Source organism: Phyllostomus discolor, chromosome 12 (genome assembly GCF_004126475.2).
Source record: "Phyllostomus discolor isolate MPI-MPIP mPhyDis1 chromosome 12, mPhyDis1.pri.v3, whole genome shotgun sequence".
Taxonomy (NCBI): domain Eukaryota; kingdom Metazoa; phylum Chordata; class Mammalia; order Chiroptera; family Phyllostomidae; genus Phyllostomus; species Phyllostomus discolor.
In genome coordinates, this window is record NC_040914.2 from 37,750,549 (window position 1) to 37,822,637 (window position 72,089).

At 43.9% G+C, this 72,089-nt stretch overlaps 1 long non-coding RNA gene across 1 annotated transcript; it reads left to right on the forward strand.

Moving 5' to 3' along the window:
• Nucleotides 1-31,683: 31,683 nt before the first annotated feature.
• Nucleotides 31,684-41,358, forward strand: LOC118497719. Its single transcript, XR_004900240.1, has 2 exons — nucleotides 31,684-32,594; nucleotides 40,532-41,358. It is a non-coding gene; the product is annotated as an uncharacterized LOC118497719 (long non-coding RNA).
• The last annotated feature ends 30,731 nt before the right edge of the window (nucleotides 41,359-72,089 follow it).

A 72,089-nucleotide genomic window follows, 5' to 3' on the forward strand; every position in this document is an offset into this window, starting at 1 on the left:
TAAAACGGGGCTGCCAGACATACCAGGAGGAAGTGGCTCTTTTGCGTGTTTTCTTTCTTTTAGTATGAAAACTCAATTTTAAAATATCAATATTTTATGCTTTAATTCTTGATCTCTGACCAGGCTATTTGTCATTGCTGGAATGGTGTTTCACAGCCACTCCTTACATGCCTTCTCCTCGGGAAATGGGTCTTTGGTGGCCATTCTCTTCCGCCGGGTGCATCTGTCTTTTTCGGTTAAGACTTTGGGGCTTTCCTTCCCCAAAGGTTACATCTATAATAATTGTGTTACCCAACCTGCCAGCCGCCATTTCTCAATTATCCTAACTCGAGTATTGGTGCTTTCCAGAATGCACGCGCTTCCCGTGGCTGCCCATGCGCAGCCGATGCCGGCGAAATCCAGGCCCTGGGTTGGCTTTCTCTGCCCCCAGAAAATTAAGAGGCCACAGATCAGAGGAGAAAATGCTAATTCAAAGGCCAGACATGGGATGGTGGGAAGCTTTTGTTGGCTCGGGGAGACGGTTTAGAATGCTATGATCTGTTCAAGGAACTTCCTGAGCTTGGGGAGGTTTTAATTCACTAAGGTCAACCAAGATGCTCTGGCAGCGATACCTGGCTGCCCACCCAGGTAAGCTGTGCGTGTGCATGTGTGTGTGTGTGTGTGTGCTCACTGAGACCTTGTGCATTGTCACCTCTGATTGTGAGTGAAGGTGATGACTGACGCGTGCTCACAGAGGACCGTTTTCAGGTCCCGAAGAGACCTGTTGGGATGAACACATCGGAGATAATAGCGTCGGGCCGGACAAAAGCAGCCGCATTGTGGAAATGCCTTCAACCTGAAACGCGCTGATGGAAGCCGCCGCGAACAATGGGCGCCCGCGGCCCGATGCGGAGAGCGGAGACAGCAATAACCCGTCATGGCAACTGTAAAATGCAGCGCGATGGGACCCGGCAGAAAGGAAAATGCAAATTGATTCTCTTTTTGTTTCGATGTAAGTGCTTATCAAGGCTACTAGGTATTCAAGGTCTGCGACACCAGGATAATTTGTTTTATTACAACACATGAGAAAGGAAGGCGCTAGCACGGGCCTCTCTGAGGGACTCAGGTGGCCGGGTGAAATTCTGCCGTCTGAGCTCTTAACCATCTCGTCTCCACGGATCCCGCACTCTGCCCGGGAGGGAGCGAGTAGGCTCGGAACGGAACCCCTCTGGGAATGGGAGGATGGAATGAACCGTTATAATGGATGATGGCTGGTAATACCTCGTTCCTCGGTGAGATGACAGAAGTGAATCTTGCATCTGGACTTGGACTGTTTCGCAGAGGCTCTCCCAGTTCTTCTCAGGCTTCTGCACACGAGCAAGATGCTGGCAGTCAACTCGCCCCCACCGCAGAGGGTCACCATCCAGCACAGGTTAAGACACGTGTGTGTGAGTGTGGCTAAGATCAACACCACGCCCAGCCCACACACCCTTTCTCTACCTATCCTACGTCCAAGGGACTCTTCCATTCTTGTCTTGTCACTGACCTGGAAGACTGGCTTCATCTTCGGATGCTGTCACAGAGTGACACCTATGGTCCGATGAAGCAATTTTTGGCAATGCCCCGATGCATCTCTGCCCAGATGGCGGCTCAGGAAGGGGGAGGGCGGGAGGGCAGAAGGCTCACCCTGGTGGGCAAACCTTTTCATTTGAAATGCTGAGCCGCAGTGGGAGCTCCTGGAACATCTCCCCCAAGCCCAAGTGGCCTCCAATGACAGGGCTGATTCAGGGAGAGCTGGGCAGCGGTCAACACGGCTGCCCAGACTGTCCTTTCAGCTGTCAGGTAGAGGCAAAGTGCGACTGGTTATTCTTAAGCACGTTGATGAAACAGAGGAATCCAGCTCCCCGTCAGTGGACTTAGAGACGGAGACATCTCTCTAATTCCTAAGTAGGATTTGGGTATTTGTATCTTCCTTCCAGTAGGTGACTAAGTGATATAAACTTCATGTAAAAAAAAATGAGCCTTTTATTTGGTGGGTTTTGGAATGATGGAAAGAACTAGTTAGTTTCTCCTCTGGGGAGTTGTATAAGTGAAATACCAAAAATATGCAAGATGCAGCCACTTTCCTCAGGGAACGCACAATCAGATCTTCAGCTGGATGTTGGCTGGCCTCTCATGCTAGCACTCTGAAAATAAATAGAACGTTTTTTTTTCCTTGGGAATTGATCCTTCTCTGTCAAGGGAAAATCACCAGGAACGTTTATGCTAATTAAAAATAATAAAATATTAAAAAACAAAACAAATCATATGAGCGGTTTCTCGGTCGGCCACCAGCAGAAAACAAGTTGACTGATTCAGATCTGGCTCTTCATGGGGACCTTCATACGGGCATGTGGTGGCAGGACTGAAGCAGGAGGCCTCAGAAAGCAGGGACGCATCAGCCTCGGGGACCTGGGACCTCGCAGGGCAGTCGCTTCTGGGCCTTGCCTCTGGAGACCCAGCATCGGTCAGCTCGAATCTCAGCACTCCTCTGTGAACGTGAAGAGGCTTGTGTGAGAGAACACTCGATTGGCCCGCCTTGGGCCAGGAGTCTGATGAGGGTGCACGTGGCGGTCAGCGTGAGCAGGGTTGTGAAACCCACGCGTGGCCACTGAGGGGCCTTCTGAGCAGCGGGGGGGAGTTCAGAAGGAAGGAGGAAGTGTGAGTTGGATAGACAGCCCCCCAAATATGTCAATTACAGCGGCAACATAAGACAGACTCTTGTTCTCTGCAGACGCTGATCCCACTGAAGAGCACCCGAGGCTGGTAGAGTGTGGAGCTGGCGTTTACAGAAGTCAGTGATTTGGAAAAAACATGGTGGAGCTGGACCTTGAGGGCATGAGTTTCGTCTTCCTCACTGTTCTGTGTCGCAGTCTGTGCTTTCTCCCTCTGCTGGTCAGGCGACTGGTGGCCCTACATGTGGCCAGAGTGGACCAGCAGTGACAGCGTGGGCTCTGAGGAGGAAGCCATCTTGCCTTCGGGATGAACTCCAAATACCACAGTGTGGACCCGGTCCTTGAGCCCGTCCTGGTCTGACTTTCGGTGTTCAGCCCCATGAGGCCACCCTATTCCCTTGGTGTGCAGGGCAGGCAGAGTTCCAGCCGCACCTTGAACCTCTCGTACGTCCTCGAACATGTAGCTAAATTTCTGTGCTGCTGCCCCTTTGCGTATGCCATTTCCATGGACTGGGAGGCAACCCCTCCCCTCTATCTGGACATTGTTCCTTTTGAGCACTTGGCTGGGTTCAAATGTCACCTCCTCCAGGGAGGCCTCTGTGTTCCCGGCATCGATCGAGGGCTTGGCTTCCAGTAGTCTCTGCAGTTCCAAGAACACATGCTCCCAAGATGAGGGATACGTTTCTCTTTCACCTTTGCACCCTCCACCGCATCTATACCAAACATTGGCACGAGAAACGCTGTTTGAAAGAATGAATGAGGGAGAGTCAACGGAAATGCAAATGGGAGGCGGCCTCCTGGACCCCTCTTCCTCCCGGAGCCCATGGCCGGCCCCGAGACCTTCCCCCGGCAGCCTATAGGTGGCAAGGAGAGGTTTCTCTCCCCAGCCTTTCTTTTCTTCAGGTCTGATGGTAATGACAGATCCCTCGGAAGCATGCTGTGTTTGGAATGAAACCGACACGGCGGGGCAGTGTGATACACACTTCAGTCCCTATCAGTCTTGACAGCATTTGTGGATGGGGACTTCATGACGAAAGCCTTCCCATCCCATCACACCTTTCCTGAGCCATGTGCGCCCAGGGGGATATTTGTTTACTACAGTCGCAAAAAAAATAAATAAATAAAAATAAAAGCAAGAAAACCTGCCATGCATTTCTATTTCTCAATGGGAGTGGTCTCCATTGTTCCTGTCATTGGCTCAGCAGACCCAACATGCTATTTGGGTGTGTGAAGTTTATACAATATAAACATTTTATGTATTTACATGTTCACTTCCACGAAGTATACAAGCATACGCATGTACACAGGAACCTTTCCTGGGCTGACAGTGGTAAGTCACACACATACACACACACATGCACACACACACACACACGTGAAAGGGAAGGAAACACTACTGCTTTCACTCCTTTCCAGATAAGCATCGTTTGTATGTCAGAAGTTGGGGGTGGGGGACACGATTTTAAGGGAGGCGAGATGGGGGTCTCTGTACATTTTTACATCTTTCATCTCTCTCACTGGGCCCTTCTGCTAAATCTGCTCAGCGGCCGTCGAGGCCTGCGTGCTCATTTGCCTAATTTGGAGTTGGAGACAATGTGGGTTGCTTTGCAGCTTCCCTCAGAATCCAGGGGAAGGGCCATCTGTTCGGATTAACTGGGTGTGCAAATCTCTTTTGACTCATCTTCTCTGACAACAGGGTGGAAGAGCAACCGGTCGGCCGCAGCGTCCTCCCGATGCCCGGGAAGAAATACGCGCTCCCTCCGAGAAGTCCATCAGTGAATATTAACGAGGGGTGGGCGGGGGCGGGGGAGAGCTTGGCAGGCAGCTCTGACTTTGCCCCTGACTCGAGTCAAGAGATCATCACGGAAGGAGCCGGGCTGTAAAGTATACGCTTGCCCCTCTCCTGAGAGTGCCGGCCGGGGGGGACTGGAATCAGGGGCGGCCCGCTCTCCTGCGGCGAGCAAGCACCCACCCTGGTAAGTGCCTCTGCGTGCACCTACATCAAGGAAAAGGATGCACAGTTGGCCAGTACAGAGCTGTAAGGGGATCGCTTTGACATGCTGATAAAGCTTCTCGGTTTACTTTGGACTTGACTTTATCATTCACTGAAGGATCTTATTAGCGTAGGCACGATAGCCCTTCTCCGCCTTCGCCACCGAGCGCCAGGGAAACGCAGATGAACAAAAGGTCTGTTGTGGAGAAGGCTACCCTGTTTGTTCAGTGACTCGGGGGTCTCGGTGATACAACTTCGCCGAGATAAGGCCTGCCACGGAGGAAGCGAGCCCACCCAATTCGGGGGGCCCCCAGCAAGACGGATGGGAGGCGGCCGTGTTAAAAATGGAAGCTCGTCCAACTCCGAGCCATGTGCGTCGTTTTCCCTCATTGCGAATTTGATATTATAAAAATAGATTTGCTCTTTGGAGCCAGATGGCACGCGATAGTGCTGAAGTTAAATCCAGCCCTATGACAATGGCCGACGAGACGCCACTTGGACTGTGATGCCACACGGGGCAGCGTTTTGCGACTCGTTTTCATGGAGCAAGCGCTTCCAAACCCGGTGCAAAGATGCATATACGTGCTTGTGGACAATCATGATGCAACTCTTGTTTCAGTGGGGCAGCTTTTTTGTTTGTTTTCTGTTTGTTTTTCATCGGCCTCAATCTCGTTTGAAAAAAAATAATGAAGAGCACATAAATGGTAACCTTGGTACTGATCATCAATTAGCCGGTTGCTATACAACATGCCTTCTGTGCTCATTTCTGATGGTTTTATCGATCGATTGATTGACGCATCCATTCATTCAGCCAAGTCTACAGTCTCATACAAGCAAGATCAGAGGGTGGGGAGCCCAAGATCTATGTTGCCCTCCTCAAGACATAATGTTTAGAAGCTATGTCACCTTGGGAAGCTCTGAGTTTTCTCAGCTCTAGCTTCTATGGTGTGTATGGGAGAGAAACACGGCAATTGTGCCTAAAAACAGCATTCATAAGAGTGATTGATAAACTGTAAAACTATGCAAATGTTTCTTACTTTCCGAGGCTAGAACTATGACTGCAATATTGTGAAAGTTAAGTAGATAGGTATATTTTGAGCATCTCTTCCATGTTCAGAAATGTGAGAGGTGTTTTGTAGATAAAAAGACGAATCTGACAGCAATTCTGTACTCAAGAAGGTCACAGTCTACGAGGAGGAGAAAAAACTCAGTCCTGGAGAGGGCACAGACTTATAGTCAGAGAGCTCTCTTAAAACTTCCTATCAAGGAATTTATTTGCCAGACAAAACTATGGGCATTATAATTCTCTGTGATCTTCAGCCTGATGTTGTAACAACCCACATTTAAAGATAATACCTGTGACTTGAAGATATGCTCCCTATAAATGGAATGAATTATTCACTTTTATTTAACCAGGAGAATATTCTGCTTGTCAAATAATTTTTTAATTTCATGGTAGTTTGGAAACTTAATGGGGGACACTGAATTCAGGCTACTTTTCTCTGTATTTTTTTAAAGAAACCAAATGATCTTCAATAATAACTGGAAATATCCATTTAATTGACATTTTTTGTCAATTAAGAGCAATTCAGTTGTTTAAAAAATAAATCCAAATGTAGGCTTGTCAAAAAAAAAAGGAAGAAAAAGAGTACTTAAATGTGTGCTAATCTATTAAAAGTTGGGTGGTTTAGGAAAGTCATATACACTTTTGAGATTCAGCTTTCTGGTGTGTGAATGGAGCTACAATGCTCCCCGCTCAAGATAAGGCGGGAAATACATACAGAACACCTGTGTTCCTTGGGGGCAGAGTCCCGAGAGACAGTGGCTTGAAGAAACCCAAGCCTCTTCCCTCCTCACCCACACACCTGAGACTGTCTGTGGCTGCCCAGTGGCGTCAGGGCCCAGCAAGCCTCCATCACAGGTTGTAACAGCCCTCCTTCCACCAGGATGCCCAGGAGAGAGAGACGCCAGGCAGACAAGAGACCCTGCTTCGGTGCCTTGCGGAGCTGGTGAAGGGCATCGAGGCATCCAGATGGATCCTCAGAGAAGTGACCGCCTGCAGTGCTGGGGAGCATCTCATGGCCTCGTGGGGCTCCCCGGGGCTCCCCGCGTCACATCTATTGCTTTCCCCTTACAGGCCAATCCTAATTTGGGTGATTGTTAGCGATTTTCTTTCCACGAAGGTGCACTCTACGTCCAAGGAGGCCTTACACTAGTGTGGAACCAGGGCTTGGTGATGTGAAAACAGCACACATGGATGTGTGTGCGTGCCCGTGCCAGCACTGATGCGGGGGTGTGTGGCTGCAGTGGCTCATTCAGCCAGGCGGAGGGAGGGGCGGTTCTGCGGGGAGCCGGGTGCACAGGCATCCAGGTCGGAGCCTGCAGGAGGAGCCTGCAGGAGGAGCCTCGCAGGGGGCGTCTCGGGCCCAATGGGATTTCATGAGCCGAGAACTGGCACTGGCCTTCAGAGCGGGTGCCCAGCACCTCGGGGCGAGGGGTGGCGGCGGAGGGCTTGCGGTTCCCAGAGGCTGTGGGACTTCCCGGCTCTGAGTAGGTGTTCCAGATGGTGCTGCAGGTAAGTGTCAGATGGGGAACCAGCGTGTGTCCTCGTCACCGTCGCTTCCCCAGAAGCCACTTCCCGCGTCCCTGCATGCTGCCAGCAGAGGCTCAGGTGCCTGGCTCCGGGCCCTGCTCCTGGAGTTCTCTCCGACAGGGCAGCCTGTGCACCCCACCCCGTGGACAGTGAGAAATCACAGGCGGCGGAGGCCTTTGAAAGCGCCACCGGACAGAGAGGCTGGCCCGCGCTCCCATTTACAGGTCTCCTCTCTTCTGTGTCCTTTGTAGCTCAAGAGCTGCACAGTGTCACACTGTGATCTATCTCTCAGGCAGGCGCTGGACCCCACGGCAGTGGGAATGCAGGCAGTCACCTAGTGTCCCTGCAGCAGTTGAGGCAGAGGGACCTGCCTTAGGGGACTTTGGTTTTGCCTGTGTGGAACCCGAGGAATGCTGGATGGAGAATATCCACGTGGTTTACACGGTACTGACAAAACCAGAGAAAAGGTCAAGTCTAGAGGTGTGGCCAGGGTCTGTCTTAGGCTCAGAAAGTTCTGGAACACTTCCATATATTTTTTTTTATAAACAGGTAATTGGTATATTAAAAAAAAATAAAGGAAACAGGCTTAGAAATTTTGTGGCATAGTTAACATTTTTATACCTATCAAAATAACACTTTCAGCACACAAATGATCCAACTGTGTCTTTTAAAAAAACAATCAGGTTAGAGTTCCTGAGACTTATTTACGCATGGAGAATTAAGTGTCACGGTTTTATTGTGGGGTGCATGGAAGGCGCTCATTCCCCTCACTGGGCCCGGGCCAGCCTCTTTTACCCCCATTGTCCCTGCATAATTGTTAACAGCACGAACTGGAACAAGAAAGTCCCAATCTGGATGATCAATTGTTTGGTAGGTTTAGGGATATGTTTAAACCTGTTCAGTATTTTCTTCCCACTCTCTCTCTGTGGCTTGGTAACTCTAAGTAAAGCCTGTTTATAGAAATGTGAAAACTCTCATTTGGATCCTGGCCAGGCTGACCAGTTGGTCAGAGCATCGTCCCGAAATGCCAAGGTTGTGGGTTCGATCCCCAATCAAGACATATACAAGAATCAACCAATGAATGTGTAAATAAGTGGAACAAATCAATGTTTCTCTCTCTTTCACTCTCTCTCTCTAAAAATCGATTTTAAAAACGACTCATTGGGAGACACTTTGGGAATGAATGCGAGAGTCACCTCCACAGTGGTGGCTCGGGAACTTGAGGGGGTGAAGGGGTGTGAGGGGCTGGACTAGCCCGTTCGCAGGGACGGGCGATGAGGCCCTCAAAAGCCCGACACTGTTTTGACTTTGGTATTTTCCATCCCATGGCCCCACTGATGATCTCAGCCAGTCTTTTGACACTGGTATGTGGTAGGCAGCGTGTGTAATATTATTCCTGTGTCACCCTTAATGAAAAAAATCAGAGGGCCGGGAAGCATGTGAGTGCATGCAGAACAGGACGGAGACCAAGAGTCTTTCAGACCCGAGTCTGGAGCGTTTCCCCACTGCCGTGCATGATGGGAAAGCTGCTGGGCACCTCTTCTGTCCACGCTGCGTGTGAATGCTTTCAGATCGCGGTGATCTCTAGTGCCCCCTGGGACAGCTGACGTTACCAGGGACACAGGAGAACTGCTGGGCTGCATCACACCAGGTCTCCACCCTGATTCGGCCATTTCCCATGGTCATGTGCAACCTACATCTCCCTGAGTCCTTCTCGTGCCGTGCAGGAGGACAGGACTGCCCACTTCAGTGGCCTGGCTGTGTTCTATGAGATTTGGGTAACGTGCCTCAGGCATAGCGTGCAAGAGGCCCCAAACGATCCATTTCGTTCTTTAAAGTACATGTAAAATCCTTAGGTTTTTAGGACATCTTCAAGTTCCACGTGAGATTTTGAGCCCAGAGACAAGACACTTGAGGCCATTCCACATTGTTGTGACCGAAGTCCCTTCCTAACCTTAGGGTCCCAGTTAACCAGCAGCTGAACTCGCTGGCAGATAATTACACATGAGTCCCATCCTGGCTCCTTAGAAACACAAACTAACTCTGAAATTCCCCGCCACTGGGACGAAATTTAATATTTAAAGGTAATTTGACCTGTACATGTGCGTACGATGAATATTTCATGAAACCTATAGCAAATGTATTTATATAGCATTAATCTGAAAATATTTATTTCTTATTCATTTCCTAGGATATTATTTCCTCGGCCCCAGTGAGGTCACCCTCCGTAAAAATGCTCAGTTCTAAAGGCGGGCTGGGAAATTGGGGAGGGGAGCTCTTCCTTTGCCTGGTTCGAAGGTCCATCCTACCTCCGCCCCTTTACAAAGAAGAATAATTCTAAGAGGACATTGTGAGTGTACCCCAAAGACTGTGGCCAGTGGGCCACCCCCAGGGACCACGCTTCTGACTCTCTAATTCTACTTTACATAACGTTCACTCATATGAACAGGCAGAATCTTTTTCACCTCCCTTTGATATTGATCATTTCACTCCTTTTTGATATTCCAACTTGTGAGCACTTTACATACAAAGGGTAGGCATGAGTTGATTTAGTTGATAGTTTATATGGTATCTAATTAAGAGATTAAATTTAAAAAAAAATAAATTTATTGGGGTGAGATTGGTTAATAATTTTATATAGGTTCCAAGTGTATAATTCTATGATACATAATCTGTATATTGATTGTGTGCCCACCACCCTAAGTCAAATTTTCTGAAAAAATTTTTTTAAAACCTGAGATATGAACTCATATTTATTTTGTTATTTTTTAAAAGATTTTATTTATTTATTTTTAGAGAGGGAAGGGAGGGAGAAAGAGAGAGAAACACCAATGTGCGGTTGCTGGGGGCCATGGCCTGCAACCCAGGCATGTGCCCTGACTGGGTTTTGAACCTGTGATGCTCTGGTTCACAGCCTGCACTCAATCCACTGAGCTATGTCAGCCAGGGTTCTGAAAAATTTTTAAATGTATTTTTTGGATAGGTTAGGAGACCCATAGGGAAGAAGATGTTTTTCTTTGTTATGGCTTCAACCTTGGGATTAGGAAAGAGCAAAACCAACCAAAAATAATAATAATATCAACAATACAAAAAAACAACAACAAGCAAAAGGTATTGTTTTGTGATGCAACTTGGTACTATTTTGTTAGGTTTTTACCAAATAGAAGTGGTTGGTTTGGGGAGAAAAAAGATTAGGTGCTGTCTGATCACTTTTTATGACTTAAAAACCCCAACATAGTTGAGAGAACGGATGCCTCCTGTACCCCAAAGATTTGGGCTCCCCACAGTCCTCAGTACCTGAAGAGTGGCTTGCCTCTTTCTGTCTGGAGCTTGCACTCCCCCCCATGCAAAGTCACAAGGCCCACCACCTCTTTTCTTGCCTGCCAGGCCCCAAACTGACCGTACATCACAGCCTACAGAGGATGGGCTGAGCCTGATGATGACCTGATGCCAAAGGAGCTGCAAGGAAGCCAAGGTCAAAGGCCAACACCATGGGAACCTGTGACCTAGATTCTCGAGGGCACCTGACCCAGGTGTGGGGACAGAGGGTTAGGTGAGCAGAGTGGGTCACCCTGTCAGACTGTGGGATTTAACACCATTCCAACTTGACCTGTTTAACGGTGTTCTCAGACCCATGGAGTCCCATAACACAGACCTCTCTGAAATGTGCATGAAAAAATATTACTTAAGGACATAGTCCAACCAAACGAAAACTGCACAATGTAGTAGAAAGAAGATTTGAGAGAAGTTGATGTAAAATAAAAGAGTGGTAAGAAATGAAACCAGTAAACCTTAGATACTTTTTTAAGCAATAATTGCAAGATATAGTTAAGGAATGTAATACACATGTGAAAAATTACTCTTGAAAAGGGAGATAAAGTCAAAATAATTAATGAACATAATATTCTAGATTTCGAATCTGAAATTATCGGGAAGTACAAGGGAAGAAGAAAAGTAAAACAGAGTTGAGTCAACATACTTTGGGATTTAAGTAAATATTATTTCATGATTGCTATAAATAAGAGAGGAGGGTAAAGTATATAACTTTATAATCATTGAAGAGCGAAAAAAGAGCAAAAATATGTCAAGCATAGATTTACAAAACTCTTTTTTAATGAATAAATAATAAGGGCTCTTCTATGTGTATAAATATTCTCTGATAATGCCAGAGAACACTCTACTGAATACAGAGAACACTCTATGCCCCACAGTGTTTTAATCAGCATCCCACATTTAATGCATTGGGTGTGTTGCCAAGTTGCAATGCAGTTGAGTTTCTACCATCTTATAGCCCCGCCCCCTGCAGCAATGAATGAAGGTGCCTGTGACTTCGCACCCTAGCGAACATGTGGATGAAATGAAATAGTTCTCTCTCATTTTAGCTCAGCCATTATTCCATGCATAGGAGACTTTTCTTGCTCTGAAAGAAAATGCTTCATTTTGCTTTAAAAAATGCATTAGTGATATGTTTATCTGCCAAGTATAATTTTTCCCACAAAGAAGTGAAAATCTGTCTTTCAGAAGAGGACCAACTGCTAAATGCTTTCTGGTTTTAGCAAATATTTTGTTTCGGTCCAAAATACAGTCAAGTACCTTCAAAATATTTGGTAATAATTATCATTATTCTGTTGGTTAAGACAAGAACCTGTGGTGAAAACAGTTACAAAAATTAATTGTGATTACAGTTGGGTTTGGGGAACTCATGGGAAAGTGATATTTCTGACTTTACCATTAGTGTTCGGACGTCCAGTTTTATTAGGGCCTCCCCACAGGGAGGAATACAATCGTGGATTCCTATTATTTCGAGAGGTTTTCTCTTTGAACATGTTTGCTACCATGCAAGCACCAGCTTCCCTTTTTAAATGGAAAGTGACATTAAACATAATATTAAACATCAATGAATGTGAAGAAAAGTGTAAGGATATCACATAAAAGTGGAGTTCGATCTTTAGCAGGGGTAATGCAATAAAATATTTTAATTTTAAAATCTCTAATACCACCATAGAATGTCGAATTGTAGATGACTTTTGGTTGTCTATCAGTTGATATATATGAAAGATTTAATGTGTCCTTTTGTGCATTTTTATTAGACATCAGTGATAGGATAGTATTTGGGTGGGCAGTTTGACAATATCAACCCAAATGAACAAAGAAAACATATATACAAATTGACTTAGCAACTCCACAGAGGTACTGAATAAAATAACAAAGTCTCAAAATGTCATCTAAAAAAATACATGTGTGAGTGGTATTGATTAAAAAGACTCAGAGTATGCTTCTGGATATAAGGGGGGTACTTTCCTTAGGTTAGTTGTCTCAATGAAAAGAACTAAAAAATCTGAAAAATATATATACACACATAAAGACACATAGATATAAATATATATGTCATCATACATAAATATACATAACACGTATAATATAAATGTCTATATATCTTTATATCTATATCTATGTATGTGTATATGTGTATACATATAATTTTTCAGATTTTTGGATTGTTCCCATCAAAAAGGGTTAGCTAGCTACAAACTATTTCATCTAGAAGCATATTCTGACACTTTGTATTCAACACCAGTTGGGTGCACATTATCATTGAGAGTTTTATAATAAAATGTTTATCTAAAATGAAAATTCCTTTTACCTCTAAATGTTGAATTATGGGATATGCTAACTAATGTAGTATGCTCGGATACTATATTGCATGGTTTGTCAGCTCTCGTAATATTTAGACTCAATTTTTATTTAAATTTTTAAATCATGACTCCAAAAGACAGTGTTCTAATGTAACACCCCTTATTACTAGGACACTTATAGCAAACTTTTGAGTTTTACCTCTGGTTAATAATATTAACAGGCAATAATTATTGATGTTCTATGTGCCACCACTTTTTTAAGGGCTTTGCACATTTAGTTCAACTACAGCTCATTAAAACACGAGATATTTGTCAGTGCATTTTGCAGGGACGCATAGTCAAGTCCAGGCAAGTGGAGTAACTTTGCCGGTGTAGCTTAGCGAAGTGAGGAGCTGTGATTCTCCATCTAGCACTTTGGTTTCTGCACACAAGTGTTTTACTTCCTGTTTCTCAGGTCCTTGCTGGATCAAGGAAATCTTTGACTAGGTATCGGTCTATTCCTGCTGTCTGCTTTTCTATTAACTCCATTAAAAAACCTTAATGTGAATTTCTTTTCATAGACAACTGGGTTGAAATACTCCTCGTCCAATTTTTAAGGGCTACATGTGGTTTTAAATTTTGCCCCAAAAGAACACTTCAAAATTATTTCCTTCAAAAGTGAAATTCCCAAATTGAGAAATATTAGTAAGAACCCCAAAAAGATTTGAAAAAAGTAATTTATTTTTAGAAATAATTGTCTAACGCATACTGTACCTATTAATTAACTTAAACATTCTCTACGCTGGAAAATAAGTAGATATTTTCTATGAACCTTATAGTACCTCTATAAAATTATCAGTAGCAATCCTTTCTGTTTATTTATTTTTCACTTTTTTTCACATTTTTATAGTTGTACAAGTATAGCTGTCTCCATTCCCCCTCCACCAAGTAGCAATCCTTTTAAAATAATATCTTTGGTTTATCAACTTCCCCCCCACATTTTAGAGAGCTTTCCCAAAATTGTGAGGACATTGCAGGCACACAGATTTACTAAATAAAAGTAGCTAAACCAAACTGAGTTATCAAAATTTAGAGTCCCACTGTAAATTTATTATCATCCCTTTTTGACTATGGGATTTACAATTTTTGAGAGTTCCCAAGAAAACAGCTTTAAATCAAAACTTAGCTGATTGAGCCTAATAGGTTATCTTGCAAAAGGAATTTAAATATAAATAAAATGCAATCATCGGGTTTTCTAAAAGAGCGCTTTCTCTTTCCTACAGGGCCGTTTTCTTGTTGGCGATGGCGGTGTGTTTTCCGGCTGTGTCCCTGAACTTAAACAGCTAGAAAAGTGAATGAGCAGATAATTCCGACTTAAAAATAAAGTGTTTTCGCTATTGGCAGATGTCAAGACAGCCCGAGACTTAATGATGACTGCGCCGCATACCTGCCATCCTTATCTGTCTCCAGCACAGTTGACAAAACAAGGCGGTCTTGATGTCAAAACAGATGGGAGAGGAAGGAGGCAAGACGGAAACCTGGGCAGAGTTAGGAAGTCTTGCTGTTTCATTTCAAGTCTCTCTTTTTTTTTTTTCAAAATTCTCAGTGATCTCCTAAACAAACTCTTATGTGTACCCAAAATAAAGCATTTACTGAACCACAGACAATTCATGGGAAAGCATTCTGCACCTCAAAATACAACAATTGGGCAGATAAATTCTTATTGACCCACTTCCCGCCCCCCACCCCCTCCCCAGTTAAAACCGTGGCTCTCCACAGAGCTGATTGGAGAGAGAGAGAGAGAGAGAGAGAGAGAGAAAGAAAGAAAGAGTGTGTGTGTGTGTGTGTGTGTGTGACAATGACAATATCTTTTCCCTCCCTTACTGAAGCTCTCTTGCAATGATGCTCAGAATGTTACTCCTTTCTGGTTCTTCCTAGACTCCCCTCTCCCATCCCACCAGGTACACTGAAATATAATTGACACACAACCATTGCATAGGTCTAAGATGTGCAACACAGTAATTACATACAGAACATACATATTCGGGAATGGTCAGCACAGTAAGTTCAGGGAACATTCACTGCCTCACATGTTGACAGTTTCTCCCCCCTCCCCCTTGTGATGAGAACTTCTAAGACCTCGTCTCTTAGCAATGCCTCAGGACACAAACAGTATTGTCTTGTGGGGGAGGAACATGTTTTCCTCTATGCTTCTAGGTTCCATGGGTTTCTCCAATGATCACATCCTGGTGAGACAGGTGAGCCAGGCACCGGCAGGTCCCGTTTCTGGGGACAGCGCTCCCAATCACAGACGACTGTTTTCTTGCTGAGGCCTCACACGGTAGGAGAGAGGGGGCTAGGCCTCAGGCCCCTCTTAGACAGCCCCAGTCTCACCATGGACGGACGCTCCATCCTCTTGGCCTCACCCAAACCTGGTGGCCTCCCAAAGGCCCCATCTCCAGGGCCATCACAATGGGGCTTGCGGTGTCCACATAAGAATTCTTTTGCGGAGGGGATGTGAGCATGCCGTCCTTAACACTGGTGTATACCCGATCGTCCTTCAAGACTCAGGCTGAATGCAATCTCCCCTTCAAACCCTCCCCTGCCCTCTCCCCCCTCCCCCCGCACCTCTGCTGTGCCCCCACAGGACTCCCTGCCAATTTCTGTTTTACCATTTTATTGGGCACCCCTGTCGACTGTCTGTCCTTCCCACTGGATCGCCGTGGTCGAGCCTCTGATATTGAGTCTTCACTTCCATTACAGCCTCCCTGCCAGACGTGACGAATTGGTCACAATACTTTCTCCTGCTGAGTCAGAATTCATCTCAAAACAGTGCCACAGGCAGCCTCTTCCAACCGGCCGGCATTGATGCAGCCATCCATCAAACCTCCTGGCCGCATCTGATCCTCGCCGCGCCCTCTGCGATGACAGGCACATCTTATTTGTCTCCGCGTCCCCTGCACTGGGAACGCAGGACGGGTACCATCTGAGGGAGAGTCTTCCAGATCGATCCGGATTTGACAAGCGAAGCAATTTGTTCCTGCCCACCCGATCCCTTGCGTGGCAGTGGTTTCTGATCTTCGCCATCGGGCAGCAAGGAATCTGGCCGCGTGCCCTAAGAATTCCCTTCCATTTGTTTCTGTGAAATCCCGTGTTTTGGTAAGTGGAGGCACAGCCCAGGGTTTCGCGGCAGACACTCCCAACCCGCAGTCCACAGCGGGACTTTACACCGCCGTCTTTATGTTGTAGACATCATGCCTTTGAGAGCTAAAGCTCTCTAAGTCAGGCATCAAGATAATGATTTAGTTAGTTATGCCTTTGAACCAGCTACTTTGGTGACTCACTTTTCTCTCTAACCCTGGCTATTATACACTAATCCATACATTACTTCCCTTCAATACAGATGACACAGGCTGTTTACTCAGGGTGATTTTGCACTATGCACATTCACAAAGACTTTGTGGGCAGGAAGCATACCAGTTATTCAGCCGGCCTTAAGAAAACAGCTGAGTGGTAGAGCGGCTTAGCAGGGTGTTAAACATCCATTAATGATGGCAGGGAGACAAACTGGAAGGTTTTGATTCGAGTTCAGAGAGGCGCTCCGAATTCAGGACTTGGCTCAATGCATTGCCAGGTTGCTCTTCTCCACAACCTGGCTCGTCTCCCTGGAGGGTGTTAAGCTGCATTAAGGTTAGTTAGGTAGTTAGAAGGAAGCCTTTTTCCCAGTAGCTGTGTCATAATTATTAGGATGGGATACAATGAATTATAAATATGGAACTTTGTGGGATCATCCGGGTTTCAAATATTTTCCCCATGTCTAGGTGTCTTAGAGCACGTGCACTGATTTTGGGGTCAGAAAAATCCCATCGCTACCATGGAGAGCTTTTGTTCCTGTTTAGAAACTTTTGCCAAAATAACAGCATTCCCAGGGGAGAAAATCATGCCTTGTCTGGGAAATGGGTCTCCGCAAGGGACTCCGAGACTTCCCTCCCTTCCTTCCCCTGCTCCAGAACATGTCTTGAAATATTGAAATGATGTGCTTACTAGTCCAGGCTTCCCACTAAGATTGTACGCTCAGAGAACGTTGGTATCGCGGGCACGTTTCCCCCTTTGAGGCCCCCGGCTTAGCACAGTAGCTGCAGCTAAGTAGCTGTGTCATAAATATTCATTGAATAAATAAGTCGCTTGATATCAAATTGTACCTTAAATATTTGATTTAGTGTGTTCATGGGCAATGATTAAGGAAAGAGTTAAGGAAGTGGTTAATTTTTAATAATTCACCAATGCTCAGGTGAACGGGCTTTGGCAATTTCAAAATACCTTAGTTGAGTGGGGGGTGGGGTGAGGGGCCAGGGAAAGCATGCCCAAAACACAGAAGGTTTGCAAAGGTCTTTGCGTAAATAGGGAATTTATTTATAATTATGGCTTGTGTCATCGCTTTCCAAATCTCCCGGGTGGGCCGAAAGACCTTAATGACCTTAAATTCAGGGGAACTAAAACTATGAACCAAGAAAGACAGAATAAGGGATGCATGTAAAAATGTACTTGCTCCCTGTCGCTGCTGTTTCTTGGAGTCAACCTCGGTTTAGAACAGAATAAGCAGACCCTCGCTTGTCATGCCTCCCTTCTCCCAGGGGTTTGCAACTGTAATGAAAGCATTTTAACTCAGTGGTAACTGGATTAGAGTAATGCAAGAACCTGCCACCTTGGGACCTCTTGCTTGTGTCTCGGCCTGAATAAATGTGCATGGAAATTGTTTTAAACCGATGGCTGTACAGGATCACAAGTTATAGTAATGTTGACAGTCCCAGCTTGGAACTGGCAAAACAGCCAAAAAAATGTGGAGCTGGGATTGAAAACAGCTCATTTGCTGACACGAAAGTAGCGCTCAGGGGTGTAGATGTACAACCTTTGCAGGTCGAGGGTGACAATATTTGCAAACTGCCACTAGCACCTCTATGCAGACTGGAGCCCCTTAACATGAATTTCTGCTGCACATATAAAGCGACCTGATTTTTTTTTCCCCAGCTGCCAGGACTCATAAGAAGCCATAAAGAGAAGTTGCTCAGACTCAAAGGCTGAACGGGAAATGCAAAAGTAAAGTTGTCACATTCTGTCACAGTAGAGCGTCGTGGCAATAATCCACGTGGTGTGTTCCCTTCAAACGTGGCCGGTGTTGCAGTGGGGGTCCCGCCTTCGTTACCGCACGGGTTTATTGCTCTGTGTCACGGAGGCGAACAGCTGTCGGCAGAGATGACAGAGGAAAGGGAGACTTTCCATCTTCCTCACGAACACTCACGGAGAGGTTCTGGTGAGTGTACTGCCAGTGAAAAGTGGCAGCTCGTCAGCTTCCCAGAGGCCAGCTTTGGGGAGGCACTGAATGGTTCCTGACTAAGAGTGAACAAGGTGTTTGTCACATCTGGCAAAGTGGACACAGAAGGAATGTTCCAGAAGGGACCTACATAGGGGTTTTGTGATCTCTCATAATTCAGTACAATCACGAATTCCAATTTTGCCTCCTGGGAAGCTGAATTGGTTCCCTCAAGGAGATTCGATTGGAATCCATTTTTTTCATGGATAGTCATTTGGGTCCGTAGAGTCAGCAAGATAATTCAGGTCACAAAGTTATGTATTTCAGAAAGGACTTTAAAATACCATGTAGTCCTGTCGCCCGCTTCCAAGCAGACCAGCTCGCATGGTCTCCATTTTACAGATAAGCTAAGTGAGGTTCATATCTGAAACGATTCTAAATTGCAGATCAAGATGATATTTTATTGATCTGAAAGCCAGTGCCCAGGACAGGGCCCAGCACATAGTAGGTGCTTAGCAGCTGCTTGTTGAATTGGATCTTACTAGACAAGGGAGCAGTGTGAAAAACTGGCCTTCCCAAACCCTTTGGAAAAGAATGCCACTGTCCACAGTGACTTGGAGCGGCATATTTACTTACTTGTTTACCAGCTTGCCTCCCATCTGCTTGCATGAGACTGTGGGACTTTAGAATCCACACTCCATCATGCCTTCGGATGGCTCACCTTTCCACACATGTTGCTGTAACTTGGTTTTGAATTGTCCCTACTTTTTGAATTGGGGTGAAAATAAGCCAAGTACTTAATAGCACCTCAGGAAGGCATGCCAAATAACCACCCGGGTTTTCCCTCGACTTTGAAAGACAGATGACAGCTTGCTTTGGAGTGGAATAAGGGAACAGGAAGGAAACCCTCCAAGTGCATGACTTCTGACCTCTTTTTGTTTCTGGTTTGCCGTTTGGTTGTGTGTGTGTTTGTGTCTACGTGTGCTTTCTTTCTCCCCCTTTTAACACCTTGTTCTCTGTGTCCATCTTTTCTGTAAAGAAACCAGAGGCTCTGCCCCTAGGCACAGTGTACGCCTCTCAATTGCATTCACAGAACGAACTCCCCAGCCGACCCCAACGTGCCCAGAACGGGCAGCCATTCCGAAGTCATATGATGGACACGGACAGCTGGTGTATTTCATATCTCAGGAACAGCTTTGCCTTTTCTATCTTGTCTATTTTTTTTCTCGTTTCCCTCAGTAGAAGCTACAATTTTATTATAAGACCACAGATAAGTATATCAGCCGCCGGAAGGCTGGCAGAGCAGGCTGCAAGGACATCAGAGGTAAGGGAACGTGGTCAGGTACAACCAGGACTGTGGAATTTAAGCTAAATGACAGCAGATAAGGCTCTTCCTGAGTTTCCATTAGAAGTGCAATAAATAAGAAACCCACAGATGTTTCTTTCCAGTCCCAGGACTTCTGTTACTTTATGACTCAACATAAATGCACAGAAAGTTCATCAGTGTTGGGATTCTAGTCACAGCCGCCAGAAGACACTTTGCTTTAGTCGTGTTAGAGGTATGGCAGCCTGTGATTGATGCCTATGAATCTTTCAGTCAAGTTTGTCATTTGAATAAACGGCCTTATTTATACACTTAAGCAAGTAATCCCATAATCCTTCATGGAAGCCTCAGGGGCAAAGCAAGAGTGACTCAACAGAAATCACCAGGAACCAAAAGTCAAGCTAAGAAATCATGGTGGGACCTTTGCTCATGATGCTCTTTAGCAAAAATTCATAGTGTTTTTTTTTAAAAAATCACATCATGTTATTATTATTATTTTAAATGTACGTAATTCTCTAAGGATCCAAAAGTTCTGAGAGTTCATGGATACTTGCAAATATTTCATGTTCCACTGTGGAATTTAAATTGCCCTAAAACAGATAGGTCTTAATGTTAAGTGTATCCAGCAAAGAGTGAATTTGCATAGACCCAAGCAGACCAGCTCAGTGCCCTTGGCCCTGTCGACCTGGGAGGGAAAGAGATCAAGATCTAGACAGAGAGGGGGTTCTAGTGCTTCCCTGGGATGGCGACCCCTCTGGGGTCTGCATCTTGAGTGTGATCTGTGGTCTCAGGTGAAGTGGTCCATGGCGCCCACTCCATCTCCGGAGGGCGATAGCCCTAAGTCATAAAACGTCTCCCTGCATAATACGGCACATCTGTCAACCTTAGCGTCCCGCGTGCTCTGTTTATGTCTGTCTCGGGATGGGCCACGGGAGAGAAAGATGGCCCTGTGTGATGGCAGGTAGTCAAGCCATTTTATTGGGCTCTGTCTTTTGTTCTTGTGTGGTATGCATATGTATGTATATATTACTTTTATCCGGTGGAGTTTATTTTTTAAAGCAGGGGTCCCCCACCCCTAGGCCATGGACTGGTACCAGTCTGGGCCTGTGAGCAGCCCATCTGCCCAGGAAGAGGTGAGCCTGAATGTGATGCACTTGAATCATCCTCAAACCATGCCCACCCCCGCCCAGGTCTGTGGAAAAAATTGTCTTCCATGAAACTGGTTGCTGTCACCGAAGAGGTTGAGCACTGTTGCTTTAGAACATTTACTTACAGATAGTTTCTGAGCATGACATCTGTGTCTCTCAACAGATTGAGGAAGAACAGATCAAGCCCTATTTCTTTACTTCTTTATACTGGGGTTCCTGCCACCTCAGAGGGGGGAATAATCATAGCACCACCTTTCAGTGGTGGTTTCTACTGAACATGGAAACAACCCTTCCCAGGCATGGTAACTTCAGTGCCATAAACAGGTCACGTGTCACTAATAGCTCTGTATTAAATCATGAATGAATATAACTGTCAACAAGCAAAAGCAAATGCCATCAGCAATCGTGGGTACGGGGAATTGTGACATACACACAGCCATAATCCAGTACCTGTTTGTGAAAAGAGTTCAAGTTCTGAATCTCCTGCTATTTTAGATGATCGGTGCTAGGCTTTCTGTGCCTAGGATGCGGTTGGTACCCAGGAGGTACTGAGGATTCCAGGCTTGTGTGGAAAATCTCTCCCAATTAATTATTAAGATTGTTAGGGAATCATTACGGCTAGAAAATCTAACTCTTGGTCCTTTTTTCCCCCCTCTTTTTTGTGGGGAGGGAGGCACTTTTTCAGCTATCTAGGTCTCTTAGTGAAAACTACTTAAGATTTGGTATCAAAGGAACATTTCCATTCATTTTTGAACAGAATTCTCATAAATCTTTGTGGCTTCTGTGTTATGACCCAGAATAAGAAATTAATGAGAGGTTGGATAAAGGCTGACACCTTGTTCTCCATGTTTCCTACGATTTATGTGAAAAATCTGTGTTAGCATTACCTCTGGATGGTCAAATAAAATTCCTTCTTACCCCATGTGAGAATATTTGATGAATGAGGAACTACAATTAAATGAATTGCTATGTGTGAGGTGTTTAGCGTGGTGTCTGGCGCACAGGGTTATGTAAAGGTTGATAATTTCACTTATTATTATCTTTATTGGTAATGCAGATTTTTCGAGAAGAACACAATTATTTTGACAATCTAATTTGGGCCTCCTAACAAAACAAAACCTAGAAAACCTGAGGCTCGTGGCAGAATAAGAACTAAGTCCGCAGTCCTCTCTTATTTTTTTGACCATTGATCTTGAATAGTAATAAGTTTTCCTGTGTTTTATAGCTTCACTTCTCATATTACATGAAAAATGATTTTTTAATTAAAGAAGGATCTTGAATGCTGATAATTAATTTAATTTAATTTTTTAAAGATTTCTTATTTTTTTAAGATTTTATTTATTTATTTACTTTTAGAGAGGGAAGGGAGGGAGAAAGAGAGAGAGAGAAACATCAATGTGCGGTTGCTGGGGGCCATGGCCTGCAGCCCAGGCATGTGTCCTGACTGGGAGTCGAACCTGGGATGCTTTGGTTCGCAGCTGGCGCTCAATCCACTGAGCTACACCAGCCAGGGCTGATAATTAATTTTGAAATAATGTTGCCAAATGTTTTGATTATTTATGAGGTTGGAGGCTACGGCTTGGTGACATCCTCAGCTCCAGTCACAACGACAGCCTCCGCTGTGGGTGAGTTTATGGGGGTGCAGTGATGGCCAGCTCCCCCACGCGTGGATCTAGAATGGCCCGTGGGCAAGCTGAGTTCTTCCCGCCTGTCTCACAAGCTCTGAGCACAGCTTACGTCTGGGAACTTCTTTGTACCAGAGAAATAAATACATGAGAGCAAGAAATTTTTCAGAGATTTTTGATTATTGAAAAGCATGTTCTCTAGAGGGAAACATACCTACATACATATGTATGTATGGACATGCATACACACATACATGAATAAAATACGTATTGATCCATTTAATCTTATTCTGTGGTTACTTAAAGGGTACTTTTAGGACTAGTTTTAACTGTGCTGGATGACACAAAAAATAAGCTTGGTACTTCTTCAAACTGGAAATACTTTTTTCAAATATTTTTGGTTTTAGCGTGCTGTTAACTAGTTACCCGGGATATGTAATAATACCCCTAAAAATAATGGTATAATTATTTCTTTAGTTATATAAAGTGCAATAGACAAATGCTGCATGTTTTAATTTTAGATTTACTTTACCTGCAATGATATCCACACTAAAACATTTCAAAATCTGCTGTGCAGTAAAATGACAATTGAGGAATATATGGCCAGGGGTACAATTGATTTTAAATCTAGATAATTAATGAAAAAATTAATGTATCTTTCTTTTTCTCAATAGCAATGTTTTTGGTTTCATGTACAAATCATACCCAATGTCTTAGTCATAATCTTATTAAATAAAATAGTTTTCTTTTATTATTAACCATTTCGGATGCTTTAAAATTTGAAGTGGTTATCTAAAACAAGCCAGTTAGCAAAGATTTTATTGGCTTTTATGTTACTAAATTATCATAACAACATAGTGGAAAGGTCGGCATTTCTCAAGCACATCGTCTGTTATAAAATATTTAAAAAGTATTTCACAGAATACTTATGCCTTGAATTAGTTACCACTGATAGTTGTTTTTCTTTTACCATAGTAGCTTCCATATTTAAGTAATTCTGCATTTGTTGAATGAATAAATTTTATATTGTAATTATGGGAGGAATAGGTCTATTTTCTTGTTTTATAAGAATTCTGCTCAGTAAAAAATTATAATAGATTCTCTCACTGCTGTCATTTCATCACAGCTAGACACACACACACACACACACACACACTCTCAGTTCATTAGGCACATTGTCGACCTGTGTGTGTGTCTTTGTGTACGTGTCACACCCTCTAAATTCAGGTGGCCTCAAGCTGCGCCATATAATTCCAGCCTCAATTAAACCCTCCAGGGTCAGCCGTGCTGTGCCGGGTCAGACATAAATAAGGCAGAGGACAGTCCTCGGGAACCGAAAACCCACGTCTATTCTTTATCCACAGTGCATGGCTATCGCGTGAGGCCTAGTTGAGGGGGAAGACACAGGAGAAAAGGAGGACTCTCAAGAATGTACTTTACACCTAAGTGTAGCCTTTGTTGAAAAAAAATCAGTATATGAATAATTCAAAACAATGAATGAGTAGTGGGTGTGGGTCTACATGTGTATATGTGTGTCTATATGTTAAATATATATATATTTTTTTTTCCTCTAAGACACAACTTTAAGCAGAACTGCATGGGGAATATGTAGGTATGATTCTAAATCACTAACCCAGAAATCAAAAGACCCAATTTCTAATTTTCTTAGCGCCACTAACCAGTAGGATAATTGTAGATACATATTTTATCACCCTCCACTTCCTCTTCTATAAAGTGAAAAGTGTAAAGCAGATAAATGTGTTAAAATGTCCAGTTCTAAATTCTACTTCAGACTGAATTCCACTGAAACAGTATTAGTGCATAAAGTCCAAGAGGTCACATTAAAGATGAGAACTTGACTCAGAGAATATGTTTGTTCATACATAACGCATGGGGCTTCTTTGTTACAATATATGAAGAACACATAAGACAAGCTTCCCCAAATTGTACAAATAAAATCAACAGGTAATTAATTGAAAAGGAAATCAGGCTGGCCAAATAAACACTTAAAAAGATGCCCAATTTCCTTAGTGATTCGGGAAATTCAAATTAAACATGTTATCGTTTACCACCTACTAATTTGGCAAAATGACTAAATCTGACCACATTAGGGAGCATTACAAGCGAGAGTCCCGCCTTGTGCACAAGACCTGCTAAGCACCACAGAAAAACTGCTACTGCTCACGAGATATGTGAAAATTTGGAGGACAGCACCACAGTGTCTCCTCTGTGACATTCCCTGCACAGCGTCAACTTAGGTCACACTATGGGCTCTGCAATGATGCCAGGCCTCTGCAAAGCTGTGCTTTTGGGGTTTGCTAGAGTCAAAAGGAAGAGTCGTGTGACTTTCTCAGCTTATTCTTCACTTGCTGGTGCATTTTTGCTTTCCTCAGTCACAGCCAAATCGAACGTATTTAAAAGAAATTTATAACAAGAAAACTGTGCGTCTCCTCCCCACCCCGCTTTAAAAAAAAAAAAAAAAGCTTCAGCAACATGCCTTGTAGGTCCCTCCTAATGCCATCAAAATCCACCTAGACACACGTCTCCCTCTTCGGAATATTTAATCTCGAATATTGGAAGGTAGCTCGACAGAAAGCGGGCCTCACTGGCCGCTGTTTCTCATTAAGATCACTTGGATAACTTGCAATCATCTCAAAGACAGTCAAGATACTAATTAAGGGATAGACACCCAGTACTTTGGCAAGTTAGATTAGTTATGGCTGACTCAGTTATTAATTAACTTAAAAAGACAGGAAGGGGCCTGTGTTGCACTTTGTCTTGTGAGGTGGCTCCAGTCTGTTTGCCTTTCCTAGCTGATCTTGTCTCCAGAATTCTGTGTATTATATCTGTGAGAGAACTCAGTGGCAGACACACCAAGGACCCTTTTTCAAGGACTGACCAGGGACTCCAAAGAACAAAAGTGTCCCCAGTTTTCCTTGGTGTATCCACTTGGAGCATGACAATTGCCACAAAGCTTATGAGAGTCCCTGTATTAAGCATACAGGAGCACAGAGACGCAAGGAGGAAAAAGGGGTGAATCCCCCAAGTGGTGCCCATATCGTAATCCCAATGAGGGCTTTGAAGCAGATACAATTCTTCTTATTCTTGGGATGGCCCAGTGAACTCAGGACAGGATGGCCACCACTCATTATGGACGTGCCACGGCCAGATCTTCCGCTGAGCGTGTGTTTACCCACCTTGATGCATTTCACACCTGCACGTGATGATTCTTGCTTTCTAGGTCAAGAGACTGTCTCTGGAGGAAAGAGCTGATGTCACCAAAGCTATAGGAACACAGAGTGGCCAGGTCAGGACTCAGACCTCGAGTAAGGAGGGCGGGATGGTGTTTTTATTACAATATCTGGCCCTGAAATTCTTGCAGGGGAGAGAACCATTGTGAGGATAACGTGTGGCTGAATGCTTGATGGGATATTTGTATCGTATCAGAGAGGACTCTGGGCCTTTGGGTGCCATGAGGCGGAGGAGGCGGCTGATGGTGGTGTGAGCAAGAAGAGAGTGTACATGAGGAAACGTGAAACGCTGCCCCACGTGCGATGGGCATCCTGACCTTGAGCCACTAGAAGCCATTACACCTTGGAATGTGGTTTTGTGTTTGTTTTTTGGACTGGACACTGAACGCAGATTTTATGTTGGACTGAATGTACTAGGAACAGAGGGCAGCGCTCAGAAAGGTTATAGAAACTTGCAATGGGAGCAGGGGATTATCATCCTAAAGCCAAGATGAGATGAAGTGAATTCTACTGTGATCTGAATTGAGAAACTGTCCTAGATCACCAAATCACCGAGCCAACCAGGATTCGAACCCGCATAGTTGGACTCCAGAATCTGTATGGTAAACAAGTACAAAATGGAGCCTCTCCGAAAGCGTGAGGTTCGTATTGCTTTAAAGAACTTAGAGAACCTCAGATAAGAATAAGAATAAGAATAAGAATAAGAATAAGAATAAGATAAGAATAAGAATTTCCAAGTAGTTTCATTAGTGAGCTCTCCCTCCAAGCTGCTGCCGCCTTTGCCCCTTAGGCTCGACAAAGCAGAAGAGATGGAGCGGGAGGGGGGATAACATTAGGCAGAACTCTTTGCTTCCTGGGATCTTGACATTCAAAAGTGCCCAACCATCCGGGAAAATAAGTCAAGACTGGAAATTCAATCTGTTTGGGAGGATGAGCTCAGCGTGCATTGTGAGAAAAATGCTACTGTAAGAATATTGAGTGTCTACAGTATCGATACGTTAGTCAGAGGCTCGAATTATTGAGAAGGTGCCTTAGTCTGGAAAAGAAATGGTGTCTGGAAAAGAAAAAGGCAGAATGGAACTCCTCAGAATCACCAACATATGGCAAGATGCATCTTCAGTAAAGGGGACGGCACCTGAGGGGCTCACACCCTTCAAACGCTTCCTTGCTGAGCGCTTCTTGGCGTCCCCCCACGTCCCGCCCCCAGGTATGCCGTCCCAGGATCTTTGCGCCCATCCCCAGTCACACCTTAAACCCACGGGTCCTTGGTCTCTCCCACAGAAGAGGGAACAACTACAAACATTCATTCTCACGATGATTCTGCACGTTCCTGAAGAACGTGGTAAAACTGCCCCTCGGTGTTCGGTTCTCTTTCCTGAAGAACAAATCCTCTCGACTCCTTTTATCTTTCCTCAGAGGTTCTGCTTTTCCAGCCTTTAATCATTTTTATTGTTTCCATCTGTACCTACTTTCATTTTCCCGATCCCTTTTAAAATGTGTATCTGCAAATGAGATGCGGTACTACCTCGACTGAATACGTCTATAATACCTGCTGGCGTCTTATTGGAATCACTGTCTCTGTTTGCATGAGGCGGCATGCAGGGAATGGAGGGAAGGGCCCGGGAGAACGCTGAGAACCCTGAACTGCTACTATGTAGGGATGTTTTCAGATCCAGAAAGCAGTTCTAAGTAGTGGATGAGAACATGCAGAACAGTATGAGAAAATGGCTATTATGGAAACGAAATAAAAAATGAAGAGCATAAAAATTATATCTATAAAATGATTACAGCCGCAAACGTACGCCCTCCCATAAACACGCGAGCACAGGGAAAGAACAAGTACAGGGGGAAACTTTTTCTTAGAGCAGCATAACTTCCTGCATTTAAAAAATTTTTTTAATTTCCCTGATTTTAGCAGTGCTGTGTGTGCAATAACTAAAACAATTTTAGAGGCACTGTCTGGAGAATATGGAAGAGAAGGCTGATACACCTAATAATGTAGTAATACCTGTAAAAATTTTCAATTACACTACAATCAATATTAATCTGCATTACTTTCAGGTGTACGGCAGAGGGGCTAGCCAATCACACACTTTAAACAGTGTTCTGGCACCCTGATATTTCCAGTACCCATCTGGTATCATGCCTTCAGAGCCCTGGCTGGTGTAGCTCAGTGGATTGGGTGTGGGCTGCGGCGAACCAAAGGGTCACCGGTTCGATTACCAGTCAGGCCAGGTCCCCGGTGGGGGCCACATGAGAGGCAGCCACACATGGATGTTTCTCTCCCTCTCACTCTCCCTCCATTCCCCTCTCTCTAAAAGTAAAAATAAATGAAATCTTTAAAAAGATAATGCCTTAAGAATAGAAAAAGAAGTCTCAGAGTCCATACAGGTCCAGATCTGCACTTTTTTTCCCCAAAGATTTAATTTATTTATTTTTAGAGAAAGGGGAAGAGAAGGAGAAAGGAAGAGAAACATCAAAGTGTGGTTGCCTTTTGCATGTTCCCTACTGGGGACCTGGACCACAACCCAGGCATGTGCCCCGACTGGGAATCGAACCAGCAACCCCTTGGTTCACAAGCCAGCACTCAGTCCCCTGAGCTACATCAGTCGGGGCCAGATGTTGCACTTTTTAAGTGCACTTAGTACACCCTATAGAGATGATCTCTTTTTGCTATTCATATTTGTAATGGATAGAGAGTGAAAACAATGCTGTGATCTGTACTCTGAAATTCCTTGCTCAGTCTCTTAAATTTAAGTGGCAATAAAAAAATTGAAAGGACGAATTAAGAAGCAGATAAAAAAGAAAAACAGCCTTAGAATTTTAGGCCTAAAATAGTGGAACTGGATTTTTCACATCTATTGCAATGGAGGGACACAGTGCCCAGATGCATTCTGTTCCGAGGCCCCTCTAGGCAGCTGGGAATCGTCCCCTCGTGCTCGCTGCACAGAGTCCCAGGGTCCTGGAATCAAATTCAGTGGGAGTGAAGGCTCTGTAATTTCTCTGCAGGTAGAGGCCCTGTCCTCTATTAGTTGTTGTCTACAGGTGTGGTCTGTGCAGGGGATTATAAGTGTTTGTTCTTGCCCTGGCTCACAAGAAAAACAAGAGAATATCATAAATCCGTCATAAATGATAACTTAATGAAGTTCCATGGAATTTGGAGATTAAGAGAAAATTTTGTTGTAGTTTATTGGGTTTGTTTCCATAACATAATATAATAAATATAAAAATGTAATTAATAATATAATATAAATACACTTTTGCCTAATTAATTTTTATCAACTGTGAGCTCATTTAATATTTAGCTCATAGCTCAAACTTCTGCTATTCATGTCTGGTTTCTCCTCCTCATCTTGGATCTATAAAATAGTTTTTCACTTTAACTTTTGATACTCATCCTCAGTCAAATATCATTTTCTCTGAATTTATCCAAATGAATAATACCAGCCCTTTGTTTCTATCAATAAAACAAGTATCCTATTAAAGCTAAGAAACTTGCCTGTAGTCTTAAACATGGCAAAAATAATCTCCTATACCTCTTATAACCACTGATGTGGAATTCCAAAGGAAATTACACAAGGAAGATTTTATGACCTCCTCCTTTTCAGCACATTCTAGTATTTTTTTTTCTTTTTTGGTAATTGAAGGCATATTCTCAAGGAATTCGGCCTTTACAAGTCCGAGTTTAGGGTAAGATCATCACGTAGCTTCCCATGCAGTGACCTCGCCAGCCTGGGAAAGGCTGAGTTAATATGCACCGACCGACGCACAATGTTGTCAATCAATTACGTAAAGAGAGTTCACGGGCTTCCCGGATCTCAGGGAAATGAGGAAGATCAAGCAGCTGTGCAGGAGATGTCAGCTGCCTGATTTGAGAAAATTAGATTGAATGTTAGTAAGTGACATTCTCTAGTCAACAAAGTGACTAGTTGAGTTGTTGTTTTTTTTTTTAATCTCACTTGAGAAAATTTCCATGTTTTGTTATTAAAGAAATATTGGAAGAAAGTTTTTTAGTCCAGAGATGTAAACATTTTTTTTTTCAAATAGAAAGCACCCTTGCTGGGGAACAGCTGAGTCTCATAGTAATTCTAACCACGAGACGTGCGCATGAGGACAATGGCATGAAAATAATGGGGGGGGGGGCTGCTGTTTTATGTGTGATTACTGATATTTCTATTGTAGGTTCTTGGTAATCGATTGTTCTTTATAAATGCTTACTTTTCATGCTTGCTTTTCAAATGTTTAAGTTTCAATGGACCTCACTGATAGTGTTTAAAATATCATCTCTTTAAAAAATGGAGAATATGCATTTTGGAGCAAATGAGAGCTTGTGCTTTGATATCTATGATAGGTTATTCTACAGCAATAGAATACGAAAATGAGTTTATTAAGTTTACTTAGAAATGATTCAAAGATATCTGTGTGAGCTCCATGAGCTATGTCAACATTTTCTTGAAAGATACCTGCGATTATTTGATGTTTACTTTTTTAAGGATAGTATTTGTAAGTTAAAGTGCACGGGAACATTTTATTACATTTTCAATGTAATTCCTGATCCCCAGATGCTGTCCGTATAAATCTGAACAAACCCAGGACAGCGCTATCTATATTAGATCAACAAATCCTCTCTCTCCCTGGGCTGGTGTTAGGAATAAGCATCAGAAGTGAAATTCCTCGGTAATAAAACTTCTGTTTCTTGACAAGTATGATGTAAGGACAATTTTTTTTTTTTGCTATGCTGCCTACACCTTTCAAAGTAGGTTACACTGTGCGGTATGATTATGTCTTCTTGTAACCTCTATTTCAGAAGCATATGGCGTGTAAATAATACACTTTTCTAACAACTGTTTAATGGTCACCATGTTTAAGGTCATCGCCATGTTCAAATTCAAAACTGCAAAATGCTGAAAATCCAATTTTGCTTCATAGGAAGGGACGTTTTCTTTCTTTTTTTTTCCTTTTGGGTTTTTATTCCTATTTCTTAAAATGGCAATCTCGATGAGAATTGGCATACTCATACATCAAACTTCATTTGTGCCAACATCAGGTTAAAGAATTTTTCAAAGCTTTAGAAGCACCATGTAACCGGGCATACCTACGCGGGCAATTGCTATTGACTTCTCAAAAAATGATTACATTACACTTTTCTTCCTGAAACCAGACAAATAGGATATTTTCAGGGTTGGAAGACACAAATTTATCTCTTTCCTTTGTGCCCCCAGATGACATGACGACTCGCTGAGCCTCCCGGTTTTGGCAGGAAGAAGTCCCCACCCAACGACACCCAGTTAAAGTCTGCTGGAGATGAGTTTTACATTTAGCCCGGCCCGCCCCAGATAGCTGCAGGTCTATGTATGTGTCCTTACATAATGGTCATTATTTTTCTGATGATGACATGTTATAGAAATTTGGAAACTTACATAATACTATGGTATAGAAAATCATGTACAATCCTGCCCAGATAATTATAATTTGTATTTTGAGATGTTACATTCCTTTGCCAACTCTGGCCACCAAAGTTTTGCGATAACACTGTTTTGCATCGTTTTGCCAACCTTTGAAATCCACAGCCTGTTTTCATACATGGGATTCAGCCCAGTGTCCTTCAACAAGTACAGAATGACCAGATCTCCTTAAACTCCACCCCTTTGATAGGAAAATAAAGGGAGAGACATTCAAAAGTGTGACTTTGGACAAAGATTGGGCGGCTATTTAAAAGGCTGATTTCCTTTAAACTGACCAGGAAACACAGGGTCGAGAACAACAAAACACTAACAGAGGTCAAAAAATTCTGAATAATGTGAGCATAACATACACTTGGCGCCTTCAGCAGATGAAGGGCACCAACATAGAGGTATCTCCCTGGATGCCTGGAGAAGAGAAAGCAGTAGCGTAATGAACCACCAAAGACATTTGTGAGCACCATAGATCTCTTGCATATTGTAACAGATTACTTTTTATGCTTTCCTGTTTCTCAGTAAAAGGTTTATTTACCATGGTCTCTCAATAGAGTTTTGGCTCTTTCTTTCATGAGAGTTCCAGAAATGTACCTTCCATATTGGTAAGGACTACCTCTTTATATTCGTAGTCTTTTAAATTTATATAGTTATACATATTTTTTGTAAAAATGGGGTAATTGCATTTTTGTAACTAGCTTTTCATTTAACATCACAATGCAGGTTTGTTTTCCACGTGGCTGTTTCTTCCTCTCAGTGATTTTGAATGGCTACAGAGATCCCCATCAATGGATGGGAACATGACTTCTTAAAGCTTCTTAGATGTCTATGAATAGAATTTCAAAATATTGGATATTATTATTAAAACATTTTGCCATTACTAGGAATTCTGCATTTTTTCCTACAAGGCATTTTAAAACACTTTTTGTATGTTCACTTTCTATGTGCTTTTCTTCTGGAAGTACCTTGTTTATGTTTTCAAATAGATGCATTCTTTTTAAAGATGAACTCTTTTATGAAATGTTTTTAATATGGTTATTTATTTTTTGGTTTGATTTTCCTGGAGTTGATATTACCTTTTAGATAATTTCAAAGCTTTAATTAAAACACAGAAGTTCACATTAGTACTCAGCCAAATTCAATACTCTTTTCTTCAGGTTTTCTGTGATTATTATTATATAATTCAAATACATATAGTCTTATGAGTATATAAATACAAACATCACATTCAGAGTAGTATTTTTATCATTACAGATCTCTAAATTTCTTATGAGCTTTCTTAGAGAGTTTTCTATGTGGACTCGTGGAAAAAAAAGTCTGTGACTTAGAATCACCATCTCTCCTCCTGGAAAGATGAAGGGAACCACCTTACTGGTTAATGATATTTGTACCCAGTTGTTTTTTAATTCCCTCCAGGTGAACTATCCCCCAGGAAGCCCCTGATCTCCTATGCAGATGTGTCTCTGCTGGACACCGTTTGCCAGACACACTCAGACACACTGAGTGTCTCTTCTGTCCAGCTGAGACCCCGGGGACATTTAGGGGTTTGCCACCCAGAGGCTAGGGATGCCAACCTGCCTGCAAGGTGGGTATTTATCTTGATGTCTAAAATATCACTGAATAGTACTCATTGCTCTGAATGATGATGAAGTAGAGCATTTATTTTGGAGTTTTCGTATGGGAAGGTAGAGGAAAAACAGCAACCTACACTATCTTTTTGTACTCCAAACTCAGAAGTTCCCCCCCAAAGGAATGTTAATATTTTTCAGCTGAAATTAAATCTCAAGCGACTGAAACATGTAACATTCAATACTATAATGTATGCTCAAATACGTCCTTTTCGCCAAAAGAAAAATGTAACAGCAGATGGAACTCAGAATTCTCTTCGAGAAAGATTAAAGAATACCAGAAGGTTAAGAATCTTAGCAAACATGAAAGACTTATTTTTTCAGAATCATCATTTTAGATACACATATAGCTTTAAAAGACTAATGTATGTTTAAAGCAAAAAATAATGTATTGTTAGACCTAAAACATGCATAGCACTAAATAAAATGCGTGAAAAGGAGAGAATAAAGGGTATGTATGGGTCCACATAATCTAGTTGACACTGCGGGAACACTATACCCAACAAATACGCAGAAAGCCCTCAGACAGAGTGCAGACTGGACACTAAAAGATGTCTTAATAAACATGGAAGACTGAAATCATTCCATTTATATCACCTGACCACAGTTTTTAATTTGAAAGCAACAGTGATGAGACAGCTGAAAACAGATGCATTTGGATATTTATCAAAACACCTCTACACAAACCATGGGTCCCTAAATAAATCACAGGGAGAAATCAGAAAATATTTTGGATTGGATAATAATAAAAGCACAGAATTGGTTGAATGAAGAGAAAGCATTTAGAGGAAGAGTTATAACTTCAAATGCTTATAAGTTAAAGAAGAAGTAAAATGAATTACATAAGCTTCCTCATTAAGAAACTGGGAAAGAAAAGCAAATTAAACCCAAAGTGAAAGAAAAGAAATAATCAAAATGACAGCAGAAATCAATGATATAGAAAATAAATCACATAGGAAATTAATAAAGTCAAATGTTAGTTTTTAGAAAACATTAATAAGGTTGATATTATTATCCCCAAACTGACCTATAGATTCAACAGGATCCAATCAAAGTCCCCGAAAATGGATTGGTAGAAACTGACAAGCTTATTAAAAAATCGAAATGTACATTCAAAGGACCTAAGGAGCCAAAACAAGTTCATAAAAGCAGACAAAGCTGGAGGACTTACACTACCAGATTTGAAGATTTGTAAAGCTGAAATAGCTAACATATTGTGCCTTAGTCTTAAGGATGGACATGTGGGTCACTGACAGTGAAGGAGACACCCATAATTAGATCTAGATCTAGGCAGACATTGGATTTTTGGCCAATGGCAACAAAGGAAGGGATAATCTCATGGCTAGTGAGCGGTGGAACTGGCGTGTGAATTCAGGTGCAAATCTGAAGTGCGTCACCTTGAACTACTATACTTCCTACCTCTTACTAGATGGCTCAAAAGTGGACCCCAGAGTCAGAGCCAGAGCCCAGGGGCACAGCTAATGCTGGGACTTGGTCTCAGGGCCACACTGGGACTCTCAAGTTAGTTGCTAATACATCTGAGTCATAAAATCCAGGAGGCATTGAGCATAAATGCAATGTTTGAGCTGTTTATGTTTTTAAGTACATTTTGCTATATATATAGATTTTTATATATATATATATATATATATATATATATATATATAAATCTATAAGTGTCACGGGGAAAGAGGAGCCAGAGGAAGATACTGAAAATTTATAGCAAGTGAAGGATGGCAAACAGAAGTGAAAATACACGGTGATCATTATGACTAATTCAAAACTGTATAAAATGTCGTTGATATTTTCTTCATTTCACAGGCAGCTTTTACGATTCTCTTTTACAGGATGTAAAAATATTTTAAGGCTTTCTGTTAGAGGTTCCTGTGCAGCCTCTTTCCCTTAAACCTAAGATATCCCTGCGAGTTAGTCATTTCTCAATCACAGCGGACCCTCCCACGGTCACTGGGATTAGTCGTGTGGTGACCATCTGGCGTCACTGCTCTGCCCCACACCCTGGAGCACCCCCTGCTGCAGGGACTGCCATCCGCGGGAGCCAGGGACCCCGCAGCACTGCTGCTCACCCCACAGGCCTCCTCTGCCCCTTGCCCCTGCACGCCAGCAGCCAGGAATCACACAGGCAGGAAAAGAGGAGGGAAGGCAGACAGAAGGCCAGACTGGCCTCCTTTCGGACAAGTGCAGAAGCCAAACATCTCAGAATGCTCCGGGAAGACGGGAATGGAAGAGACTTTAAGAAAGCTTTAGGTCTTCCTTGGCCCCTAGTACATGAAGTACCAGATTTGTCTTCTCCCGTGAGAAAAGCGGCTGACTGTCAAAATTTTCCTCAATCTGGGAGTGGAGCACAGGCCACCAGGAAGACACGAGGCAGCATGTGAACCTCTGCATCGAGAGGGTGCGGCCCAGGGAACAGCGACCAGCCCGGGAAGGTGCAGTTTTAGCAGCGTGATCCTGCATCTGATCCAAAGCCCAGGAGCCGAGACGGCAGGGCCTCGAAACGTTCCAGTACCTCGCAGGCCTCCCGCCCCTCTATGACTGGGACCACGCATCTGCAGGTTGTGATGGGGGCTCGAGTCAACATTATCAACAAAGACAGAAGATTCGCTTGCACCGCATTTTAATCCAACTCCCATCAGAAAGGTAAGGACATCGTTCCTGAAAAGCCAGTGCTTTAAAGATCCGCCAGGAAAGCGGATTCACCTACACTGTTGGGGGATGACCCCAGTCCGTGAGGACGAAACAGCCGAGGGGAGCGTGTCCATGGTAGTCAGCAGGCATTGGAAGAGGTGCTCGTGGCTCGTTGTCCGTGGGAGAAGGGAATCTGTGGAAATTCCACTAAGAAAAAATCTTGCCTCGGGAGAGACCCTCGCTGAGGGCTTATAATACATGAATAATTGAGATTTTTTTTTTTTACAAAAATTCCAAAGAACCCTGGGATGTTGACCCTGGTGAAGATAGAGTCAACCCAGTTGACTCTGGGAGAGACGGTAGAGTGAGTGCCCCTGGCTCCAAGAGGAAAGAGGCGATTCTTTCAGCGCAATCTGTGATACGTGCTGTGGGTGCCGGGAAAGGTGCAGAGTCGGTGGAAGGCTAACCACTGGAACAATAATGCTGGGGTGGCGTTCCAGATGCTTAGAGGTAGGGGTGGCAACAGAAGTTCTGAGATGTCAACTCTGTTGTACTTTTTAAATTTTTATTTTTAAGTTCTTTTAATAGTTTTTAAAAAATGATTTTAGAGGACAGGGGAATGGAGGGGTGAGGGCGAGAAAAAGAGAAAGAAGAGAGAGAAACATCCATGTGTTGTCCCACTTACTTATCCATTCATTGGTGGATTCTTGTAAGGGCCCCTGATCAGGGATTGAACCCACAACCAGGGAATATTGAAAAGATGCTCTAACCAACTGAGCTACCTGGCCAGGGCCTGTGGTACTTTTAAATTTCCATGAGCTGGAGAAACACCTGTTACATAATTATACGGACTGGAATTTTGCTTTATTACGATTAAAAGGTAGCATGATCACATGGGAGATATCCATGTACTTATTTAGGAAATGGATGGGTGTGTGTGTGTGTGTGTTTAATCAGTGGTGTGTGGAGGAGGAATTTTAATTCTGGGCTGATATAGAAATAAAGATATTTATATAGCGTAAATATCTGTACGGCAGAAGACACGGCCTACATCTACAAGCTGGTGGAAATATTTTCTAGCCACTTCCAACCAGTTATTACTGGTTTGTTGGTTATGTAAAATTAAAAAAATAGCCTTCCTGTTTTAAAAAAAACTATAAAGAGGAAACATCATTCATTGTAAAGAGGAGAGGCGGAAAAAATAACTTGTCTGTAATGCAGATTTATTAATAGTCATTCACTGATTTTCAGTGAAATACTCTTCACGTAACCTTGACTTTATTAAGGAGTCCTTAAGGTGCATTTGGAAGACAGATAATGAGTTTGGGGAATAGCCTTATCTACATCAAGCTAATCTTTAACAGCTTGGAAAGGAACTAGCATCAAGTTTTTTCCAATTTGAGTGACAGAAGCATGTTAAGATGAAAGCATTTAAAACGTCCTTTTAATATGAAGAGTTTGCAGTACATGGCCATGTTTTTACAAGTATGCCTCATGGAGCAGTGGGAGCATAAAATAAATAAGAAATATAGGAAACTATAGAGCTTTAATACTATTCTTGAGGGTCAAATGAATCACTAGTTAAGAGAATAAAGAATTCTACTGTCCGAGGCCGCTGAGTGGCACTTTGTATCTGGGTTAATAAAAGCAAGTCAGACGTCCCCAGAGGGAAAAAAGTGTTTCATTCACGTTGGCTGTCTCCTTTAAAGGGAGGGGCAATCTGAAGGGAGGGATTTTGAGTGGCATGCCATTGTCCAGACTGCACATGCCACATTGTCAGGACTTCTATGGGGAGAAACCGGCAGGAACCTTTCTGACCCTTCGCAAGCGCGGGGCTCTGCGCCTGTGTGGGTGTGCGAGAGAGGGCCGGGAGGCCACAGAGAGAGGGATGAAAAGAAAACTAATTGAGAAGTATCTTTCTAATGAGACAGCTCATATTTACCCATGTGCAGATTCCCGAGTTCAGATTTTTCTCCTTTAGTGAGAACGCAAGTTCCCTTCTTTAGCATAAGAGTAGCCGTGACATAAGAAGCCCCTTTCATCCGCTCGGCTTCCATGTGAGAGTTACATCACACTCCCAGCTGAAGCGGGCGGCGGTTCTCAAAGCCTGAGACGTGTTCATTAGCCCAGCTCCCCGTGCACGCTGTTCCTGGTAACCTTCGTTTAAGTTTTAGAGTTTGCTGTTGGTTTGTTGATCGATTTGGGATTTCTTTCCCCCCGCTTCTCTCAACATTCTCAAACAATTTCCCTCTTCTGCCTTCAGTCCTTATAAATTTAGGGTTTCACCAAAAATATCTGCAGCCCAAAGGTCATGACACAGGTTCAGATCGGGAAAATTATAGCACTTCTCTGAGCTTTTTGTTTTCCCCAGCAAGAGGGCACTCCCAAAACATGCCCAAGGGATTTTAATGCTGTTTTGCTATTTCAGCATGTATCTCATTTTTTCCTACTCTGGCATCAAATAATATTTTTTATCTTAATAAGACCCAAATGGATATTTGGAGATATCACTGAAGGCTAAACAGTTCTGTTACTGAAGTATCTGCAGCCGGGAAGATGGGAGTGTCAACCGTGACAAAACCAAGAAGAAGTTCTCCCTAAACTCAGACAATTCGTGGGTTAAGAACGCTGGGACTTGGTGATGGGATAGAGCTTTTTTTTTTCTTCTTTTCTTCAAGAAGCAAGTGATAATTCATCTGCAAACACACCTTTCTTTGCCCTGTTGTCAATAGCAAAGTTGTTTTGCTAATGGTTATCTGTCTACAAGTCCTTGACCTGCTTGTAAACACATTTCGGCAGGAAAACCCTGGGCCGCGGCCTCAGGACTTTGCGTCAACAACAAGAGATAAAGTGACCACAACTTAACCTGCCGTGGCCTGGAGTGCCCTCTGCTGCCCCTGGACTAAGGGTTTCCATAATCTCTCTGCCGGGGCCAGACTCTCCGGAGGGCCGGCCATGTGCACGGCGTGTCTGCTGCTGCTGCGCAGCGCCTGCCTTCGCTCTATTCTAGTAATAACATTACACATCTCTGCCGTTTTCAACCATCTTTCCATTCACTGGGGCTCGGGGGCTGGTTCTGTCGGCCGATAGAAGTTGGTCAGATTTGTGTTGTTATGAGCTGAAAAGAATTGGTACAAAAGTTAAAAAAAAAGGGTTCCATGGACTCATCGGTGTCCTATACGAGCCCTGCGTGCCCACCCTCTGCCCAAGACGTTCTGACGGGAATGAAGACAACTTAAAAAAAATACCAAACATTGAAATCATTATGTGTGTGTGTGGAATGAGTTACGTTTAGCCCTAGGCACAATAATTTTCTCTCTCCGTTTCTATCCCTCTGAGTACCAGCCCCCTGCAGTGAAGCTCGCTCAGACTGCGTCCCTCCCCGGGCTGGGCTGCCCTCCGGTTCCAGGCTCCTTGCCTGTCTATTTTTACTTGCTTTGCTTCTTCCGAGCCTCCCGCCCCCCTACCTTTCTAAAATTAACTTTGCGTAGTAAAGCGTGGCTTAAATGTCCCTGGAACGCTCGTTTCTGGTGGAATTCTATTGGCCCCGTGGACCAGCTGAGTCCGCGGTGTAGCGCTTCCTTCTGTCTTTTCATCCCCTTCACTCTCTGAGTTTCCGTAGAATGGGCCCGCCCTTCCTCTCCACCCCACCTTTCTTCACCTGTGACCTTCCCCATTTCTCTCTTCATTGCCTAAGAATTCGTTCTTCCCTGAGTTTCGCCTCAGATTTAGCTTGTTCAAAGCTGAGTCTACTCGAAGTTAACAGGGATCTTTGGATGGGGGCTTTGCAGAGGTAAATAAAAGAAAAACCACACCCGGGTACGGCCCTTGAGAAGCGGTTTAGTTTTGATAGGTCTAAAGTGGCAATGTCATTCGTGAATGCGGTGCTTGATAAAGCATGTGCACACGAGAATAAAGCAAGCTTTCTGGGTGATTTTCATGTTGTTTTTAAAATGAAACCGATACACTCATTCATGATAGTAATTTGACGAGAGTCGGAGAGGATCGGTTTTGGTTGTATGTTTATACTCCATGTTTCAGGCGTGATTGTCAAAATAACAGCCAGAGCAGTCTTCTGGTGTGTTTCAGTGGCTCAGGTGACTACTCTCTAAACCATAAAATACTCAGAATTCCAATGTGCTCTTAAATATTGCTTCATATGGGGCCTAGGTTTTGCCTTCCGAATTTCCCTATGGCGGTTTAGTCCTTGCTTCAGGCACAAGTACATTAAGACGGAGGGCCAAGAAGCACTGTCTTGAATTTGTTAGCATCAGTAACTAGAGTACCGATTCTGTTCATACCAGTTTTCCGCACTGGTGGCATAGACCTTTGATGCTATAATCGACATCTCTCCTTAGTGAGGGGAGGATAATTGGTGAAGACTTTCTATGAAATATAGCCCCAAACGGTGCAGAAAGCTGTGCCAGAGAAGGTATGCAGTTCGATGATTTATTGCAAGATGAACATCCATATAATACCGACTCATGTCAAAAAATAGAACGTGACCAGCATTCCCAAAGCTGCCCCTTCTCAATTAGTGCCTCCTATAGGTCTTCCCCAAAAGTAACAATAATAATCCTTGTACTTATATAATCACCATCTCATTTCTTTATACTACCTAAGCATGCATTCTAAACACTATGGTTTTATACATTTTTTTCACTTTGTATGAATGGAATCGAATGGCATTGATTCTTTTGTTCTGGTTTTGTTGGATCAACATTATCTTTGTGTGACTTAGTCCTGTCTCTAGGTAGCTACAGTTTGTTCATTGTCATTGCCGAATAGTATTTTACCGTATTAATATAGCACAGGGTGCCTGCTATTGACACATAGTTAAGTGGTTCCCAGAAATTTGGCATGCATCCTTTGAGATGTTCATAGAATTTTTTTCTTTCGCTTCATTAATGTGCTGAATTCAATGACTCCAAGTCAGAGACTTGTTTTCATGAATACACATAGAAAAATCCTTAAACTAAGCCAAAAGAGTTATCCTGGGTTATCATCATGCTTATAGTTTGCTGTGTTCAGTTTTCTAAAATTTTGACACTTTGGCACTGTCATTTCACTTTCTTATAGTCATATTCTGACAATTGAGGTTACACTGCCCTTAAGAAAAGAGTTGGAGAATATGTTTCTCTTTTGGGCTTAAGCGAAACTCTCCTGAACTTGTGATGGTGTTTGGACTTCGCTCTCTCTCTCTCTCTCTCTCTCTTCTCTCCAACTCCTCCTTCTCTGTTTCCTCCAGATTAACACATTGGTGTGATGAAGCCGTTTTAAACAACAGATCTACATAACCAGTGCACCAGTAATTCTCTGAAACTCCCTGAAACATACCACCCGTGCTCCTGTGGCTATCCATACCAAGCTCTCTGTACACGCAACCCAACCACTGCTTTCATTTTGCAAGAAAAAGAATATTGCTGTGGATGAAATCAGACACAGGGAACATAGTTTTCAGATGAAAGAGCATGGTGTTATTTACTGATCGAGAGTGTCATTCTAGAAACAGGGCTACATGTATGTATGCTTCCACGCATTCAGGTTTAGGCTGCAGATAAGCCACTGGCCTCTACGTGCAGTTGTGTTTGTGGTTAAACTGAGAAGAGCAAACATATCATTAGCTCTTCAACTGTGTGATTATATGGTCTTAGCATGACTCAGGTGACATATGACAGCTTGTGTGAACACTCGAGAGTCCCAGAAAGTGATGTGTAAAAGACACTTTTCTGTAATTGGTCCCAGGGCAAAGGGCTGATTGCTTGTATAAAAGCCTCCAGATCCGCAGTTGGTCTGACTTCTAATTAGCGAAGCAAAAAAGAGCTGAACTTCAGAAATTGTGATGAGTCCGTGATCTTTTTTCCTTTAAGGAAATAATCACTTTGCCCTTGAACTCCAAAAGGCCCTGAAATCAACGGACTCTCCTCTTAAACTCCTTAACAAGCATGGGGATTAGAGGCAAGCAGTGTAGAATGGTTCATATTAGATAAAAATGATAATGGACAATAGAAATTCACCTATGAATAAGCAAGGTCCTTTCACTGAGGTTTCTTCTCCCCACTTCTTTTTTTTTTTTTTACAAGATATTGGATTCTCTTGTTGCAAAACCATGCATAATGCAGATAAATGATAAGACCACTAAAGAAAGTGAAGCTGAATGCAGAGTTCTCCTTAAGAGCAGTTTTTTTCTAAAAAATGTTGTAAGTGGTGATAGTGTTAATTCATGAAATCAAGTATATCATGAAAGTGAAATGTAATTAAACAGACTGCTTACATATTTATTTCTCTCGTATTAAAATAAGTCAGGGCAACTCCATGTCATTTTTATTGTTGTAAAGAAATAACTTTGCGAGTGAAAAAAGCGTCATCCACAGTCTCCCCGTTTCAAGGCCAGAATCCTGGACGTGCCTTAAAACCCTGTTCGTAACTACACCAGGAAGTGGATAAACACCACACTCAAATGATCTCTTTGTACTTTGGTTGAGATTCTGTTGATCTCTGTGTATCACTGTTTTGCAGACTTTCGATCCTGTTCTCACCCGGAAATGAAGAGTTGGACCTGCCGGCGTTCACCTCGAAGGGACGCGCATCCTGCACACGGTCTGAAGACGTGGCCTGAATTTCCTCTCCTGAGGCCACCGCCCCCAAGAACAGCACAAAGCGCAACAGAGCAAGGAGGAGGGTGGGGAGAAGGCAGGGCAGGGAAGGGAAGCGCTGTGGGTTTGGGAAAGGGACACAGCCTTTGTGATTCCCATTCAAGTTTCCAGCTCACAGACGTCATATGTTATTATGTCTTCCTGAGATTTGGGTGACTCTTACAGTACTTGGTTTGGAGGAAAAGTCCCATATTAAGTGATACTAAAAGTCAGGATGAAACTATCCTCAAACTTTCCTCCTTTGGGAAAACCTTAGAAATTCAACTTAGGACTGGGAGACATCCTCCTGGAGGCTTCAGAACTCGCTAGTATCCTCTCCTCCTTCCTGTGGCTTCTCCAGCCTCTCGTGGCTTTTCTCCCATCCTGTTTTTAACACTTGCTTGCATTGAATTGATATTCAGATGCATGGACAAGCTCATCCCTTCAGAATGACTCTGAAGCCTAACTGATTAAGTTTTGAACTCTGTGGAAGCTCCCAGCACAGGTGTTCGATTGCAGTTACGTGTTCCAGCAGCACGCACTGAGCACGCATTCTGGCCCACACCCTGTGCTCACGTCCAAGGACGCAGAGAGGGGTGAGGCAGCCACCAGTCCCATGACTCTCCCTGGAAAGGGGTTTAGACGGGGTGCCAGGGGAGGTACAAAGCCTGACATGGGGGGTGGCAAGGGCAGGCTCAGGGGCAGTCGTTGACGGGCACTTATGTTGACTGTGTGCGTGGGGAGGGCTGTGGCGTGAGAGTGAGTGAGAGGAAGCAGGAATGCATGGACCGTCCTATCACTGAAACAGTGTGTTCAGGCAGTTTCGTCTGATTGGGAGGCTGTCATGGGCTGGGAGCTGCTGGTTCTGGTTCCCAGAAGGAAAATCCTCTGCGCCCTCCCCGTGCGGTTCCTTTGTTTTAGGGAACCACCTAGTAGGGCCGTTCATCAAAGGGAGGGAGAGCGAGCAGCGGGTCCTGCTCGGGAGATCCTCTGCCCGCTGCACAACGTTGTTATACAGATGGACGTGCCAAATGCACTGTTTAGCAACATGAATTGGAGAAATCTTCCACCCTTGTCAAAGGCTGAAAAATGGTTTTTAAAAAGGACGTTAAATGACTCCTTTGCGTGGAGTAATTGAAAACTCCGTATCCTCGATCAGGGGTCGGCCAAGGAAGTCCTCTGGCCCAAGGAGTAGCCAGTCCCTTGAGCTTCTACAGTGAAAGGGGGATTCTGACCCCCCAGCAAGGTGTACATTTGGGAGGAAGGTCAGACAAGAATAAATTTAAAATTTTTTAAAAATCATAACAGGCCAATGTCTACAGAAGCAGCCTCCTTCTTGACGGAGAGCGAAGGAAAGTAAAAGTCAATTTAAGGTTTGAGTGCCCCTGTTGTGAAACAAGGTTCCCTTGATTTGAATTCTTGCTCGGTGACCTTGGTAACTTACTGGAGCTTCAGATGCAAGGGAAGAGCTGAGCCTGTGCCTGGCTCTCAGGCGTGTGACTTCCTTGTATAATACAAGGCGTGTCCACCCCTGTGTCAAAGTCAGTGCACAGCAGGAATAACTCGTGTTCTTGGGGAGTCAGTTTTTCCTGGAGGGCGGGATTAGCTTTCTGCTACTGCGTCGGCCTTGGAAGGAGTTGGGTGCTGCTGGTGTTGGCAACAGGGCTTATAGTTCTTGTCAATTCTACCTGGATTTTTTTTTGTAAGCAGCCCATAAAAGAGATCTATCAAATTGCCCGATCAATGTAAGTTTATTATTGCTTACCCAAGTGTTTAATAAACCTACCCCTGTCCTGGGCAGAGCCTCAAATGACTACTTCATTGACTAGAACAAAGCGGCTCTTTTCTTTGGGCCAATGTGGTCGTATAAACTATAATTAAGCACTAATTGCGAGCTCTACTGGTCAATAGGAGAAAGCAGGGTCCCTTACAGAGCGGGGTCCAGGGCACATCTTTGAAGGAGGTATTTGTTGTTCAAATATGATAAAGTACATGAAATGAAACATGGGAGCGAAAGAAGTGCAGGACGATTTTTCTCCACGCTCCTCCCCAGTTTCTGTGATGTGGCCACCGACCTCATACATCACTTCTCTGTTTTGTGAAGAACAGGAAAATAATGTTGAAGGCAATGGCTTGATTTTTCACAGTCTGTAAAATGATGAGACCTCATGAATGATGATACAAGAGAATGATTTTTTTTAAGTGCTCGGTGTTCGAGAACACTCAGTTTCAATGAGTCTGATGCATGGGGAGTTAGTTGGAAAATCACTCTTTGGTGTGCAGACATTGTAGAAAAATACATGTTTTTCTATGAGATGTCTTCATTGGAGGGAATGACATGATTTGAGACACAGAGAAGTGTGGCTTGTTTTGAACACATTCATGTTCTCTCTCTCACACACAGACACACACACTCACACTCAGCAAGGCCACCTGGAGGCAGCTTGCAAACAGCCCCGTGATCTCACCCTGCCACTTGTCAGGGAGGGTGTCCCGGCCGCCGCCGTGTGCATACTTTACAGGAGCTCAGCATAGAAAGGACATATTTAACAGTTTATAACTGTCTTGGTGACAGCGAGTTCTAATTTAAAACTCCTGTGTAATACTTGTTAGGAAGTTTTAATATCAAAAGGCCAGCCAAGGTCTTCCATGAAAAATTTCTAGACAGTGAAAGAAACTAATCCTTTCTCGTGATGTTTGGCTTCTCCTCGGCGGTAGGTGATCTTGATTTCATATTTTATGCCCGTGGTTTGTCAATGAAAAGAGCAACCAGGAAAAGAAAAGAGTAGCAATACTCTATAATAAATATTTGAAGGGAAATGTATGTACAATGCCAAAACCACCACTAGAATTTTAGAACACTTTTAAAAATACTGTAGTTTGCTTTCCCAGGAGACTGCTGCTGATTGTGCCACTGATTGTGTTGTTGGGTATGATCCCTTATGAATTTGCATCCCTGGTAAAAGGATTAGCATGCCCCCCAGGTCCCTAGCTCCTCTCCCTAACTGACATGGGTTACCTTGTCTCACACCTTTACCTGTAAGGAGTCCCAGCGCTTGTTATAATAACCTTGGGGGTAATAGCCACAGGTGGGGACATGTAGCTGCCTCCCGGGAGTCAGATCTGCTTGGAAAAGGCCACCCAGCCTTCGTGGTCCTGGGGCAGAACTGGCTCGCACCCCACAAGATCTGGGAAATGCCATAGCCTCCTTCCAGAGTCGCCTTCTGGGAACACCTCTGCCTCTCCACACAGCACGTACGCAGAGAGCTACACACACCACGGGAGAAGCACATGTGTACGTGAGAAGAAGCTGTGAATATGTGTGAATAAAACCTGGTTGGCGCACACAGGCAATATTCCTTGGAGATTTTCTGGTTAAGAATGACTATTATGATGCCTACAAGAACTTGTGAAAATGGCCCAAAAGATGGAAAACTACTTTCCAGAATATTCATTGTCTCTACAGTAATCTCAAATTACATGGTATTTTATTGAATATTTATCTTCTCTAATATGAATTACCTGGGCTAATGCAACAGGACTGTCCATAGGTTCATATCTGTGGAGCGCTTTTAGGTTACAGAGTGAAAAGCCGCCACTATTAAAGAACATGCTGTATTAATTGTTCCTTTCATCGTTTATATGACATGCTATTTTTAATAGTGATCTATGCCTCTTGGATTTCTTTACCTATCTTTGTCTTTGTGAAATGTGTGCATTTTTAATAAGCTGCCTTAATCTTTGGAAAGAATTATGTGCGGGGGGAAGGGGTGAATGGCTTGCTGAGAAAGAAAAGGGAGTGATAAATAAATAATATCTGATTTGTGTGGGACTAATTTTTTGGGCAAAGCATTTGACATCACGTTAGCTCATGGATGCCTTGCATTGATATGATTATCATTTTCTTTCTTTCTCAGTATAATGAAAAAATAGGAATACTCTTTAATACTAATGAGTTTGTGTTTAAAAGCATTATTGATTTCTTTTAGCTGAGACATCGCATTTCTTTATAATTAATGCTTTACTAAGATTTATTAACAAATGCAGTAGGACATGGATTTTCCAGACACCTATTAGCAGGTGGGTGTCAGGCCAGGGCCCCACGGCCCCCTGAAGTTGGCGCTAGGAGGGACCCTGATGATGTTCTTGACCTAGCGATGCGTAATGTGTGCCTCTGAGAGATTAAATAAGGGGTCCTTTGGCTAACACTGTCCGTCACTGACAGCGTTATGGATGTTCACTAGTTCCTCTTGTTGAAATCCGCCATGGTGTCCCTCAGGCTGCACTCTCCCCACTGCGGTGACTAAATACCCAGCCCCACGGCCGGGAAGCGCCTCTTCCCCCTTTGGAAACGTGCCTCTCTACCCTCCACACCGCTCCCTGGGCACGACCCCTCCATGGGTGACCAAGGCTTCAGAATCAGAGACGGGCTTCTCCCAAAGACGGCGCCACAGCGATAGGGCTCCTTCACACGAACACACCCGGGGCACTCGAACCTTCTTTCTGGCTGGGCAAAACACACAGACAGGGCGGCTCCTGACTGGAGGCATCACTTTCTGCCTTGCTGGGAATGGCAGGTCGGAGTGGGAGACAGAGCCTTCTCACCTAGCACGCGGGCCTCCACGGCCTGGGCCTGGTACATCCTCCCCACGCTCTGCCCCACCGCTCCCAACCTCACGCTTTTCCTCTAGAGAAATCACCCCTCTCCCTGCCCATTCAGTGTCTCTATTTCTCCACCACTGGACAAAAGGCTGCCCCCATGCGCTTGGAAATGACTGAAGCATCTTGCCTGTGGGTGAGGCTAACCAGGCGCAAGTTACCCAATGATTAATCAAGGGTGAGGAGCAAGGAGTTAAGGGTTTTGGGCAGTTTCTATTTTCCAGCTATGTTGTTACACGTCTCACCTATGCCCTTTCTTGCCTTCTCAGAACAGCCCTGAGGGTGGCCGGTGGCCTTCTCCCCAGTGTGTGGATGAGAATACTGAGGCCCAAGTGTGGGACCCCCCCCCCACAGTCAGCCCACCAGGAACAAGGGGGCCAACACTCCAGCCTGCCACTGTCATGCTTCCCGTGCATTCAACCACATTGCATTGAATGCACAACGCCCAAAACAGTAATTTGTCCACTGTTGGTCAGCCACAGTCGATGTTATGCGGGGCAGCCAGAATAATTTGGGAAAAATATAAAATAGCTTACAGCCTTTTCAGGTTCAAACCCACCAACGGCTTCATGTCACGCTCGGAATAAAATGCAGACTCCAGACCCCGGCCTACAGGGAGTAGCCTTCTCGGGCACGTGACTGCCTCTCTGGCTCACACCCTTCCCGTCTACCATAGACTTTCCTTCTTTACATCTCTAGCCTATACCCGGCTTCGGTTTCCTTCTGGGACTTTTGTCAGTTCCAGACACCACCACTTCATGCATTTGACGTTCAGGGATTTTACACAGCCCGTTTCCTTGTAAAACCCCCGTGTCTAGAACAGTGTCCGTCATTTAGTAGGTTCTCCATAAGTCATTAAATTAGCATTCAATAAATGGCCGTGCTCTTAGGGCTGTGTGGCCAGCTGAGGGCGACCTTTGGTCCCAATGCTGACCTGGATTGCTCATTTTCACACATGCAAGGCAAGAAGTCACGTGGGGTTCCCAGAACCATGTAGTTGGAACATCCAAATGGGACATATGGTCTAAGGAAGTCTCATTCCATTTAATGGGAGAAAAGGTTTGAAATGGATTCTCCATGAAAAAGGCGAAGGTCTAAGGCTTTCATTCGCCCCCTACCGGGAACCTGGCCCATAACCCAGGCGTGTGCCCTGACCAGGAATTGAACCAGCGACCCTTTGGTTCGCAGGCTGGTGCTCCATCCACTGAGCCACACCCACTAGGGTGCATTGCTCGGTGCTTTTGCCTGGGGAACAGATGTCACACAGCGACTCCCCCAGGTACACTTGTCTCGGGATGTAAGGTAAGAAGCCACATTATAAAAGAACACAACACATGTTGCATAATCAAAGGTCACTGCTTTGTGCACTTGATATTTGCTCACGAGGCTTCCCAGAGACACGCGTTATCCTCCCCTCTCTGCAGACACGCCGAGTGCCTCGGGACTGGCGGACCTGCCCAGGGCAAGGCCTGCAGAGGTCTCTAGCGTTGACATCTGTGTGCAGCGCTGGCAGCCCTGGCATGAAATGCAAGATCTGACCCAAACCCACTCATCTCTTTACCCGACGTCCCTGTTCCGTTCGCTTTCCCTAAACCTACAGCCCCTTCCTAGGCTGGCTCTTCTCACCCCCGACACCAATGCACAAAGGTCCACACACCGCAAGGCAGCCCCAGACCTATGGAGGACCGCCAGGGATCGGGGCCTGAGGCTTCCTGAGCGGAGAGCTCCCCGCTACGCTGGGAACATAACACCTCCTTTTGGCTCCCGTGAAGCTCCAAGACAAATCTTAAACCAGATACACTCCTTTGAATCCTATTGTTACTGTCTTGTGTGGTGCCAAAGTAAAGAAAGGGCGTGCTTTTAAAACGGGGACTCTAAGAAGAGGGAAGGCGGATACACGGAACACACACTGACGGCGATTCCCAGCGGGGTCACCGCGCGATCTCTGCTAGCCACACTTCCTCTTTCCCGCCCCCCCTTCCTGTGCAGCAGTAAGTAAATAAATGAACCAACAAGCAACATGCTACTCTGTTTTCTTGTCGGAGGATAATATAATCTAAAAATCGAGTTGTTTTTATTTTCTTGTCCTGGGGGAAGCAAGTGTACCTACTGTGAGCCAGAACTTGAGTGGGGGGTGGAGGGGCAGTCCGTTTACATACATCATTTCATTTGTCTTTATCGTGGCCCCTTCAAGGCAGTATTCATGACAAAGGGCCTGCAGCTCAGGGAAATGAGTTTCTTTAAAATCAAACAGCTGGGAAGTAGCTCAGCTGGGATTTGCTTTCAAACTGGAGGATTCCAACATCCATGTTTTTTTTTTTTTTTTCACTTTCTTCTGACACATAGGAAAGAATGGATCAAGAGAGGTGGGTGGGTTTGGCAGAGAAAGTTGCCTGCAACCGAGTATCCTTGTAAGGAGACCTGGGACGCAAGTTAAAAAATGGCAGCAATAAAGATGGCTGCGTTGGGTGTTAACGTGGCACCAGGTGTTGAGGTGACACGTGCTTGTTGGAAGGTGGATGCCTCTGTGTTTTACCTGCTGCCCGACCCTCTCAGGCAGGTCAGCAGCAGTTGACACCGTCAAGCAATAAAGCGCCCGACGGGAAGGAGCGTGTGTGCGGGTCCGTGCTCTCTGGCTGGTAGAGGGGGCTTCCTGGTGAGCAAAGCTAACAGCGGATGAATGAGTGCTTTTTACCAGCAGGAGTGCTGGACCCCGTCACTTCGGAGGCGACACCACCAAATACCAGCTCAATCATGTCAGGGCTGTGACAACCCTTTGTCTGCACGTTGACACAGGTTTCCAGGGAGGAAACTGGAAAGAAGGGAATAGGAAATAAATGTTTATCAAAGCCCTGATGAGAATAAAATAGTTGATTCTTTCTTTTTCAAAATTACTCCAGGTAAGCAAGAGGGGCCTGGGCGGTGAATTGAGAACGTGGTTAATTGTGTGGCATGATGGCTAAGACTTACACACCTCCCTGCAGAGAACCAAGCAGCCATCCACAATGCAATTCTCCTTCCAAGTGGGCACCGTGGCAGGTCAAGTCCATCGAGCTCATGGCCAGCCAGAGGCACAATGTCTAGCCCTGACTGCACCCAGAGGCAGACCGACAACCGGAGGATGTAAATTATACATTCGCTTCTACAAGAGGGTTTGAGGCATTTTAAAAAATCACCCAATTTCCAGCCCCACGTTTCTCATGAGAAGAATAGGCTTGGGGAGGAGCTTGGTTTTCATCTCTGGTCTAGGGAACCCAGCGCAAACGGCTTGTAGGGTGAGCTTCCGAGTCTCTTCTCCTTCCTTCTTGCAAAATGCTTCCCCCGGCTAGGAGTTGCCAACGCGCCCCGAGACCCTCGTCTGCGATCACCACTGACTCAGAGGGAGCTCTTGGACTGCCGTCCCGCCCTCCTTTATGCCAAATGTACGGATGCTAAAATGACAACCTTCGGGTCGGATATTAAAATGTACAACCTCGCCTGCTCTTGTAATGCTTGGTTGATAAGCAGTTATTGTCCCGAAACGCCAGTCATCGGAGTTGAAAGATAAATATTATTCCATATCTTATTGAATAAAATATATTATATCACAGGTGATGGAGACAGATTGACTCAATAAATTCTAATAGTGTATGCTGAGAAATAGTGGCAATAAAAATGCTGATGACTTGACACAGGGAGAATATTGAATGTCATTAACATGCCATTTCCTCTGGCCTGACTTTCCTGTCATGTTCTTCCCACTGTTATCATCTCTATCGGTGGATTTTTCTTTGCTTTATCGGCGTGAGAAAAAAAATGGCGGTTTTTTTTTCTAGGGCTTAAAATTTCCCACCACTCGACTGGTTGCCGAAATGATGCAATAGCCTAAATGCAGAAAATGAACATGGGATGTTACACTTAGCTAGGGAGTTGGCCTGTCTTTGAGTGTGCCCCCACAATGGGAGACATCACTGAGTCCCATGGTTTGGCCTCACCACCCAGTTGGGCCTGAGCTCCCAGTTTTGCTAATTGTTCTGAACCAAAGCCGTCTGGAATAATGAGTCCGAGTTTACTACGGGAACTTTGCTTTTAAAGGGGTTAGTTCATGGGTCTTACTTCATGAGATGGAATAAGGTACAAGTAAAGCAAATGTGAACGCTTGCTTTGGTCCTAATGTTTTTTGTATTTGTTTGGGATGGAGAATCCCATGTACCATGTGTGAACGGAATCGACCTTCTGAGGCACAACCCCTAAACTGGGAGGAAAGAGGAGCATTTTGTTAGCAGAGCGGTAACGGGCGGTCAGTGAGTCGGTGCCCTACGTGGAGACATTGCACAGGGTTGCACCCAAAGTTCCCCAGCCCCGTTGCTCCCGCTCTTCTTTCCAGAGTTCCGAATAAGACACCCTTAGGAGACGCCGCTCCTCAAATTGCCCATAAATAGCCACACTGAAAACATCTTGAACTGAAATCATCTTTCTCCACAGAAACCTAGTCCTCATGTTATGTTCTTTATTTCAGAGGGTGACACCATGACCAAGTCTGTGCCCCTAACCAGACCCATGCGTCATCTGTGTCCTCTTCTTCACCCATGCCCTCCCCGGGTGAGCTGTTACCAAAGGTACAGGTGTTCCTGCCTTGCAGTGTTTAGAATGGATCCATTCTCCAAATCCCAACTGTTTATGTCCTAGTTCGGGTCACCATCATCTTGTCCTCAGGTTGTTGCAAGGAGCTCCTAACTCTTCTTCCCACTCCCAGTACGCGTCTCGGCCACCCGCCCCAACCTCTCATCCGTTCTCCACACTGGGGCAAATCTGCTCACACCTTCTTGTGGTGCAAAACCCTTCAACGGCTCACCTCCATCTTCAGCAGCGAACCCCAGGGGTCCAAAAGTCCCCAAATACTTCTTGTCTTTTAAGGTGGTGAGGGGTCTGCTTCACTTTCTACTTTTAAATTAGTCACTGAGCTATCAAAATATGTTCTCTTCAAAACCAGAATGCTTTGAGGGCTCCCCAAGGCAACTTGAAAGCTGAAGTACATCTCACATTGATGGGTCTCAGCCAGCCTTTCCCATGAGCTGTCACTCACCTCGCCCCCATCACTGAGAAGGGCACCCTAGGATGCTTTGCTGGTCACAGTGGTCAGGTGAATTATTTTTTTCTTAAACTTGTTTACTTTATGTCTGTAATAAACCACTGGATAAAGAATGGGAGCCTAGAACACTGATATTAAAATATAAGTTAATAAGAAGTATGAAAATTGTGCAGTGAGCTCAGTGTGTAAGACTTTATCCATCCAATCATCATATGTACACAGGCTAGCAAGGTGCCTTCAGTAATCGAGCGATGTCTCCAGGAATCCACTTCCTGAAATATGACCGCTCTCTGACTACAGGGGAAGAGAACTCTCCAGGACCTGCCCGGTACGCCATGTCATGTGAGGGTGGGGCTTCCTCAGCTTCTCCGTGTCTCTGTGCTCCAGAAGGAAGCTTGCGAATGCTTTCCTGACTGCTCTTTTATTGGGACCGGAAAGGTATTTGGTCCTGGTCCTAGTAACCGAGTAAGATGTATCCCGCTTACAAGTTTGCATTGTCTTATTCATAACTAATAATAATTTGTGTTTTATTGGGACATTATCCCAAGCCTTCATGGCCATTAAAAACTTTTTTATTCATTGATTTCTTCTTGCCTTTCTTCTTCCTTTCCTTCTTCTGTCTTTTTTTCACACCCTATACTTCATTCACTTCTTTTGTTGACATCGCTTGCAGAGGACGTCCCTCTCATGCACCTGTCAGGAGAGCTCCAGGTGGGTGATTGTAGGGATGAGGTTCAACGTCACAACCGAGTTACTGAGTTTGGCCAGAGTAGCCAAAGCTTGTTTTGCTGTCCTTTGTTGTTTCTGCAAATTCTAGCTCCCTCTTTTCCAAAGAAAGGATACAGTCACTTAAACTTTTCCAGGCGGGCTCCTCATCTCCACAATGACATTCTTCATGCCTGGGGTGGGGGGTAGACAACTCTTTATTTTCCTTCTCCACAGCGCATGGTCCCAGCTGTGTGGCTCCCTTCATGAATATGCATGAAATCAGATATGACATTGCCTTGCTCCCATTAATAATCTTGTCATCTGACTTGTGCTCCAGAAAGCTCCAGCCCATGACTTCTCAGAGCAAATGTAGCCTGAAGAAGAAGGGAAAAAAAAAAGACAAAACAAAACAAGAAAACCAAAAAGACCCTCTACCGTTTCGTTTATTATTATTTTTTCTAACTGGACTGGGATGAAGCATTCTGGCATTTGGGCGGCCAGGGAGGGCACGGGAGGGGCGCCCAGGAGGGAAGGAGCGAGAGAGCCGGGCTGGGAGGCGAGAAGGCAGCGGCTGTGTGAATGGCCCGGCTTGTTGGGAGCCCAGAGCGGCGGGTGGAACGGTATGCGGAGTGACCTTGAATATAGGCACTGTGGGTAGCCCCAGCTTTTTTGTCAAAGGAGCATTTGCCGTGGAGGTTTGGGTTTCAGGCCTTCCAGTCATCAATCATCGCAGCCCATTCTTCTCTTTGACAGCTCAGTACAAGGCCTGACATTTGACACCCAAGACCCCAGGACTGACGCACAGACACAAGCTGAGGCCCTGAGGGCCGGGAGGAGGGGAAGAGGGGGGGGAAAAAGAGCTGCTATTTTTTTTTAGAGCAGCACACTGAGGAATATACCAAACAAATTCTGACTGTCATAGGCACCGATTCTGCCGAGAGCATCGCCTTGAGTTTTGCTGCTGATGGGTGACTTTTGTTTTAGACGTTCCGGTTGCTGATCGCCACTCTGGGAAGGGAGTATGAGCGCATGTCTGTGCCTGGCCGCTCACTTTCCATTTGGCCAGATGGAATCCAACCTCAGCATTCAAGGATGGAGTGGTGGACAAGAGGGTTATCACTTTCGGGACAATGGCTCATGACATTTTGACCTGAGTGTCATTACATCATACTGTCACCTCAGAGGAAGGCCACCCTCAGGGTACTTTACCTTGGGAAAATTAAAGAAGAGAGAGAGAGGGAGAGAAGAACCATAACTCAGGTTCCGATATGAGCTCACAGAAGTGCGGGGTCAAGGAATGCAAAGGTTGCAGGGATCAAATAATGGTAATTGGTGTTAAGAAGAATTAGGTAATTTATGGCTCTAACACTGAAAGAGTCTAAAAGGTTTACAACATGCAAGCCTCAGTATTTCAGGGGTGAAGGTCCGGGTGGCTCTGCCTGAAACCCCTATTTATCTATGGCCAGTCACACTGAGTGCCAGGCCCCGAATGCATGAGGCTGGGGAGGGTGATGCAATTCCCACCGAGTCTGAGACCTGACAGCGAGATCAACCAAGTCCTCTTTGACACGGACAACGTGCCCAGCACTGCACTAGTTCATAGAAAATGCAAATAGTATAAGCGAGGACCGCAGCCCACCCAGACAGGACTGTCTATGTGGAGAGATAGAGCACACTCGATAAGATAGCGCAGGATTTGGAAAACAAATGTATTCTGATATATCAACTGGGTTGTCTCCAGAATTACTCAGCACATCTTTCATTCTGGAAGCATCTGCACCCCACACACAGACTTGAAAAATCTCATGGTTACTGCCAGTGGATTTATGGAAAACATTTGAGGGGGGAGGGGATGTTGCTTAGCAAAATAGAAAAGCTTTCTAAGAACATTTACCCATATAGACTTAGAAATGCAGAGTTCAGTATTAGGTATGGTTCCAAAAAACTGAGAAAATAAAATAGACAATAAAATAGGTATGAATGGGGTGGTTGAATTAAAATTGAACTTCATTTTTTAATTTTATTCCCCAATAATCTATAATAAACATGTTTCGCTTTGTATTAAAATAGATGTTATTTATTAAACACAAAATAATGGGGCTCTTTTCAGGGGCTACCTGGAACCATATACCATTTTCATTTCCTTCTATAGTTTTTCTCTGAGGGAGAAAAGTCTATTAAGATCCTCTTTGTACTACCACCCTCCCACGAATAGTTAGTAATGCTCATGCTCCTACAAGAGCAAAGGTTTATCAGCCTCTGAGCTTGACCGAGGCTGTATTCAGTAGACCAGACACCCCTTCTGTGTTCCCACAATGCCTTGGGCTCTACATAGTGCTGGCCAGCTGTAACGACAATGCAAGGGAGTTCTCGGAATGGCCCACTAAACTGGGGGATCGTTGAGGGCCAGACCTGCCTTTGCCTCAAAGCAGCTTATGCATTTTTATGTCTCTGGGGGATAGTGCTTGTGGCATTCGGTGTTCTATGGAAAGATTAATAAATAAATGAATAAGTATGTGCTTCGATGCCCCCTCAGACAAGCTTCATCAGTGCATCAGGACGCTCATCTAGGCACCTTTAGACAGGAGCGTGTTTATTAGTCATGGAGCCTTGTTTTGTCATCACTCTTGGTGGTGAGCAGAGCTATCCCTCGGACTTTTCATAAAATTCGTGTCAGGCAAGAACTGAGAAAAACTTGGCAGACTCTTACCTGCTTCCCTTGAAAACTGCCTGTTGTGGGGATCCCCCCCATTGAATTTGTTCTTCCTGTACCTTTTCCTCTTTTTTTTTTAAAAAAAAAAATTGCCTTCCTTGTCCCTTTAGCCTCTAGACTCTCTGAGGAAAGAGATTGTGTTTTTTCACTTTTAATTCTTCAAAATAAAGTGCCACTTATAATGATGCATGCACTTAAGTTTCAGATAGTCAATTCCTGATGTTTTTTCCAAGTTATCTTACTTGCTTTTTCAAGAATTTTGCTATTCCATTCTCACCTCTTTGGAGAAATCTGTGGTCATTTTTTTTCCTGGAAAACTCCATCCACGAAGCCCAGACAGCCGCTTTTCCTCCCCACTTTGGTCAAGAAGTACAGAATCTGCAATATCGTGAAATGAAAGGTCTTAATCTTGAGGGAAATCCTTTGATCCATAAAATAAGAGATATGTTTAGCCGTGAGCTTTTTGAAACAGAGTATTCTTCCTTGTGTGCAAAAGATCCCAGCCCGAAGTTTGAAAATGTCACACGGGAAAGACGACTGGTTTGAACATAAATAGAACAGGGCCACTGAAGGCACACGAGTGCAAGACAAGTGCCTGGCCAAAAAGTGGAATTAAACATTTGCCATGAACAATGTCGACTCGGCGTCAGCCATCTTGGCACACGTGGGGCCGAAAAGGGATTGTTCTGTGGAGGAATCCTGCGGTTATTTTTCTCCTTTTGGGTTCCACCGTGCCACCAAAAAATTAGAATTCAGGAGACGAGCCTCTCTTCCTAAATCATGTTGATATTTCCCATGTAGCTTCTTAGTCAGCCTCTCGGGCTCTTCACACGAAACCATAAAAGGTCATCAATTATTGGGACCTTATGTAAATACTGGGCTGTTTTGTGATTCTATTCTGAGCAACGTTTATATACATCTGCTCAAATAAATTAATTTTCTGGTCCCAAATGACTCATTTAGTGGAAGTCGAAGTCCTCATGCCAATGCAAATAGAGAAGGGGAAAGAGGGCAAAGGGAAATGGGGAAGATGGGAATTTATTTTATTATCTGCCAATTTATGAGTGCTGGCACTTCTTTTATAAATGGAAAAGCATTGAACAAATATTTATACGGGAAGTAAAAGAAAGTGGTGGAGCTGTGAATTTCGCCTTCTCGTGAGAAACATAAACATCCTGAGGGCACGACGAATGCGGATCGGACACGCCTGTGTTCAAGTCTTAAAGGCACTGGTTTCTGACGGATGATGTGATTCACTTAAGTTAGCTTCTCGCCCGCTCTTGCTAATAGCAGTCACGTTCCTTCGAAGGACAGAGGCCTACAGAGCCTCCGCCACGCTCCCATCAGCCCTGTCACTTGTGCGACACCGATGCACCCCCTTCCTTGGTGCATTTGTACTCTCTGACTGTCATCCAGCACCATGTATCCTGTTTTTGTGGTATTCCTTGCTATCATCATTTCCTGTGTCCACCGTACCAAATTTTACTGCTACTGCCAGCCCTTCGACATTGCTGGGGATGCCGATACCTACGTGCATGACCTTTCTATGACACTGGCGTTATTCCTTTCTCTCCAGCCTGTGCCCAAGGTTTTCTTCAAAATTCAGTCCATGTTCCTTCACCCAAGAATTCTGCCTGAACTAACCCCATGTTCTTTGAATGGCTGCTTCATGGTGTGTTCCGTGACTTTTACGCAGAATGGATGTGTCCGTGGTTTTGACACTTCTTTTCTCTAGCCATTTTTTATCATTTTTCTTCCTTTTCTACCTAGAGTAAAACTCTTTAAGAGCTGGCATTGAAAAAATTTTAATTTGTATTAATTATATTGCCTAGCAGAATCTGTTATATATGATAGAAGTTTTAATAATTGCTTCTTAAAATAAAATTATGATTAATTAAATACTACTACAGACTCCTCATCAGCTGTTCCTATTCTCCTTGTATAAGTTTCATCTACTCTATCTCCCCTGTCTAGATACATATTGATTCATTGATTTGGATGGAAGCATCGATAGCCTTCACACTGTATTTCTAGTTCTATCGTGGCAATGCCCATTGAAATACAGGCTCATTCTGAATGGCTGCATTCCTTGGCTCTAGAATGGTCCTGGCTCATAGAGACCCAAACCAACATCATGGACATCGACTTGTGCCATTTACTGCCAGGACTTAAAGTGTCACACCTTTGTCATTTTCACGCTCCAGTCCTACAAACCTCACTGTATCATGTGCTTCTCTGCACCTGCCCCAAGGGACATCCATCCAAGTTCAACAGTTAAAATAAAGATGCACCCTTCCACTGTGTTCTTAAAATTCCTAAAACAGCATTGTTATTATGTAGGTCAGTGAGTGACTTGATCTCCACCCTACTAAATAAAGTGGGTGGTTGGCTGATTTACAGAGGGTCATGCGGTCTTCGAGTCCTGCTATGCAGTGCCTGTACATTCAAGTACGGGGACAGCTAAACCTACCTGCTGGATTACGGTGGGGAAAGGACATACTGTTCTGCTTTAAAAAGTCAGGCCTGGACGGGCAGGAGACTGGCAGGAGAGCGGAGGACTAGAGGTATGGGCTCTGGAGCTGTAGTATTTTATTTGAATACCAACCCACCGCTCTCTAGTTGTAGAAGCTCTCTTGCCTCCATTTCCTCACCTGTAAAATGTAACTACAATGCAGCTGCACAGGGCTCTGGGCAGGAAGCAATACTATGTGTGTGCAGTGTGCTTACATGGCATCTGCCAGACCTCGGCGTTTACTCCAACGATGCTGTTAATTTCAGGACCGCTGTCATGAATGAACTAGGTGCGTGTCCCGTGTGATTTTGCTGTGGGTTAGCCCACTCAGGGTCAAGCCACAGCCAGGCGTATGCTCACTTGCCCAGCACAGTGACCTAGCTTCCGCCTCCGCGTGTCTGAGTTGCATCTGTGTGGCTGGGTGTGAAGGAGGATGGCCCGGTTGAAGGGGAAAGAACAAGGCCCCTGAGCATTACAGACTCTATTCCCCATGCCGACTCCCTGAGATGAAAGAGATGAGTTCTCCAGCCATTCTTCAGACTGACTAATTTATATGTATATCAAGGATGCGGCGGGAGAAATTTCTTAGAAGGAGCTGGGGGGAAATAGGACGCTCCCACACTCCCAGCGGCGTTGCCACATTCATTTGAGTAGCACGTTCATCCTTTAGTACGTCCACGGACTGACATGAGGGAGGAATTCGCATGTCACGGAAGATAACATCTCACTGCTGCCAAAGGAGTCTATTCAGACACGCATGTTAGTGGGTTGATAACTTACTCGGCATTGCAGAGGACTCAAAGATAGACATTTCGCCTTTTATCTTCATCTCTCTGCTCCCTGCATACTAAAGATAGTGCAAAACAGCCAGATACATCTTAACTAACCTACGCAGGAAAGAGGGACTTCTGTTAGCCTACTGCAAGGCTGCAAAGTTAAAGGGACACGGTGTCACGCCGCCTAATGATGAATGAATTAAACATGTTTATGCTCCCAACTCGAGCTGTCTGCGAGTGTATTCTTAAAGCTGCAGCTAGTCATCCTTTAGCAAGAGGAGGTGTAAAATAAATGGAGCCTGGGCATTTCCGCTGCACTGTGGGGTGGGGTGGGGGTGATAAAAGGAGCAAATAGTGAGGTTGCAATGAGGGAAAAAAGTAGGTTACATCGTAGGGATATTTTCATATTCGTTGACGTGTATTTTGAGGTGAAGGAAGGAGAAATGAGAACTAACACAGACAATGGCTCTAATATGCATTCGAAGACAGGATACTCTGACTCCCTGTGGCTTCGCAGGCAGGTGAGCGTGCAGGGCTCTCTGTCAGACACTGAAAAAGCAGCTTCTGTCCTCTCTGCAACACCGAACACCGAGGGTTTGAACAGTAGTCCATTTCCCTCAGCTATCTGTGGGTGGTGGTGAAGTGGGATTATATAAGATTATGTTCAAAATATTTTTCAAATATGCAAGGTGAACTTGACCGGGAAGACACTGATCTAATTATTTTAGGTCAGGAAACTCCCAGTAAGTCTAATGAGATCAGAAAACTAAAGCCAAAAAGTGACATGTGGGTCAAAATGTCTCACTTGCTTTTTGTGTTCAGTTGGAACCTGTAGCTATGTTAATAATACAAAATGTCATTATATAAATGGAAACTTAATATATTGGGAGAAAAATAATGGCCATTGCTCTGATTTAAGTGCCTGGAAAGAGACTGGGAGAATATGAACCAAGATAGTAAAAAATGGTTCCTTGGGTTGGAAGATTTCAAGTAATTTTTTAAAATATTTTATTTATTTATTTTTTAGAGAGAGAGGAAGGGAAGGAGTAAGAAAGGGAAACATCAGTGTGTGGTTGCCTCTTGAAAGCCCCCTACTGGGCACCTGGCCCACAACCCAGGCATGTGCCCTGACTGGGAATCGAACCAGTGACCCTTTGGTTCACAGGCTGGCACTCAATCCACTGAGCAACACCAGCCAGGGCTCAAGTAATTTTTTAAAAAAGATTTTATTTATTTTTAGAGAGAGGGGGAGGGAGGCAGAAAGAGAGAAAGAGAAAGGTTGATCAGTTGCCTCTCACATACTCCCAACTGGGGACCTGGTCCTCAAAAAGGCCTGTGTTCTGACTGGGGGTCAAACCAGTGACCTTTTAGTTCACAGGCCAGTGCTCAATCCACTGAGCCTTCACTAGCCAGGGCTCAAGGGATTTTTAATTCATGCTTTTTAGGTTTTTATCTAGGTTTTCTAAATATTCCAAAGTTGGCGTGTACTTTCATAATCAAGGAAAATAAAGTGTAAGTGCTTTAAAAAATATTGGCTTTATTGGAATCCATTATTTATATGACTCATATTGTTCCCAGTGATATTTTCATCCGGTATTCTACTTAACATCCTTGCATGTTTCTTTAAACTGTTTGAGACACAGAAATACTACATTTAAAAAAGTACAAAACGAGGTCTCATACAGACCTCATCTAGGAAATCATATCATGCTTTTCATGGCCAAGTGGGTGCAATAGTTTATTCTGAGATCTTACTGGGTCCTCAGTACAGTACACTGACCAGCAATGCACGTATCACTCAGAAATGGGTTCAAGTTTTTTTCAAACGGGATTTATACCTCGGCAGCCGTAAGCGGAGCACTATTTACCACTAAACAAAACGCTGCACGTCTCACAACTTGCAAGCTGCCCACCACCTTTGGAGGGTTCGTGCTGGCGTTAGGAAATACGTGAGCTGCTGCCTCCCCTATCTAACAGCCTCTCCTGCTCTCGGTTGACTTCTATGATATGTCTGTCCTTTGTGCACAAATACAAAGTGGAAAACAAGCGTTTTGTCTACTGAACAGTAGAGAGAACTAGTTGCAAAAGTCCAGGGACCGTGTAAACCTGCGGAACCTCATTCAGTGGTGCGGGCTAAGGTAGAAAACTTCCCTCTTCACCTCGGTGCCACGAATGACCCTCACCGGGAAGCTCCTTCACCCTCTATCGTTTCCCAGATGGGCATGAAAGTTGCCTTTCCTTCACCTTCCGGTCCAACGGCCAGTGAGTTCCGACTGGTCTGGCGCTTCCTTGAAATCAATGCATGCACGGGGCACATCACCAACTCAAAAACCCTCTAAAAAATGAATTATAACTGCAAATGCATTTTGGAGTAAGGCCATATGCTTCGGAGATGCGGACCTGTGATATTTATAGACGGGCTGCCGTCGCGCAGAAGTCCTAATCCCACGCTGTGCCTTTGCATCCCACCTCCCGAGGCTTTAACGCTCAGCTTTGCCTCCAGAGCACCCAGGTGAGAGAGCCTGTGACTTATGGCTGCGTCAGCTCATACAGAAATGTGCTGTACCATCCAAGGCAAGCAGTCCATCTTCTATGTGACAACCCTGTGCATCTCCAAAACCTGCAGGGACTCTGACCATGCCAAGTCGAAAGGGCTTCAGAAAGGATCCAGGGTCAAATCATGACCCTGGGAAGCAGGAATGCGCCGAAAGAGAACAGAGCTGTCCTTGGTGATTTGTCTGTTTGTAAATTGACATTGGGCGAAAATCCTGCATAATTGGAGCTCCTCAAACGTGTGAGAAGGCAGCGTTATTCATCAGAAGTCAATTGATTTGAGAAGACTTGGTTAATAATCATTGATCCGCCAATTTTTCTTTGATTTTTAAATTAGTGTGTTCAATATTTTAGTTTGTCCTTTAGAACTAACGTTGAAGCCCCCTAAATATATAATTATAACATTAGACATTATTTCCCTGTATACTTACTATTTCTTAATTATTACTACTAGGTATTTGTTTATATTCATAAATACATAGAATCTGACTATATCAAAACATGCTCAATTCAAAAGAAATCCCCTGTCCTGGATAAAATATTTCTGAATATCAATTAGATGGGAATTTATTTGATGTTTCTGGTACGATCCCGCTGCATTTATTTCAGTGCTATTGTTAGTGATGTCAGCGTGAAAACAGCCATGTGTTACAGTCAACTTCATGTCCGATGAGTTGTGTCCCTAAGCTTACACTTCCCTAATACCTCTGGCTACACAGTTGAGCCTGATAAATGTGACACCACTGGAGGTCCACGAAAAATGTGGCCCACATCAAATGCATTTGTCAGGTCGTCCTTTATTCATTGACAGCTTGTTGGGCCTTGTTTTCTGTCTTTTTTGCCTGTGACTGAACAAGAAAGACAGCAAACAGCGTTTGTATCAACTCTAAGGTTCAGCAGGTGATTAGTAAATATTATCCAATAAAATGTTATAAAACGTCACTATCCTCCCAGGCAACCTGACTTCAGCGAGACTCTCCACGTGGCTGACTCCTAAATGTGAATCTCCAGTTGCCGTATTTTTTGCGAGTTGTTTGAATTCAGCTGCACGATGAACTGAAAGGGCGCTTCCCTAGCCTGGCAACATCCTCGTGTTTCTGTGATGCTTCGGCCGCCTCTTCTGTGCCTTGTGCCTGTGACGGTCAGTGCAGCTGCCTTCAGACCTTGGCATCAACCCTGGTCACTCCCTCTCCCTTCTCTTCCTCCTCTGGCCAGGAGTGGCAAACGGAGCCTTTTATGCACCCGAAAATCTCCTTCTGCCCATATTTTTCTTTCCGCTCCCACGTACAATGTCAGTGTTCACTGCAGAGACGCCGATCACTTTCCGGTTGGTCTTCCCTCCAGCATCCTGTGACCTTAGCCCGTTCCAGTGCAGCTGCAAATCAGTGTTTCCCCATTGTCATCCTTCGGGCTCACTGTACCCTACGTTATATACAGCATCGTATGATATTATAAAAGAAAAACACAAATGGTCATCTCCCTAAATTCTACCCCCAATCAGTCAAAACACGTGGATTCAATTAAATTGCTTTAAATGAGTAGATAGATCCTATTTATAAGCATCAGGAGTAACGATTTCTCTCCAAGGTTAAGAATTAGGTCAGTGGGAATATTCAAGTCCCATCTATTACATTGTGTTTATTAAAGATAAAAATTGTGCTGGCTGGAATGTGTGTACTGTGATAATAACTAAATAAAATATCTAAAATATATTCTCCATTATGCTAAATGTTAACTTTGTAGTTGATATGAATGATGGCTTCTCTTGCTGCATCTGAGTAGCTTACAGGTACAGTGACTCTGCCACTTGTTACAGTTCTTCCAGAAAAGGTGAGTGAGTGAGCCGGGGCATAACTCCCGCAAGTTTCCTCCCTTCCGGAGTCCAGAGAGCTCTGGATCCAAGTCCTCGAAAGACACAATGACACTTGTTTAGGCCAAATCATCAAGGCTAAGGAAGCACAGCAGGAGGAGGGCCAACCCCACTGACGGCTGCTGCTGTGGGTGTGGCCTGCTCACCTGTGGCAGAATTGGTCTCCGGGTCAGTGACCAAAATCCTTCTTGGCTAATGTGTGTTATTTCGAAAGCTAAACAAGAAGTGACAAATCCGAGTTTTTCAAATGCAAAAAATAGTACTGTTTATATTACTCTATTCAATACACTTTTCCCCCTTCTAAATAGGTCGTTACATTTCAAGCATTTCATTTAGCAAAAAAATGTTTTCTTTTTTTAAAATTCTCGGCATATCAACAGGAATTTAAATAACGTTATTATTTGCATTTCAAATAACAGAAGAACTGAAGAGTCACTTCCTCTATATACCTGAGCCAGTTCTTCACCATCAACATTTAACATCTTAAATTCAGTGTGGTCCCTAAGATGTACATGTCTGGTCGTCTTTGAATTTAGAGCAGAGTGAATAAATGGTGAAGTCAAGGTGGCGTGTAGGGGGCTCATGCACATTCTTCCAGAGACAGAAAATACACATTACGGGATTATTTGAGGAGAAAGGGGTTGGTACAGCTGTTCATTTCCAAAATGCTAACTTCGTCTGTGAACAGCGGATGCAGACAAGTGTGGGGGCCTGAGAACACGGGGACAAGGTGGATGTGAATGGGGCCAGCCTTCTCCTGCGTCAGAACTGTGTGCGGGTGGGGGGCTGAGGGCTGGTGCAAAGGCTGAAGGGATTAAACGAAACACAACAAAACAAAACTCATAAGCAGAGACAAGAACATGGTGACTGCAGAGGGGAAGAGGGGTGGGGGAGGTAGAGGAGGGGATGGGGGGATCAATGCTGATGGTTGGGTGGTGAACACACAATACGATATATAGATGATACACTGATATTCTAGAATTGTATACCTTAAATCTATATAATTTTATTGACTGAGGTCACCCCAATAAATTCAATTAAAAAAATGTGTGCCGTTGCAACCGAGTGAACACCACCAGGGTAAAGACTAAGTCTTTCTCTTCCACGCTGTAAGAAAGAGCTAAACATGTTCGGAAATCTACTTCCTTAGATAGGAACACATCTGCTAGCACTTTCTTTGGACCCGTGTTTGCATTTTATATCCTTTTTATCCCTTCATTTTAATCTCTCTCTATCATTATATTCAAAGTGAGTGTCTTTTAAGCAATTCATTTTTCAATTTTAACCCGACATGAAAATCTGTATGTTTTAATTGGCTATTTAGCTCACCTCCATGTAGTGTAATTAATTATTGGAATGGCTGAAATTAGCTCCACCATTTTATTTTGGTATTTTTCCACTCTGTTTTTTCTTCCTCTGTTTCCCATTTTCTACCTTATTTTGGACAATTTGCTTGCAGAACGTGGACCCCTAGTCTTGGTTCCCCGATCCAAGTAGATGAGTGTTTTTCCTCACGATTTTAGCTTCCCTAAATCAGTCAGCTATTTCATCCAAATGAGCACGAAGTGATGGGAGCAATTTATATGAATATTTATTCCCTTTTCAACAGGAAACCCAAACATAAAAGGCATCTCGTTTGCCTATCTTAAAAGACGTTGACTTCAAAGCCACTTCTGGGAAACTATTCTCTAATTACGGAATTCTGTCTAGGCACAGCCACTAATTTCCGACCCCAGCATCACGATTTGCCTCAGTGTTGGGTAACTTCTTTCTCCTTAAGCCATCCGTACGAAGTGTGAAATAGTGAAGGCTTTTGCTAGAGAAAAAATGGAGAGTTGCTTAGTACATTTTATTTTAGGTGGCTTAAAGATCAATATACCATTCTGAATTAATTTTCATATAGCACTAAAGATTTTCCATCATACATTTCTTATGTTAATATTTATTTTTGCTAATGTGGTCCAAAGGTTGTACTAAAAACCTAATTTAGATGCTCTTACCCATCATGCAGAGGGTGATGCAAGAGCGCACGTTTTTGCTACTGAAATTAAAACGTCTCGTTCTAGGGTATTTATGCTATGGATGTTCTCAGTAAAGTGAAATTTTATATTATGTCATTAAAATGAATATTAAAGTGGTACAATGGCAAAATATAGATTTTCCTATCTCTCTGGCATGGAGACGTTCTAATGCAGAGTAGAAATGGCATAGAGTCAGAAGATCTGAATCAAAGATTCTGATTTAAAAGGAAGGCCCTGTGAATTTTATCAGATCTATTTTAAACCTATTTCTTATTTCACTAATTAAAGTGATTAAAGAGATAGAATAGAGTTTCTATACGTCGTTACTGTTTTATCTCTTTTCAAATATTGCATTCGTAAATAAAAGTAAATCGCCGGCTGCCGAACTTGACACTCGTCGGGAGGACCAATGTAGACGTTCTGCCTCCCTGCTGGCTGTCGTAGGCGGAATTGACAAAACTCTCTGGCTGCCCACTGTCTGCTCCTCTCCCTGTCTGGTAGGGACACTCCAGATCCCTTCTCGGAAACCAGAGCTCACTGGTATGGAGTGGTCCGGTTCTGTCTAGGGGAGCGGTTCTCAAACTTCACGTGCACCAGAAGCACCTGAAACACCTGTTTGTTCACGCACCGCCTGCTTGTCTCCATCCCCCACCCTGAGTTTCCGACTCAGCGGTCTGAGCTGGACCCTGAGAACTGGCCCTTCTAAGGAATTCTCAGGTATTCATGACGCTGCAAACCCAGAGACAACGGTTGACAAGGCACTAATCTCGGGTAAGTGACTTTACTTTCTCTGCCCTGGGCAGTGGATTCCCCCTGAACCACCTGCAAACCATCACAACCCGGGTCATTGTACCACCCTCCATGCTGAATCAGTAGCACGGAACTATGAACTTAGGTATGGCGCCGCAGTGTTAAAACGTGAGTAGGATGATGGCTAGGAGACTAAGTTTAGTCAGTTGTACATTTAGTCAGTTGTACAGTCAGAATTACAGTGAGAGAAATTGCCAGAAGCCCACGTCCAGTGGGGTGGAGCGATGGAGTCCCCGTTAAGAAGATGTATCAGAAGCCCCTCTGTTCGCCTGGCTCTAATGCCACTGCACTGGAGTCTCCCTCGATCTATCCCTTCACCAAGTTAGGCTACAGCTCTCTGCTTATTGTTCTCAGGCATCACGTGGATTTATCTATCACGGAACTTTGATATCTATCATTTAAAAAAAAACTATAGTTTTGTGTACCTGTTGTCTTCATCAGATATTTGGTCCTTGAGAGATGAGGGCCATTTCTTATTAATCTCATCTGTCTTTTATTCTCAATATTTTGGACGACAAAATCTTACAGGCGTTTGGCCTCCAACACACTTCTGTCGCACAGAAGAAGAGATCGGTGACAGATAGTGGGTAAAAGACAAAGGCAGAGAGCAACCTGCACGAGACGATTTCCTGGGACAGCGGTGGTCTGGACCAGCGTGTTGTTCACGAGCTTCTACAAGTCCGCACACGAGAAGCTATTGTCACCACAGTCCCCTCCTCTTTTCAAGAATGTGTCCACGTGCTTGCCACTTGTACAGAGAATGACAAATAAAATGCTCCGGGGGATAAGAGGTGGTAGACTGGAAAATTTCAATTCTAGCTGGAAAGACACAAGCTGAGGGGGAGCATGTCTGAAATTTAAAATTCACTGCAGGCTTGGATGGGGGAAGATGTATTTAACAGTCTGAGTAAAATAAGCTAGAATCAAGCATTTCCTTTGGACTTTAAGAAATTATGTGAGCACACATTTAAAAAAAATACTACCTTGCGCCATGATGAATACAGAACACACTCACCCTCTACTTACATATTTATTCTTAATGCTTTGTTCTGTTAGAATATTCTCCCCCTTTAAACTCTAAGCCATACTGGAAGACCCAATGGTAGACCAGTTGCCTGAATTCACCCCACTCCTGCTCCCACCTGCAGTGAGTTTTCTCTCCACAGAGCTCAGACAGCCCACGTTTCACTAATCAAAATATCGTCTTAAAGCACATCAACGTTCATGGAATATGTACTGTCTCCAACTACACCATGAGCTGCTTTGTGCCACACACCAAGAATGGCAAATTGCCTGCCTCTTCCATGCTGCTGCTCACCCCACGGCAGTAGCTGCTTGCAGTCCTGAGACAAAGTCCTTTTGCTCAAGTACGTTTTTAAGGACATACTGTTTGCCAGGAAGCTCTCCTGAGACCTGGCCATGGATGCCTTTATTAGGATGGGTTTTCCTTTCTACTTGGAAATTCTAGGGCAACTGCTTAAGAAAATCAAGGTAAGATGTGGTGGGGGTGATCTTTTTTGGAATTAGGTTTATGGGGATGCTGTTGGTTAATAAGACCACAGAGGCTTCAAGCATGGATTTCCATGATGCATGAACCTGCACATGGCACCGTGTGCCCACTGCCCACAGTCAGATCGCCTTCTGTCACCAGTACTTGGCTTTACCGCGTAGTGCCCCCTGGTGGAAGTGACCTTTTTCCTTAGTTATCTCACACTTTCTTCATCTCTTCCCCTTGGACTTGTTTTATTGCTTATTTTTCTCCTTCATTCCCCCCCCACAAAAACCAATTTAAGATCAAATTCACCCTTATTTCACGCCTTTATGCCACAATTTAAAAAATGAGTTGACTCTACACTATGCTCTAAGTAGGCCAACATTCCAGTTGATTAGAATGTAAAGATTAATAAGAAAAAACACCTGGCCTCAGAACATTTGAACATGAAACAATGGTATACATTCATTCATTCATGTATTTATTCAATCATTGTTTATTTACTGAGGCTACATGGCTGAAGAATACATGATTACATTAGCAAGAAATGCCAAGGTTGACCTAAGAACACTTAAAATATTTTTAGCACTTATCATAACACAATGTGGAGGAATGGACTCAACAGTGTCACAGTGGTTATCAAAAGGACAGGACTAGAAGTGAGGAGGAGAATAATGTTATTTTTTCTCTTGTATACAACTTTAATTTCAATGAGGTGGTATTACTTTATAATTTAATAAATTTAATTAATTCAAGAGTACCAAATACAGTTACATATCTTTAAAATAACTTTATCTCCACAATAACTAATCTCAATTATTATTCATTTTATTTCTATGTACTTTAATTTACTCTTTCGTCCTTTAATTTAGGAGCTATTAAAAGAAGGGAAGAGTTTTCTCAATTTTAATGTTACCATATTACTGTGCTCATTCAAAAATGAATTGTTCATATAAAATTCTCCTACATCTATTTCCTTACTTAGTGCTTTCTTCAAAATTCCCTCCAAAAATTACTGTTTTGGTGATGAAATTAACCATATTTATCTTTAAATTTTTCTGAACTACAAGGTCCATTTTCACAAACACTTCAGTCCGTAGTTAGTAAGTTCTTTTTTTTTTACATTATTCTCTGAATTCTATGAAGCCAGAAATGATAAGGTACAACCAGGAGCCAAACTCCCTCTTCCCTCCCAATCACTTCCCGTCTTTAAGAAAGACAGAGTGCGTCTTGACATACTTGAGCTCTTGACAAGAAACCTGTCTCAGCTGAATGTGCCATCACTTTTTGATTTGCCACAGCAGTTGCCCCCAAATTTCAAAATGGACAGGAGAACCCATCCTAATAACAGCACGTATTTCCAGTCTCAGTGATAGCTGAATCTTCGTAGCAAACCGGACGTCCTTATGAACTTACTTGAGTGGGAGGGAGTGGTGCCCCACTGACGGAGCACCACCCTGCTTGTCCTCTCTGCCCACTTCCCGGGCTCTGTCTCCTCCCCGGTGATGGGTGCTGAGTCAAGCACGCGTGTTTGCTGCTGGAAGTGGTGCTGCCTTCGTGCTCTTTACCCCTCGGGAGGACCTTCCCATGCCAAGTCAATTTGCAATGGCTTGAATCTTTCAACAGTCTTTTGGTCCGACTCCAGAGTCCCTCTCAAATATCAGATGACGGTGACCCCTTTGCGTCAACTTTCATATCTCAGAAACCCAACTTCAAATCCAAGAAGGTTTTCCTAGTTTTTGAACTTTAATCTCGGGGCTCTACACACTGCCTTGGAATCCACGAGGGATGACTGGGTAACTTGCTAATATGCCCTCCAATTTGTCTAGAAGCTTTGGCTTCTAGCCTTGCAGAAGTTGAGACACAAAGACTTGGAAGATGGGCGGCAGATGAGAGCTGGCAATGGTACTGCATCCAATTAAGAGTTCTAAGTGGAGAGGCAGGGAAGAGGTGAATGTGAGAGAGGTACGATGCCAAGAACGAAAACCAATCAATAAACCAGGGCCAAAACAACAACACGGCACTCTGTCTGTTGTATTAGAGAATCTCAAATGTTAGGTGAACGGAGAAGAGTTTGGTACAAAAGGGGGAGGAGGGAGGCAGAGTGTGGAGACCATGATAACCAAGTGGCTGTAGAAATAGAGGAAAGAGGAATTTATTTTAGAAAGCTCAGGCATTGTGGAAAACCTTTTCTTTTCTTTTTCATTGATTTTATTTTTTAACATGTAAGTTCTCTTAAGGGTAAAAACACTCTAACGTTAATAGGACCTACTGGTTTTTTTTCCCCTTCTGGCACACTTTTGATTTAGTCTATCAATGTAAAAATGAAATGGCTTGGTTAGAAGTGGAAATCATCATTCAGATCATAACATTTAATTTTTCTCTGTTTAGGGTGATTACAAAGGAAAGCCTTCAATTTCTCTAGCAGCTTACTCTTTAATTGGAGAAAAGTCACTTCTATGTTTGGAAGGAAAGATGAGAAAGATAAAAAGAAGATAGAGTGGCTGCCGCCCTTGTGCAGGTGCGCCTGTGCACATGCGCACACCCCTGTGCACACACCCTATCTCCTTCCTAGATCACCCTCATTGTCTGCACTGTGGTTGTTTGCACCGCCGTCCCTGCGATAACGCGAAAGGCTCTCCATTTCTAATGCTGTTTAAAATGAATACATTTTTAGGGTAATATTTTAGGTGCATAGGAAAACTGAGCAAGGAGTACAGAGAGTGCCCATCCCCGAACCCCCGAGTTTCCCTTATTCCCCAAATCTTGCATTTAGTGTGGCATATTTATTCTAACCGATGAACCAATATTGGTATGTTGTGACTAAATTAAAGTCCATGGTTCCCATTAGGGTTCTTCACTCTTTGTGTGGGAAAGTGCTATGGGTTGTAACTAATGCATAATGTCATGCTTCTGCTCTTACAATCTGACACAGAATAGGTTCGTAGCCCTAAATGTCTTTTGAAAAGCATTGTTCACGGTACCTCCTGTGTGCAGTGTGACTGTGTGTCTGGGGTGGTCAACAGGAAGCAGAGTGGCTGGGGCACGGGACATGCGCTTTCAAAGGCCATTTTAATAAAGCGGCCACTGTTCTCCCAAATAGCCGCACCGATACACACTCAAAGCCAGCTGCCTGAGAGTTTCTCTTTCCCTTTGCTGTTTCCAATATATTACCAATTCTAAAAATTCTTGCTGGAAACATATCTTATTTCAATTGGCATTTCCCCCAGTTTCTGGTAACGTCGAGCATGTTTTCATATGTGCAATTGACCATTTATGTCTTTTTATATGGTAATTGCATTTCCATGTAATTTGTCTATGAATTGAGGGTGGGCAGTTTATAATTTTCTTATTGACCTTCAGGGTTTTTATGTATTCCAGACAGCTTATCCTTGACCGCTAGGTGTGTTGAAATACTGCATTTCGGTATGGTTTTTTCTCTTAACTTCCCTTGTGGGATCTTTTATTGTATATAAGTTTGAGTGAAAAAAAAATAAGACAAAACACAGTCTAGAACATGACCAATAGTCATGTTAGGAGTGGAGAAGGGGAGCTGGGACCATAAAGACATTTGCTGTGGTCCCACTTCTGCGTGGGGTCCCCCTTGTTCTCGTGGCTGGTTTTCACGTGCTTTCCCGAACAGCAGAAGTCATAGCCTCCCCCTTTCCTTCGTCAGCTATCTGCAAACAGATTTCATTATTTCTGCTTCCACCTAATCATGTTATTCCGTGAGACATCCCCACTGCTCAGATTTTCTCATTCAGAGCCCCCGCCTTCTGTGTTTGATGCTCTATAAAGAACTGTGTACACACATAGCTCTCCATAAATAATTGAAAGAGTAATAATTTGCATATACAGTGGCCTGTAATTGCTTGTGATATACTCGCTAGTAATTTTGCATGAGAGATGCTCCAGTAAAATAAATTGTGTTTGTCTGTGTTTACTTTGGACAGGTAACGTGCTGTATCACATGTTGAATTTTTATGTCAAGTTTTAATTAGGTCATCCTGCCTGAGTTTCCAAAATAAACCTCTCTCCCCAATAATAAGAATGGGATTTATTTAGAAATGAATATCAATGGCTCATCTCTATATTTCAGAATATGAAAGAACTCCTCTCTGTAATATATTCAGGTTAAATATTTTTGCATCCAAATCTAGCGAGGCTTACTGACTGATTCTCTGCAAGAAGAGCTTCTGCCAGGCTGGAGAATGGAGACCCTGAGGTCAGGGCTCCGGTGCCCGCTCAGGAGAGCACCTGCAACCCAGTCACTGGGGAGACCCTGAGAGATCAGCTTGCTCCGTGTCTGCAACTCTCCCTCCAGCTGGGAGCAGGTCAGGTTGGAGGAGGGCACACCCCAACACCACTTTACTAAGAGTCTTCTATTTCAAAATAAGAGGCCAGAGATTTTGGTTTTCCTCTTTCACAGAATAGACCTTTACAGAGCAGAGAAGATCGCTTGAGGCTTGGTTATTTCAGTGTGCTGAAAGTCAAGGCAAGGAGGATGATAGGAAAAAGGAGTTATAAGTTATTATTATTATTATTATTTAACCTCATGGAGAAGTTTAGCTTGGTGGTTTGGAGAAAGAATTTTTTAAAGATTTTATTTATTTTTAGAGACAGAGGGAAAAAGGGAGAGAAACATCAATGTGCAGTTGCCTCTCACACGCCCCCTACTGGGGACCTGGCCCGCAACCCAGGCATGTGCCCTGACTGGGAATCGAACCAGCAGCCCTTTGGTTCACAGGCCTGTGCTCAGCCCACTGAGCTACACCAGCCAGGGCTGGAGTGATTATTTTTGAAAGTCCTCCATGAGGCCAAAACCAAAAGCTCTCCTGACTGTGCTCAAGTCCCGATGTTAATGCCGCCATTTTCATAAAAACAACACAACTGACAGTTAAACCATAAAAGAAAAATAAAGAACATAACACATGAAATGATCCTCCTCTGTAATAAAAAGGCACAAAGCACACATGAAACTACAAT